This window comes from Lissotriton helveticus, chromosome 9 (genome assembly GCF_964261635.1).
Source record: "Lissotriton helveticus chromosome 9, aLisHel1.1, whole genome shotgun sequence".
In the NCBI taxonomy this organism is placed as follows: Eukaryota; Metazoa; Chordata; class Amphibia; order Caudata; family Salamandridae; genus Lissotriton; species Lissotriton helveticus.
This window is the reverse complement of record NC_136070.1, coordinates 1,201,574,922-1,201,647,010: the sequence shown is the minus strand read 5'-3', so window position 1 is coordinate 1,201,647,010 and position 72,089 is coordinate 1,201,574,922.

Below are 72,089 nucleotides of genomic sequence, written 5' to 3'. Positions count from 1 at the left end.
TGTCATGCATTGTAATGGTTGCGTTGTAATGACATGCGTTGTAATGGATCTTGCGTTGTAAAAGTTTCGTTGTAATGGTAGTGCGCTGTATAAGTTGCGTTGTAAAGGTTGTTTCCCTTTCTTCTGCAGTATCCAAAGGTGCAGACATGCCTTGGCCCCAGCTGACCTGGGGGCTAGTGTCAAACCCTTTGTGAGTGTGCTCTGGCAGAGCCTATGTAATGCACGTGTGGTAGGTGACAACCCCACCCCTCTATCAGGTCAGAGGTGGCCCATCGTGCCAAAACCTAGTCCCCCTTTGACTCGCTGTCTAGGAGCAATTCACAAAAACCAACTTCCAGCTACTGTGGAAAAGTAAATTTTGCCATGTTCTGTGTCCCTACGCCTCATCCATCATATGTTATGTGTGCATGACCAATATGCATATGTTATTCCCCATGTCCGATTAATGACGCAATTATAGTTGTATCCACCTCTGGTATGTCATTTTCCAGTCCTCGTGAATACTACGAATATCAGGCCTAGGTAAAGTAATGTTGCCACGTTTCTCAGTGTGCACGTTATTCCATTATAAAGTCCCCGTTTCCAGGCCTCAAAAGGGCCCGGACATCAGATTCAGCTCCTGTCTCCTGAAAGCCTCGCTGAGGAGCGATACAGCCCCCACCTGTATCCTCGACCCTTCACTTACTTCCTGCCTCGCAGTGCCCGGTGCAGCTTGGCTCTGCCTCTGAGTCTGCCAAAAGTATGTTATGATTCCAGCTATCAGTTCAGTCCTCCTCTTCTGCATTCCTAAGCTACTGAACTGCATCAATAGTTTCCGTCATTGTCTAGCCTTCTCGTCTCCATGTTAGAGAAATACTGTATTTAATGGTCATTTAGTATTCTTCATCACGCATTTCATGTAGAATAATGTATGGTCCAGTCTTAGAATCGAGTTAGCTTTTCCCCTCATGACTTCTAGTTTATATCAACATGTTCCCTAAACATCAGATACCAGATAGGGTTTAGGTACATGTCGCTCCGACCCTCCAGACTCAAGTCTCTGCTCCTAGCACAGAGTTCGTAGCCCCCAGCTTCTCCTAGTAATACGTCATTGCCAGTTTTCGCGCACCACCAGGTTAGAGGTCCCGGCTCCTTAGGTAGCCCCCTCCTATGTTTCCGCCCATTCATGACATATTCTGTTACGTTTGCATCACATGTCTATGTATACTCCCAGTTACACCTCTTTTTACTGTTATCTTTCGCGACTGCTACGCGTCACGCCTTCTGCTCCACCCACTGTTACGCCTACTGCAATGTAATGCTATGTGTTTGCGCTATGTATATAAGTCAATGTATTGTTATTAAAAGCTAGCGCGCTCATCTCAGACCTAGCCCCAGCAGCTGCTGGGCCTCTTTTCCCCTGCTGGGCCCCAGTTGTCCTGCTGGGCCCTGTCACCTCTGTTCCTATGCAGGTTGTCCTGATCCTGTCCTTATGTTGTAATAAACCTGCAGAAGCTCCTACTACCTCGAATCTTGACTCTTATTTATTGAGCTATCTGTTATGCTATATGCCTAGTCAAAAATAGGGTATTATTTATTTATTTACCACATAATGGCGCCCGAATAGGGACTTGCCCTTTCCCCACGCGTCGGTGAAGCCACGCCGACCCCCTGACCCTCTGCAGTCGTGACGGAACTCTTCTGCGCAGTGGCAGATATTTCTGCTCAAGTATCCCTCAGGCCCACGGAGGAGACGGAGGAGGCGGTCCAGCATCCAAACGAGACGGTGGAGGAACGCGGCGAGTCCCGACCAGAGCCCAAGCCGAGAGTCCAAGGTCCGAGGTATCCGGAGGCCCACCCGTAACTGAAGTCCGAAGTCCGAAGTTCGTCGTCGTAGCAGTCCAGTCCCGTCCGAGGCCTTCCGTTCCGTGCTGCCCGGTGAGTACCATTGCTGGGGTAGTATCTAGACAGGACCAATCTAAATTGACTCCTGGTCCGTGGGTTGGTGGTGCCCAGACTCACAAACGAAGTGTTCACCTAGGTGGATACGGGTCTTGATGCGTTCCTTTATGGGACCGGTATGTTCCGTACTGTTATAACAGTGCATCCAGTAATTCTAGTCTGTTCCGTTCTCGAGAAATTCTGTTCTGTTTCTGTTCTCAGTATTTCAGGTAATATTCTGTTCAAACTGTTATTTATAATGTTTTTCATGTATTTCAATGTCGTGGTATGAATGAGACAATAAGTATCGTGTTTACTGTGTATTGTATTGTGTCTAGATTACAGTTCAGTCATGCCTATATTTTCCAAGTTACGTCAGTTAAAAACTAGAAAGGGTTTATTAGAAGAAGCAGTTCCTGTTCCGCCTAGGGACAGTCCAGGTCATTTTATGTATCAGAAACATGGCATAAGCGCCATATTGTATCTAGATTTATGGGTAGAGTATACCAAACAGTTAGAAGAAAAGTATAGATGGCCCGTATCGGGTACATGGGATGCCGAATGTATCATGCGAGTAGAAGAAGCATTATGGAAAAAGAAAGCCAGACAGTCACAGAAAGATGCCATCGAGTTATGGCGTAAGGAAGCTCATAGAAGAACTGAAAAGGAAGTCAGAAAGTCAGAGTTAAGTAGAGAATCCCAGGAACGAGCCCAAGAGAGAGAATTAATCGAGATAGGTGAACAAGTCAAAGCCGAACAGTCAGACAGACAGAGGCATGCCCTTATTAAGGGTATGTATCCTCTCCTTGCCGAAGGTTTGCCAAAAGCGACCCCAGAGGCATCCAGTAATTTCCCGCCATCATTAGTTCCGACCAAGCTACGTCATAAACCGACCGCAGCTGATATTTTTATTTCGTCCTATCTGGACGACACAGTCCCCGAATATGCAAATCCTGTTCGCGCTCCGCCAGTCCCTGTAAATCAGGCACTTCCCGCTCCTCCAGACACCGGGGTGCCCTTAACAGCTCCCCCGGTCCAGTCCGCCATACAAGTCCAGCCCACGTTACAACTACCGACCCTGTCAGCACGAAGAATGTCAGTCGACGATTCTAGTCTAGGGGCCGCAGGAGGAGGTCCTCCTCAAACCCCGCCGCCACACAAGCGTTTAACATTACTCGAATTACATGCTCAAGCATTACAGCGTACGCCCAAACATCAGTCTGTTACAGAAATCAGGCAAACCCTTAACGAATGTGTCTATGATCCAGTTCCAGGCGAATATAATATGGTTTTATATTCCTTACGTGTAAGGAGAGTGACCGAGTATCTAGTCACCTTACCGAATATGAAAGAAGATCTAGACAGAATATATCGTTTCATCCGTACAGGGGATGATCCAGAAAGTATTGGCGAGATTATGTCTCAAAGGAAAGCCGAGATTCAGCTCATGATATTAAAGTTCCTGATCAATTGTCTAATAAGAGAACAAGATTATCCGTCTAAAGATCCCGCCGAAATGAGAATCCTGACAAGGTGGAGTGATAATATAGCCGAGGGTAAGCACAAGACCGTCGGTGCTATGGAGAGTATGTACAAGAAAATTCGTAAAGAAATAATAAGGTTACACGAACAGCGTAAAGCAGCACAAGTAAGCGAGAAAGAAAGTATCTCTGATCCTGAAGAGGAAGACGAGAATTCCGCCAGAATAGCGTATGTAGGAAAACCTAGATTTCCAGATCGTCATTTACGTCTAGAACACAAGTCTGTTTTTCATCATCCAGCACCAGAACTAGGTTCTCTAGAACAAGTATTTCAAGCTACCGATCACATTCTGAAATCACGAGTCGGTTACAGTGAATTAAGTACCATGCATGAACAAGAACTAGCCCGATCAGCAGTCCGATGGATTACTGATTCTACCACTTTTCCAGACGGAATAGTGGCACAAATGTTTCTGAAACTGCCCCCAGCCGAGCAACGACTGGTGGGTATGTATATGATCCAGCACCTCATCACTCTGTATGAGGGTCAACATTCTGATCCAGGTCCGTTGCATGATATCCTGAACGAGTTACTCCAGTATAGATGGAGAGGTCTAGGTACCGATTTAATTAGTGTCATTCTAGAACAGCGCCACAAGTATAGAACGTTTCTGAACCCGCATTTTGTTCATGTCTCACCCCCAGAAAGTAAATCATTCTACATAGACAGACAGAATCCGTTACGAGAAGTCCACCCAGTCCAAGGGGCGGGTGGCGTAATGCAACGAGTGTTTGTATACACTCCGATTTCAAAGATGGAACTCCTTGAAATGAAGAAATTAATTCCCTGTCATGATAAAGATCCAGCAGGGTTCCATAGAGAATTAAAAGACATGCTCCGTATGGGAGAATACACTTACCCAGATATCATTAAAATGTTAAAGGTCCTGTTACCCGCAGGGGTGTATGAAAAGCTAAAGGAAAAAGAATGGGAGGTGGGAGAGAAAAAGATCGATTGGGCAGCTCTAGAAGCTGAAGACAAGGCACGAGTACCAGGTACCGGTCTTGGAGATAAATGTAAAGAATTACCAGAATTACTGATTCAAGTTTTACCCAGATTATTGACAACTAGGAAGGAAGACTGGGATGCAATCTCAGCCTGTAAACAGAAACAAGATGAAGATATTAGTGATTTTTATTCTAGATTTGAAAAATGTTTCAGTATCAACAGTGGTCTCAAGACAAGTAGTGAGTCATACCCTCATCTTTTCGTTACCAAATTAGTCGAGAATTCAAGTCCACAAATTAAAAACCGAGTTTTGAAAGTCGAAAGCACCTGGCAAGCAAATACCCCGTCCCAGATGCTCCAGATGCTTCAGTATCACCAGAATAGAATCAGAGAAGAGCAAGAACACGAAAGAAAACGTATGAAAGACACGAAAATGAAAGTGCTAGTTGCACAATCTGTTCCTCAAGACAGTCAGAAGAGGGGTCCGAATCAAGCCAGTCATCCTGCAGCTCCCGTTAAAGGGAACTGCAATTATTGTAAACAACCAGGTCATTTTATAAACGAGTGTGCAGTTCTGAAACACAACATAGCTACTGGTAAGACTAAAGAAAGACCACGTCCGCCTAGACAAGAACAGGTTTCACCGATTCCTCAGTCACAGAATGCACAACAGACAGTTTCCGCACCGCAGCCTATTGCTGCAACACAGCACGTTACATCGCAGATGTACCAGTATGCACAGTCTGAGTATCCAGAGTACCAGCCATATTCATGAAACAGCCTAGAGAGGGAGGTAGGCTTGCCTCTCATCGAGATACCCGTAGATCAAGAAGGTCCCTATGTTCACAGTCAAGTATTAGGGAAAGACAGAAAGTTTTTGATCGATACAGGGGCAAGTAGGACCACAATTAGTCATGCCGAAGTTCCAGGGGCTCCGCTCTCAGGCTCAAGAAATGTTTCCCTTGGATTTTCAGGAAAGCCAATAGTTAATGAGATATCAAAGCCAGTCACTCTAGAAGTAGGTCCATTGTCCCGTACTACTGATCTGTTACTTACTAAGTCATGTCCAGAAAACCTATTAGGCATTAAGACACTGAAAGAGTTAGGTGCAGTTATTTGCTGTTCCCCAGAGGGAATACGATTGTTCCTACGTGACTTCAAGGGTCACTATGTATTACGAGATTTTGATTCGAGACTGTCTAATGTTCCGCAGCACTTATGGGCGCAAGGTCCAACTGATGTAGGTTATATGCAAATCACACCCTATCGTGTGACTCTCAAGCCAGGTGTAGTGTTACCACGAATCAGACAGTACAGATTGCCACCTGAGGCTGTAGCAGCCTTATCCAAAATTATTGACGAGCTCATGGCTCAAGGAGTAGTTGTAGAAACTGACTCCAATGTATGCAATTCTCCGATCATTCCAGTCATGAAACGTACTGATCCGAATGCACCCCCAGTATATCGATTAGTGATTGATTTACGAGAGCTTAATAAATGTATTATTCCTCAGTACCCAGTTGTTCCAGACATCTCTTCCCTGTTAACAGCCATTGATTCCGAAGCCATGTTCTTCACTGTCATTGACCTCAAGAATGCATTTTTCAGTGTTCCAATTCATCCAGACAGCCAGTTTCTTTTCGGATTTTGTTTAAATGGAAGGAGCTATATGTTCACACGCGCTCCTCAAGGTTTCACAGAAAGCCCTAGTATTTACAGTCAAGCACTCAAGAGACAACTAGACAACATTCATATGCCAACTGACACTGCCCTGCTCCAGTATGTCGATGATCTACTGATCACAGCCCGTTCTGAACGTGACTGCGAACGAGCATCCCTTACAGTTTTGTATTTCCTTGCCGAGATGGGGCACAAGGTGTCACCTTCGAAGCTTCAATTCTGTGTCCAGCAAGTGGTATATTTAGGACACTTGCTGTCCAAGAGGGGTAGGCAGTTGACACCAGACCGTATCCAGTTAATAGCGAGTCTTCCCCAGCCCAGAACCCAGAAGGAGGTACGTGCTTTTATCGGCCTTACTTCTTATTGTAGACAATGGATTCCCCAGTATGCATTTCTAGCCAAGCCACTGATACAGTTAACGACACAGGAGGCAGCCGTATCGACTGTCCTCCCTTGGACATCTGACCATACACTTAGTTTCAACGAGTTAAAGAAAGCCCTATGTCAAGCTCCAGTTCTAGCTACACCGAACTACAGTAAGCCTTTTACACTTTTCGTCACTGAACGCGAAGGTACAGCATTATCTGTTCTCACACAAGATCAAGCAGGACAATACAAGCCCTGTGCTTATTTTTCGAGCACATTAGATCCAGTCGCCCAGGCGTTGCCTGCGTGCCTCAAGTCAGTTGCAGCCACAGCACTAGCTATCAGACAAAGTGATTCCATAGTTTTAGGGCATTCCCTGACAGTACAAGTTCCACACTCCGTAGAAGTTCTTTTAAACCGAACACAAACACAGCACTTGACAATTGCACGTTTAACAGGTTATGAATTGACACTGTTCCAGCCACACATAGAAATCAGACGCTGCAACGTCCTGAATCCTGCTACACTGTTACCATCAGTTAATTCAAATCCAGACACACATGACTGTGTGGAAGTAGTTAACATTACGACAAAGCCAAGACAAGACCTGACAGATATTCCGTTACCAGATCCCGACCTGACACTTTATGTGGATGGTTCATGTATGAGAACTAGTACAGGAGAACTAGTCGCCGCGTATGCAGTGACTACTGACACTGAAGTTATTGAAACACACCGTATTGACACCCTGTCCGCTCAAGCAGCAGAGCTAGTCGCCCTGACACAAGCCTGTATACACGCCAAGAACCTGAAAGTTAATGTTTACACAGATTCACGTTACGCATTCGGAGTTGTACACGACTTCGGAGTGCTCTGGCAGGAGAGAGGTTTCATGACTTCTCATGGAACCAAGATTCAGCATGGTCTCCTTATTCAAGTCCTGTTAGATGCCATACATTTACCGACATCCATTGCTATCATGAAGTGCAAAGCACATACGAAAGTTACAGACATTATTTCCCAAGGTAATGATCTAGCAGACCGCACAGCCAAACTTACAGCACAGACTCCAGACATTCCAGTTAATCAGACACATACTCCAGATCCGATTACATGCATGACAGTTAAGGACCCTACACAAGACGTCATAGATATACAGTTACACGCTACTCCCGATGAAATCAAGAAATGGTCTGAACAAGGAGGGGTCCAGACAGATCAAGGATGGTTAACGAAGGGTAGAGCCACATGGTTTCTCCCCGATTCTATGGTTCAAGTCATTATCAATACCGCACATAGTCCAGCACATTTAGGAGAAAAAGCTATGTTAGACAGTATCCAGAACATTTGGTTCAACAAGCATTTACGAGCTGCAGCCAAGCAGAAAGTCCGTACCTGTATGATATGTTGTCAGTTTAATCCAGGTAAAAGTGTCCCGGTGGAACAAGGTGGTTTCCAGCCCCCTGACCACCCTTTTGAGGTCCTCCAGATGGATTATATTCAAATGGAGCGATGTCGAGGTTTCAAGTATGTCCTTGTAGTTGTATGCGCTTTGTCCAGGTGGACAGAAGCATATCCAGTCCCAGATTACACAGCCGCGACCACTGCCAAGCAGTTGGTTCGTGAATTTTTCCCTAGATACGGACTCCCTAGAGTCGTATATTCTGATAATGGCCAGCCATTCTCCTCAGAGTTAATGAAGCACGTTTCCCTTTTGTTAGGGTACCAGTGGAAGTTCCATTGTGTACGCCATCCTGAAGCAGCCGGTCTCGTAGAGAGACATAATCAGACCCTGAAAATCCGTATTGCCAAAGTCTGTAAAGAAAAAGGTGTGGACTGGCTAGTAGCTCTGCCAGTCGCTTTGTTTTATATGCGCATGGTTGTACATTCCAGATCAGGTCTGTCCCCGTATGAGGTCGTATTCGGCCGCCCCCCTAACATGTGGGGTACTCCTAGACCCCGAAGTATTACCGATGTTTCATGTAATATGCTGACAGATTACCTAGCTTCCTTGATGTCTGCCCTCAACTCATGTCGTTCACAGGTTGCCGCCGCATTTCCAGACAATACCGAGGTGGCACCACATGAAATCGTTCCAGGCTCCCTAGTGATGGTCCGGAATTTCGACAGATCAAGTCCGCTGGAACCACGTTGGAAGGAGCCACGTCAGGTCCTCTTGACCACCCGTACTGCCGTCAAGTTGGAAGGCAGAAAAGGATGGATCCACCTTTCTCATGTTAAACTTTTTAAAGGATTGAAATCCGTTTCTAAAAACATTTCCCAGGATTCGAAAGACTGCCAAAACATTGTTTTAAAGGACTGTCCCGCACAAGACATTATTACAACCCCTCCCTTGTTAGAGAAAACTCCGCAACAGGAGTATAAGTTAAAGCTCAGGTCTAGTAAAATAAGTCAGTCAGTTTGATTGTATAAGTCCTCCCCTAGGTGAAACGGTTAGACTGTTTCTGACATGTATAAAATAGACCCCCATAGTGAGAGAGTCAGTAATAACTCAATTCAATGTATCGTTTTTCTGAGTTTCGTATTATTCATCAGCATTTTGATTTCCTGCACCAGCTATGCGTTCTATCTGTATTTTCCAGTTCCTCATGTAAATATGTCTGCTAATGCTACAGTAGAGCACACGTTTAGTGATCTGCCTCCTCACGAATATTCTTACCGCCTCGCTATGCGCAACAACACATTTATCCGTATGTTACATTACTCACACCAGACCAGCAATGCCACTAATTGTTGGGTGTGTGGTCGACTCCCCCCTTTCCAGACACCGAAGGGAGTTCTGCCACTCTTTCCTTATCCATTCTCACACAATGGTTCGTGTGGAGCATGGTCCACGTTAACGTCATCCTCAACAGATATGTCTTTTCTTAACAGTACATGTTTTCCAGACAAGCAAGGTCTCCCCCACAGAACAGGTTTAGATCTAGAAAATGAAGTATATAATTTAGGTAATTATTCGTCGAATTTCATGGTCCTGAATGTTCAGTCTGATACTACTCCAGACTTACCTGCTATTTCAGTACTACCAGTCAAAGGCGAATTATGTGTCCGTAGTTATGGTTCCATACATGTAGGTCATAGTGAATGTACTACTGTTATCCAGTATAGTGACAGTGGGAAATCTGTTTTCAAAGCTTCACGTCATTCTTATTTTATTTGTGGTCAGACCGCATATGTTCGTCTGCCCCTCGATTGGGAGGGAACCTGTTACATTGCCTTCCTACTGCCACCTGTTTTCCTAGCCCCATCTGATTATCACAGAAACACACATCTAGTACACATTAGACATAGAAGGGAGTCCCCAATTGTCGATTATACTGAAACTACTCTAGAACAGTATACAGATTTCAATAAAGGTTTCTTCTTCTTTTTAGGACCTGTCCAGAATAGTAAACTGATCCGTAGGTTAACCAGAACCCTTGAAGCTGTAGTAAATGAGACTGCCTCTGCTCTAGGTAACTTAACCGAAGAACAATCTGCTATGAGATTTGTCGTTTTGCAGAATCGTCTCGTCCTTGACGTCATACTGGCCGATAGGGGCGGGGCCTGTAGAGTCATCGGATCTAGTTGCTGCATTTTCATTCCAAATAACGCGCCGTCTGTTTATTCAGCTATAACCAGACTCCATAAAATTGCCCATCTGTTACACCAAGATCCAGGCACCTGGACATGGTCCGGTTGGTTCTGGAATATAATTTCCGCATGGGGATGGAAAGTCCTGTCCTTTCTAGGTATTGCAGTAGCGATCATATTCAGCTGCTGCCTCTGTATACAATGTGGCCCTGCGATTTGCAGCATGTGTGCTACCTCTTGTATTCCTAGTCCCAAGCCCCGTTCTAAATCCCGTTCCAAGACAATTCGAGACGAACAAATGGTACTGTATGAAATGATAGATGGTATCATGAAAATTGATGTTTCCTGATGGAAACGTAGTGACAAGGAGGGAATGTGGAAAAGTAAATTTTGCCATGTTCTGTGTCCCTACGCCTCATCCATCATATGTTATGTGTGCATGACCAATATGCATATGTTATTCCCCATGTCCGATTAATGACGCAATTATAGTTGTATCCACCTCTGGTATGTCATTTTCCAGTCCTCGTGAATACTACGAATATCAGGCCTAGGTAAAGTAATGTTGCCACGTTTCTCAGTGTGCACGTTATTCCATTATAAAGTCCCCGTTTCCAGGCCTCAAAAGGGCCCGGACATCAGATTCAGCTCCTGTCTCCTGAAAGCCTCGCTGAGGAGCGATACAGCCCCCACCTGTATCCTCGACCCTTCACTTACTTCCTGCCTCGCAGTGCCCGGTGCAGCTTGGCTCTGCCTCTGAGTCTGCCAAAAGTATGTTATGATTCCAGCTATCAGTTCAGTCCTCCTCTTCTGCATTCCTAAGCTACTGAACTGCATCAATAGTTTCCGTCATTGTCTAGCCTTCTCGTCTCCATGTTAGAGAAATACTGTATTTAATGGTCATTTAGTATTCTTCATCACGCATTTCATGTAGAATAATGTATGGTCCAGTCTTAGAATCGAGTTAGCTTTTCCCCTCATGACTTCTAGTTTATATCAACATGTTCCCTAAACATCAGATACCAGATAGGGTTTAGGTACATGTCGCTCCGACCCTCCAGACTCAAGTCTCTGCTCCTAGCACAGAGTTCGTAGCCCCCAGCTTCTCCTAGTAATACGTCATTGCCAGTTTTCGCGCACCACCAGGTTAGAGGTCCCGGCTCCTTAGGTAGCCCCCTCCTATGTTTCCGCCCATTCATGACATATTCTGTTACGTTTGCATCACATGTCTATGTATACTCCCAGTTACACCTCTTTTTACTGTTATCTTTCGCGACTGCTACGCGTCACGCCTTCTGCTCCACCCACTGTTACGCCTACTGCAATGTAATGCTATGTGTTTGCGCTATGTATATAAGTCAATGTATTGTTATTAAAAGCTAGCGCGCTCATCTCAGACCTAGCCCCAGCAGCTGCTGGGCCTCTTTTCCCCTGCTGGGCCCCAGTTGTCCTGCTGGGCCCTGTCACCTCTGTTCCTATGCAGGTTGTCCTGATCCTGTCCTTATGTTGTAATAAACCTGCAGAAGCTCCTACTACCTCGAATCTTGACTCTTATTTATTGAGCTATCTGTTATGCTATATGCCTAGTCAAAAATAGGGTATTATTTATTTATTTACCACACTACACCTAGTCATGTGACCCAGCATATGGGCAGCTGACTCTAACAGGCCTATTACGATGTGAGTCGGAAAGCCTTCCAACCAAAGGTCAGAGTCTTTCCAACTCATATCATAGGTTTCAAATCCGATTGCCTTATTATGATAAAGGCTGTTTTAATTGAAACTAGTTGGTCAGACTGACTGGCTTCCGTCGGTCAGACTGACTGGCTTCAGTCGGAGGCACTCATAATCCCCTATGTGCTGTCAGTTTCCAACAGGCTTTTCATGCGGGCTTTCTAACATGAAAAGCCTGTCACGAAGCTACTTTGGGGGCCCTTAGCAGGTCCTCCGTGTCTCTGCAGGCTCCCATTTCTCCATGGGAGCTTGTGTTATGGCTGGTTTACGGGCGCAGCACAAGCTCCCCTTGGGAAATGGGAGTATACGACTGCACCATGTGCAGTCGCATCATAACGCCGGTATGGGGACCGCTGACAGCAGGTCGGTCGATTCAGAGACCGCAGCAGTGTTGGGCGGACATGAGCAAACCGACATCGTAATCAGCCCCTAATGGTAAAGATAAAAAAATAGCAGTTCTTCTGGAAGAGACATTTTCTGAATTGTGACTTAAAATCTAACTTTGCCATCGGAGAGGGTTTTTAATTACAATTAGTTAGACACCGAATTAGACATCCTTACCTGCTCCCAGTTGGCAGCTATCACTAAATGTAATAAGGTAATCCATTGCAATCCTATTGAAGAGGCAGGCTTTTCAGTGGTGAAAAATGAATTCATGAGTTTTTCACTACTAGGACATGTAAAAGTTAAGAGTAAATGTCCAACTTTTTAAATACACTGCACCCTGCCCTATGTGTTGTTTAGGGCCCACCCTAGTGGTGACGTATATGTATTAAAAAGGAATGTGGCAAAATATATATTTTCCCTGGTAGAAATGGCAATTTAAAATCGCACACAGGCTACGGTGGCAGGCCTGAGACATGTATAAAAGGGCTACTTAAGAGAGTGTCACAATCAGTGATTCAGGCCCACTAGTAGCATTTGATTTACAGGCAGTGGGTACATAGAGTACCACTTTACTAAAAACTTACAAGTAAATTAAATGTGATAATGGGGCGTGAGGCAATTCTACATCATTTAAGGGAGAGAGTACAAGCACTGGTTAGCAATGATACATTGCACAGAGTACTAAAAGCCAACAAAAATGTTTTCAGACAACAGGAGAGTGAAGATACAAACTTTGGGAATGACCCTTCAGAAAGGGCCATGGTCAACAATATATATTATCGGCCTCATTTATGAGACTCCCTGAGCCTCCGGAACATCACTTTTTGTGACGTTCCGTGGCGCAGAAGCCTGCGTGATATATTTATCAGGCAGCACTAAGCCACTTTTTTTGTCTTAATGCTGCCTGATAAATATCAGTCCCTTTAACTCAGTGTTCTGCATTAAAGCCGCATGCAATGGGTGTTTGCTGGCCGCTTCAACGAAGAACAAGGTCCATGGCCTTTTGACACTGCCCCAGATTTACGAGAAATCGTAAATCTGAGGCAGCGCCAAAAGCTTACGCCTCCCCAAGGGAGGCGGAAGGGAGGCACAAAGAGGAGAAATATCTTTATTTCTCCTTGTTTTTCCTTTTTTTCTATGTGTGCTGCATTATGCAGCACACATAGAAAGAGGAAAAAGCCTCTTGTGATTAATTTTGTACAGAAAGGTTTCCCTTCCTGTACAAAATAATCATCCCAGCAACGCAGGCACCCTTGCACCATGGTGAAAAGGTGCCTGTGTTGGCCACGGCAGCTCATTATGCACTGGTGCAGGGGAAAACGACAGGAATGCGCCGTATCTTATAGATACAGCGCATTCCTGTCCTTTTCTTTTGCCATAGAGCAGCGCAGCAGGAAGGCCTGCTGCGCTGCCCTACAGCAAAACCTCATAAACGAGGCCCTCTGTATGTAATATAAATGTTCACTATTCAACAAAGATAGAACTCTTGCTCAGTAGCCTTCTCACAAAAAATGTTTTTTTCTGCAAAATTATCAAAACTATGAATAGCTTTATTTCAGCTAAATTTGTCTTCTCATTAAAAAAAAAATATTTTGCAAAAACACAAAAAGGTTTTATGTGGGCCTTGCATGGCCTACTAAACAGAAAGTTAAGCATTGTGTAGGTGTTGCACGGGTGGCCATGGATGTTTGTGTGCATCTGCTCATTTATTTGTTCCATAAAAAAGTAAATCAAGTACCTTTATAGCATACATTTTGAAATAGATGATTGTGCTTACCCTTGGATGCTTTAATACATACAAATTTTCAACATGGTACTGGTTATTTACTATTTTCATGCGATGACCAGTGCGTAGGAGCTTCATATGCTCTTAGTTCCCCTGATGTTACTCTGACTCCTGTGGAAAACAGTGTTTTTGGTGGGCTTATGAATGTCTGCTCCCTTCTCAGGCATGCTCAAGAAATCTTTGACCTTCTTATTGAACAACACGTTGCCTTCTTGTTTATTACTGAGACGTGGCTTAACAGGTGGCCTTATCCCGATGTCACAACTGCTGTCTCTCATGGTTAGTCAGTTCGCAACTGTGATAAAATGGATGGTAGAAGGGAGGACTGGCCATTATCTTTCTGTTTAAAATTAGGCCAGACTTGCTCTTTTGCTAAGACTTTGGTTTATCTTCCTCCGGGACCATATCATAATATTCCAGTTTTACTGTATTGGAGGACATTAACTGTTATAAAGTTGATATTTAGAGCTAAGATGCCAAGAGTCTCTTTGATAACTTAGTCATTCTTGATCTTCCTCAGCAAGTTTTGGGTCCTACCCATACAGTGGGTTACTCTTTGGACTCCATTTTCACTATTCTTGGTTGCTGTCAGTCATGCCTAAGCACAGGTATAGTCAGATCACAACCTTATTCCAATATGTAGGCAAATGTTTCCAGAACCACTGGTAGACCTGCGGGTTGAATGATTGCCTATGTGCGTAACTGGGGTAAAATGTCTGGCTCCTATCTGGGTAGCCTTTTGGCTTGCTCCCCTCTACTTCTCACAGGAGAGCTAATGAAGGATTTAGCAGTATTTAATGGTTGGATTACAGAAGTTATTGATGATCTAGAGCCACTTGTTGACCACAGCCGTAAATGTTTCGCCCTTTCTTGATAGAGGTTTTTGACATCACTGGTCAAGGGGAGGCTAATATGCAAACAGTGCAAAAGAAAAGAGAGATCTCATTATGGACCTGAAGATAAGGCGAAATACAAATGATCCTTAAAAAAGTACCATAAAATGAAAGCTGATTCATAAAAGTCCTACTTTACTTCACAAATTGAAGTGGCAAACAAAGACCCTAAAAAGATTTTCAAGATTGCAAAGGCTTTTCTTCAATCTTGAGCCTCCTGAACAGACATTACACCATCTCAATTGGTGTGTGACAGTCTCTCCATTGTTTTGAGGAGAAAATGGTTACGATCCGAAAGGACTTTGCCAATAACATAGCAGAGCCAGACAACTTTCAAGGTTAATCACATAGGGGTCGATTCAAAGAACTAACTTACGACAAAATCCTAAACTTATTACTTTTGGTTTTCAAAGAAGGCATTTAGTAGTCTTAAATTAGCATTTTGTCCTAAATTAGGATTTATCTTCAATTAGGATTTTGTCCAAAATTAAGATTTTGTCTTAAATTAGGATTTTGTCCTAAATTAGAATTGTGTCTTAAATTAGGATTTTGGCCTAAATTAGGATTTTGTCTTAAATTAGGATTTTGTCCTAAATTAGGATTTTGTCCTAAATTAGTTCTTTGAATCGGGCCCATAGAACCTCTATTCTTGATCCCATAATGGCAAAATGTTCTGCCTGTCTCCCTTTAGCAATCAGAATGTGCTATTCTGTTATGCTATTCTGGCTCCCTGTTGGACCCGTCTGCCAGCGGTTCTCAGAGAGGCCTTGGAGACTATCAATACTGTTATTAATCATATTTTAAATTCCTCCCTCACTGTGGGGTTAGTGCCAGAGTTTTCGAAATTGGACATTGTTAAACCATTTGTAAAAAAAACATCTGCGGATCCAAACATTCTCTCTAACTTTAGGGCTATTTCCTTGCTCTCATCTATTACTAAAATGCTTGAAAAGCTAGTAAGTGAGAAATTAATAGCTTTTCTTTAAAATTTTAAGATTCTTCTCCCCGCTCAATCTGGGTTTAGGCTCAGGTACTCCCCTGAATCTGCCCTCCTTGAAGTGGTGGACACACTAAGGGCCTAATTACAAGTCTGGCTGTCCTCGGACTGTCAGACTTGTGGTGGGCAGTGGTGGCGGTCTTCTGACTACCACATTATGACCTTGATGGTCGGTTCACCCTGTGACCGCCGACTCAACCCGGGAAACGCTTTTCCCTGGCAGTGGTACGGCTGTCTCGAAGCAGTAATTTGCTTGGCATATTGACGGCGCGGTCGTGCCAATCATATAACAACTTTCCTCACCGCCCCTGATTTCATGGAGGTCTTTCCTCCAAGAAAACAGAGGAAGTGAGGAAAAAAAGGGGGCCTACAGGGCCCCCTCATGATTCACTCCATGTGGATGCACACAGGGGGGATCAACATGTGCCCTCCCGTGTGCATACACCCCCACTTCCAGCACGGCATGGATTTCATAGTCAATGTCATGCTGGAACTTCCTTTGACGTTATCTATTTCGGTGCCTATTTTATAGGCATAGCCGTGGAAGCGCCAAAGGAACTGCCCGCCAGTGACTAAAAAAGTCATAATACTGCGGGCTGTTCTAATGCGGGTTTGGCAGTCTGGTAGCAAAGCTGTCCCGCCGCACAGCCAAACTCGTAATTGGGCCCTAAACGTTACACTTAACAAAGGTCAGAATGCTCTGCTGATTCTTGTAGACTTGTAGGCTTTTTTCATCATGGTGTTGTACAATGTAGTTCTTCAGCGTCTTAGTAATATTGGCATTAGTGGTCTGAAATGGTCCTGGTTTCAGTCTTTCCTTCCAAACAGAAAACAGGTTGTTTCCATTGGTCAGCTCACATCAGGAGAAAATCTTGAAGTATGGTGTCCTGCAGGACTCATCATAGCCCTATTTAATATTTACATTTCGACATTGATTTCCTTGATTGAATCTTGTGGTATTTTGACCACTTCTTATGCGGATGACACTCAGTTGATCTTGTCACTTGACAGAAATTCCTTCAGTTCAGAACAAACGTTTGAGAAATGCTTCACCCTTGTTATGCTTTGGATGGAATATACTCATCTTAAGTGTAACACAGATAAAATCGAGGTTTATTTTCAGGAAATAACTTGTTTTCCCCACAAAACTGTTAGCCAAAGGATCTCATAACACCTCACCCCAATGGAGGAGGCCAAAAACCTAGAGGCTAGGTTTGATAGGGCCTTGTCTTTCTGCAGTGCCAGGAACTTGTTTCTCACTGATCAAATCTCTAAAGCGTTTTTTAGGTCGAGCTGGCGTTGGAGCGCGAAGCGCTCCCGCCAGCGAGACTATAGTCACCTTCCTCCCTGTCAAGGGAGTAACAGCTGTGAACGAGCCCGATACAGACCTGGGCACGAGCCGACCCAGGTCTGTGAACGAGCTTCAAGGTTGAGCAGCTTGTGCACGTTTGTTGGACGTCAGGCGCTGCAAGCCCGCCAGACCAATTATCCCAGCATGAAACTCTACTTTCTGAGGCGCCACAAGACCAATTATCCCAGCAGGAGTCTCCACGTCCTCAGGCGCTGCAACAATTATCACAGCATGAGACCCACTTATCACAGCATGTCAACAGGCGCTCCAGGCTGCTGGAGCACTCAACTATAATTAATGTGCAGTTGAGTGCTCCAGCAGCGTGGGGCGGCTCTCTGCATGCTGTGATAATTATCACTTTGGGGCCTCATGCTGTGATAATTACGGCGGCATGCTCTATTTGCAGCACTGAACATTTTCAAAGAAGGTGAAGCAGTGACATTCATTGGAGACACTCACCCTCACGCCCTCACCCCCTCACCCCTCACACACCTCCTCACCCTCACACACCTCCTCACCCTCACACCCTCACCTTCACACCCCCTCACACACACCCTCACATACCCTTACCAGCACAGCAAAACACAACACAGCACAGCACAACACAGCACAGCACAGCAAAACACAACACAACACAACACAGCACAGCACAGCAAAACACAACACAACACAGCACAGCACAGCAAAACACAACACAGCACAGCAAAACACAGCACAGCACAACAAAACACAACACAGCACAACAGAGCAAAACACAGCACAGCACAGCAAAACACAGCACAGCAAAACACAACACAGCACAGCACAGCAAAACACAACACAGCACAGCACAACACAGCACAGCACAGCAAAACACAGCATAACACAGCACAGCAAAACACAACACAACACAGCACAGCACAGCACAGCAAAGCACAGCACAGCAAAGCACAGCACAACACAACACAACACAGCAAAACACAACACAACACAGCACAGCACAGCAAAACACAGCACAGGACAGCACAGCAAAGCACAGCACAGCAAAACACAGCACAGCAAAACACAGCACAGCAAACACAGCACAGCACAGCACAACACAACACAGCACAGCACAACACAACACAGCACAACACAACACAGCACAGCAAAACACAGCACAGCACAGCACAACACAGCAAAACACAGCACAACACAGCACAGCAAAGCACAGCACAGCACAGCAAAACACAGCACAGCAAAGCACAGCACAGCAAAACACAGCACAGCACAGCAAAACACAGCACAGCACAGCAAAACACAACACAACCCTCACGCCCTCACCCCCTCACCCCTCACACACCTCATCACCCTCACACACCTCCTCACCCTCACACCCTCACCTTCACACCCCCTCACACACACCCTCACATACCCTTACCAGCACAGCAAAACACAACACAACACAGCAAAACACAACACAGCACAGTACAGCAAAACACAACACAGCACAGCAAAACACAACACAACACAACACAGCACAGCACAGCAAAACACAGCACAGGACAGCAAAGCACAGCACAGCAAAACACAGCACAGCACAACACAGCACAGCAAAACACAACACAACACAGCACAGCACATCAAAACACAGCACAGGACAGCACAGCAAAGCACAGCACAGCAAAACACAGCACAGCAAAACCCAGCACAGCAAAACCCAGCACAGCAAAACACAGCACAGCACAACACAGCACAACACAGCACAGCACAACACAGCACAGCAAAACACAGCAAAACACAGCAAAACACAGCACAGCAAAGCACAGCACAGCAAAACACAACACAGCACAGCACAGCAAAACACAACACAGCACAGCAAAGCACAGCACAGCAAAACACAGCACAGCACAGCAAAACACAGCACAGCACAACACAGCACAGCAAAACACAACACAACACAACCCTCACCCCCTCACCCCTCACACACCTCATCACCCTCACACACCTCCTCACCCTCACACCCTCACCTTCACACCCCCTCACACACACCCTCACATACCCTTACCAGCACAGCAAAACACAACACAGCACAGCAAAACACAACACAGTACAGCAAAACACAACACAGCACAGCAAAACACAGCACAGCAAAACACAACACAGCAGAGCAAAGCACAGCACAGCAAAACACAGCACAGCAAAACACAACACAGCACAACACAGCACAACACAGCACAGCAAAACACAACACAACACAACACAGCACAGCACAGCAAAGCACAGCACAGGACAGCACAGCAAAGCACAGCACAGCAAAACACAGCACAACACAGCACAGCAAAACACAGCACAGCACAACACAACACAGCACAGCACAACACAGCACAGCACAGCACAACACAACACAACACAGCACAACACAACACAGCACAGCAAAACACAGCACAGCACAACACAGCAAAACACAGCACAGCACAGCACAGCAAAACACAGCACAGCATAGCAAAACACAGCACAGCAAAACACAGCACAGCAAAACACAGCACAGCAAAACACAGCACAGCAAAACACCGCACAGCACAGCAAAACACAGCACAGCAAAACACAGCAAAACACAACACAGCACAGCAAAGCACAGCACAGCAAAACACAGCAAAACACAGCACAGCAAAGCACAGCACAGCAAAACACAGCACAGCAAAACACAGCACAGCACAGCAAAACACAGCACAGCACAGCAAAACACAGCACAGCAAAACACAGCACAGCACAGCACAACCAAGCACAGCACAACCAAGCACAGCACAACCAAGCACAGCACAACCAAGCACAGCACAACCAAGCACAGCACAACCAAGCACAGCACAACCAAGCACAGCATAACCAAGCACAGCATAACCAAGCATAGCATAACCAAGCATAGCGTAATAAAGCACAACAAAAAATAGCATAACAAAAAATAGCATAACACAACACAACAAAACATAGCATAGCAAAACAAAGCATAGCATAGCAAAACACAACACAACATAGCATAGCATAACAAAGCATAGCATAACAAACACAACAAAACATAGCATAGCATAACAAAACATAGCATAACAAAACACAACATAGCATAGCATAACAAAACACAACATAGCATAGCATAACAAAACACAACATAGCATAGCATAACAAAACACAACATAGCATAGGATAACAAAACAAAGCATAGGATAGCAAAACAAAACATAGCCTAACAAAACATGGCATAACAAAACATGGCATAACAAAACATGGCATAACAAAACATAGCATAGCAAAACATATAATAGCATAGCAAAACATAGCATATCAAACACAACAAAACATAGCATAGCAAAACAAAGCATAGCATAGCAAAAGATAGCATAGCATAACAAAGCATAACAAAGCATAGCATAGCATAACAAAACATAGCATAGCATAACATAACAAAACATAGCATAACATAGCATAGCATAACAAAACACAACATAGCATAGCATAACAAAACACAACATAGCATAGCATAGCATAACAAAACACAACATAGCATAGGATAGCAAAACTAAACAGAGCATAGCATAACAAAACAAAGCATAGGATAGCAAAACAAAACATAGCCTAACAAAACATGGCATAACACAACATGGCATAACAAAACATAGCATAGCAAAACATATAATAGCATAGCAAAACATAGCATAGCAAAACAAAGCATAGCATAGCAAAACAGAGCATAGCATAACAAAGCATAACAAAGCATTGCATAACAAAACATAGCATAACAAAACATAGCATAACAAAACATAGCATAGCAAAACAAAGCATAGCATAGCAAAACACAACACAACACAACATAGCATAGCATAACAAAGAATAGCATAACAAACACAACAAAGCATTGCATAGCATAACAAAACAAAGCATAGGATAGCAAAAAAACATAGCATAGCATAACAAAGCATAGAATAGCAAAACAAAACATTGCATAGCATAACAAAACATAACATAACAAAACATAGCATAGCATAACAAAACAAAACATATCATAGCCTAGCAAAACATAGCATACCAAACACAACAAAACATAGCATAACAAAACATAGAAAAACAAAGCATAACACACACAAGCACACACACACAACCACACACACACAACCACGCACACATAACCACAACCACACACACAACCACAACCACACACAACCACACACACAACTATATATCTATCTATCGCCCTCACTCTATCTGTCTATCGATCTATCGCCCTCACTCTATCTGTCTATCTATCGGCCTCACTCTATCTAATCGCCCTCACTCTATCTATCTATCGCCTTCACTCTATCTTATCGCCCTCACTCTATCACCCTCACGCTATCTATCGCCCTCACTCTATCTATCGCCCTCACTCTATCGCCCTCACTCTCTCTATCGCCCTCACTCTATCTATCGCCCTCACTCTATCTATCTATCGCCCTAACTCTATCTATCTATCTATCGCCCTCACTCTATCTATCTAATCGCCCTCACTCTATCTATCTATCAATCTATCTATCGCCCTCACTCTATCTATCTATCGCCCTCACGCTATCTATCTATCGCCCTCACTCTATCTATCGCCCTCACTCTATCTATCTTTCTATCGATCTATCGCCCTCATTCTATCTACTTATTTAGATACTGATCGCCATCACTCTATCTATCTGTCTAGCTATCTATCGCCCTCACTCCTATCTATCTATCTACCTATCTATCTCGCTCACTCAATCTCTCTATCGCCCTCCCTCTATCTATCTATCTATCCCACTCACTCTATCTATCTATCCCACTCACTCTATCTATCTATCCCACTCACTCTATCTATCGCATCACCACAGCATCACTAAGGGGCACAACAACATCACTATGCGCTACCACAGGATCATTGAATGCCACAGCATCACTAGTCGCCACCACAACATCTCTCAGCCCCACCACAGCATCAATCTGTGCAACCATTTACCAACAACTGGGTCAAATATGATCTCTCAATGTTTCAAGCTTTATTACAAATGTCACAAAAAGAGGTTAGTATTTCACTTCTGTTCTTGGATTTTCGTCACAATAAAATACACTGAACATATTCTTCAGAAAAGTTATTTACAAAAGTTTAAGCTGTTGCCATTATAAATTACAATAACTTTTATTTAAGTATTAATTATTAAAAAAATTCAAAGCCATTGTTATTTGTAATATCAATACATCTAAGTCACGTGAATACAACACATATTGCATTACAAATGCTATAGGTGTCACAAGTTATAACTATTGGCATTGTAAATGACAAAGCTATTATTTTTGCTATTTTCAAAACCAACACATATATAACAAATGTGTCATTTACAATACCAATAGCTCAAACTTTCCTAATGCGAGACCTTATGCATTGCAAATGCTTGTTTAAATTTCTACCACTTACAGCAAGGAAAACTGCAGCCTACAAACTCATTACCTCTGGGTTGGACTACCGCAAAAGTCTCTATCTAGGCATTGCTAAGTAGTTTCTTCATACGTTTCAAGTAGTTAAAAATGCTGCTGTAATATTGATGCTTAAATTTCCCCACAAGAGCTCTGTTTCCCACGATCAAAAGGGCACATCAGCAAACAATTGCATGCCAGCAACATCCCGTCAATAAATGGTTTTAACATCTTGGCCCTTCTATATGCCGATGATTCCACTCTAGTAGCAAAAACTCAAAAAGGCCTGCAAGCTCAGCTTTTAGCTATGGAAACTTACTGTAAAGTAAATAATTTGGCATTTGCTACAAGGAAAATCAAGATAATGACCTTCAGGAGCAAGCGTGAAAAGACATTTACTTTTTTGTAAATCATGTAAGTTTGGAACAAGTGGCATCATTCAATTATCTAGGAGTAACAATTGAGAGAATGCTAAAATGGAAAACCTATACACAAACATTTATATATGTAAATGTAATGTAATTTGTACTTGTAAAGCGCACTAATACCCCAACTGGTGTGTCCTGGCGCTGTAACGCATACCGCTGTGGAACCCTTTCTGGTTCTCCCCTGTGAAATGTCCACTCCTGGGCACCCCCAAGGTGAAGCCAGGCATCCCAGCACTGTTGGGGCCGTTGTGGAGATTAAGCAAGCTATTGCCCCGAGTTGCAGAGTGGGACCCATGATTAGAATAGGCACTGAGGCGAGAATGATCAGGTCCGAGGAAATTGAGCCCAAGACCTGCTGAGGCAGGAATTGAACCCTGGTCCTGGGCCAGACCTCTGCATCAGGGTCTGTCGCTCTAACCATTGAGCCACACTTCTCCACTTCTCCAATATATCAGAAGATGCAGACAATCCATCTTTAGGTTGGCGCATAAACACAGTAATCAGTTTTCCAGATTTATCAATATAGTCTTCCAAGCAAAATTTGGAAGTCAAATCTTGTATGGAGCAGAGTTGCAGGGGTAGGACAAGTCCAAACATTGTGTAGGATGCATTGAGAGAAAATTTTAGAAATCACTGCTTAAATTGCCATCAAGCTTTCATACAATGGCCCTAGAATTGGACATAGGCTATTCCTCCATTGAGAACACACGTCAGATGGCCCCTACTAAGATTTGACTAAAAGTACTGAGAACACAAGGTACCAATTTAGTGGACCAAGGCTGGAGAGAAAATCTTTTGAAGCATGGAAAATCAACATTAGCAATCCAATGACATAAGACTGTGCTTGTCTATGTCTTCGAACAAGAATCTGCTGTAACATAAGTGGACAAATGCAATAGTTAATAAGCCATTTCTCAGTCTAAAGTTAAACCTAATAATAGACGTCCTAGGAAATCTACAACCTAGGTGCAACGCTGGCTTGTCTCATGCTGAATTTAGCAAGAACTGAGATCCTTCTCTTTGGGAAGAATGTGCCATCATTGGACCAATCTTGGTGGCCTCAAACTTTAGGCCCTCCTACACCAGTACCAACGATGAAAAATTTGGAAATAATCTTTGATTCTAACCTGTACTATAATGCACAAGTAAATAAACTGTCATGATCCTAGGGAGCGGTGGGACGCCGTTGTCCGCGAACGCCGAAACGGACGATCTACGGGGCAGAGACAGAAAGACTACAAAGACCGGCATGCCTAGCGCGCTTCGCGCGCACCCGGAAATGCGTATTCAATGCGCATAGACAATGAGCCGCTGTCGATAATTTTGAATGCTGACCGGCTGTCCGTTGAGTCCCTATGCACCTTGGATCCTGGGACGACGGAGCCGTGAGAAGCAAAGGAATCCATTATCAGCCCCGCATTGCAGACCTTCGGGATTCAGCGGCAGGTAGCGAGCGGCTGCTCGTTGCAGCATCCAGACAAGGAGTCAGGGTAGAGCGTTAGGCTCAACGCTCCCGTGACGAACTGGCACAGAGACGCCCACCTAGGGAGGTGGAAGACGCGCCTCTGTGGTGAGGAACTTGAGAGTCTCTTCCGACTCCTCGGTGGAGCACCCGGCCGGGTGTTCCCGAGTAGAGTGTCAGACCCTGCCGCCACTTGGCGTGTGCGCCCCATCAGTCGTCTTCGAACTGCATTTTCGGCCGTTACGCTGCACAGTGTCCTCTGTTGGCTGGACACCAGGACCGGTGCCCATGCAGAGGACGGTTGGAACCGAGCCCTCAAACACTCTTGGGCTGACGACTGATGGGTAACGTATGACTTGATTTCTTTATGCGAGACTATACATCGCCTGTATTGTTGTTTTCCCTAAACCCATCTCTTCTTGTGGCTATTAAACAAGTATCTAACATTGTATGGTCTGTCGTGGGGGTTTTCTTGCCGTTAGAGTCGATCCCGAGAAAACTGGGATATTACATAATTATCGACCTAACTCTAAACAATCTTCTCCCGGTCGAGGCAAGAAAACCATGGCCACACTGGATGACGTGGTGGCAGCATTGGCAGCAGTCCAAGTAGAGCTGACGGCTTCTAGACAGGAAACGGCGGACCTTAAAGCTAGGTTCGAAGCTACGCAGCGGAATCCTTTTGATGCCGGCAGCCAAGTCACACCTCCAACCCCTGCAGTGGTGGTGGAAATGCTTGTGTCCGTTCCTCTGGCCACTCCGGAACGCTACAGCGGAGACCCCGAATCAGTACAAGTGTTCATGACACAGGTGGCATTGCACCTATCCTGCAAACCCAAGGCGTTTCCCACGAGCCAGGCCAGAGTGGCCTTTCTCATCTCATACCTCGCTGGAAACGCGGCTCAATGGGCGGTGCCCCTGGTGAGCAGGGACGACCCCATCTTATGTGATTGGGGGGCGTTTCGTGAGGAGTTCTTGAAGGTGTTCGACCGACGGGCGAACACATATACCGCGGACCGTGAACTTCTGGAACTACGTCAAGGCAACCAAGACGTGGTGCAGTATTTGAACTACTTTCGCCGGTTGGTAGCGGAAACCAAATGGCCAGTATCAAAACAGATAGCTGTGTTCCACCAGGGACTGAGTGAAGATCTCAAAGATGTGGTGGCGCAGATCGACCCCCAGCCAAAAACATGTGAGGGTCTTATCACCTTGGTCCTACGCTTGGATCATAGGTTAGGGGAAAGACGAGGAGACCACAAAAGGAAAGGGAAGACCATGCCGATCCCAGGAACGCCAGGAGCCACGGAGGGCGTCGTTTCTGCTAAGGCCGAACCCATGGATTTCGGAGCCGTTCGGGCGAGCCTTACGTCTACGGAAAAAGAAACACGCCGTAAGCAAGGTCTATGCCTGTATTGCGGCAAAAAGGGTCACTACGTCCGTGAGTGTCCTGCCAAACCGAAACCCAGTCGCTACAGGACCGGTAAACCCGTCCCCGCTGTAGTCGACATCCAGGCGGAAAACTAATGGACTCCTTGAGAAGCGAAGGGTCCTCTCGGAGTCGCTCTGCAATCCCTTCTTTGTCGAGTCATTCTCGGTTGCAACCTCAACACCTCTACGTCACAGTCCATGTATCCATCGACAGCCAGTGGAAGGCAGTAGAAGCCATGGTTGACTCAGGGGCCACGGGCCTGTTTATGGACCAAGAGGAGGCCGGTAGGTTGGGGATCACACTGGTGCCCAAGGAGCGCCCAGAGGACGTGTACGCCGTGGACGGAAGACGTCTGATCACCGGCCCCATAGGGCATCACACCGGGGTGTTGCCGGTGAGATACGGAGAAGCCCATGAAGAGGGCATCGATTTTAACGTCATCCGCGCCCCGAGGTATAGGATCATCCTGGGTCTACCCTGGCTCGTGAAGCATAACCCGACAGTGGATTGGGTTAACCATCGGATCAGGATGACTTCGGAGCATTGCCGTCAACACTGTGGGGTGAAGAAAGAGGAAGAGCTCGGGTCGGGAATGAGGTACACTGTAGCCACAGCAGCCGAGAAGGCAATTGCGTTACCCGATGTTTACCATACCTTCCAGGACGTTTTCGACGAGGCCCGGGCTGAGGTTCTCCCCCCGCATCGAATCTACGATTGTCAGATCGATCTGATTCCGGGTGCTAGTATCCCCAGCGGTAGGTTGTATGCGTTAACAGAACCGGAAAACGTCCATCTGCGCTCCTATCTCGATAAACTCCTGGGATTGGGGTTCATCCGACCCTCCAAGTCACCAGCCGCGTCTCCTCTTTTCTTTATCCCGAAGGCCAATGGTGAGTTGCGGGCCTGTGTGGACTTCCGGGAGTTGAACGTAATCACAGTAAAGAATCAATATCCGTTGCCGCTCATTAACGTCTTGCTGGAACAGGTGAAACAGGCCCAGGTATACACAAAATTGGACCTCAAAGGGGCATACCATCTGGTGCGAATGCGCGACGAAGGGAAGACGGCATTTAAGACCAGATTCGGCCTCTTCGAGTACCTCGTCATGCCATTCGGGCTATGCAACGCCCCTGCGGCCTTTCAGTACTTCTTAAATGAAGTATTCTGGGACATCATGGATGAGTATGTGGTGGTGTACATTGATGATATCCTCATCTATTCCAACACTGAAGAAGAACATGTACACCACGTGGCCACAGTACTCCAGAGACTCCGAGATCACTGGCTGTTCTGCAAACTCAGCAAGTGTGACTTCCACGTCACATCCGTGGAATTCCTGGGAGTGATGCTGAGTCCGGAGGGACAGGAAATGGCAGAGCGCAAAGTCAAAGCCGTGGAAGAGTGGCCAATGCCCCAGGGGGTGAAGGACGTACAGTGCTTCATAGGATTTGCCAACTTCTATCGCCGCTTCATCGACGGATTCTCAGGGTTGGTGGCCCCGATTACACAACTACTGCGTAAAGCTCAGCCCTTCCGATGGATCGCGAATGCTCAGGAAGGCTTTGTGGCGCTCAAGAAGGCCTTCATTTCTGCCCCTATTCTGGCACATCCAAACCCTGACTTGCCCTTCGTAGTGGAGGCGGATGCCTCCGAGGTCGCCATAGGGGCCGTCCTGTCTCAACGGCACCAGCCCTCCGGAATTCTACATCCCGTGGCGTTCATGTCCAGAAAACTGAACCCCGCGGAAAGAAACTACCACATATCGGAGAAGGAACTCCTGGCCATAAGGGACGCTTTTGCGGAGTGGAGGCACTGGCTGATGGGGGCCAGGCATGATGTAACCGTGTACACAGATCACCGCAATCTGCAATTCATGACGGCGGCAAAACACCTGTCACCTCGGCAGATGCGGTGGATGCTGTTCTTTTCTGGTTTTCGCTTCCATATCACCTACAGACCAGGATCGGAAAACAGGAAGGCGGACGCGCTGTCCCGTCAGACGTCTGCTTTGGACCCTCCTCCTGCGCCGGTGCACTCCATCATACCACCGGGCGCGGTGATTGGGGCGGTGCAGCCGGACCAGTTCCTCAAGGGCATCCAAATGGGGATTCAAACTTTCGCCTGGAAACAGTGGCTCTCGTGTCATAAGGAATGGAGAGTGATTGGCGGTATGCCGGTGCACGGTAGCCGTTTGTTGGTGCCCACTCCCGCTTACGGAAACAGGCCTTTGAATGGTGCCACACACCGCCCTGCGCGGGCCATCTGGGGTTTGAAAAGACTGTATCCAGTCTTGGAAGACACTTCTGGTGGCCGTCGCTGCGTTCGGACGTCCGCAGATGGGGGAGTGAGTGCTTGGTCTGCGCCACCGCGAAATCGGACCATCGCAAACCACAGGGCTTGCTGCAACCTCTTCCGTCGCCCAGTAAACCTTGGGAGTGCATATCCATGGATTTCATCGTGGGGTTGCCGAAGGATCAGGGCTGTACAGCTGTTATGGTGGTGGTGGACTATCTCACGAAGATGGGGCACTTCGTGGCCTGCAGGCAGGTACCCACGGCGGGCCAGCTGGCCTTGCTCCTCCTGAAGAACGTGGTGAGACTGCACGGGTTGCCCTCCACTATCGTGTCTGACAGGGGCGCACAGTTCACGGCCCAATTCTGGAGGAAGTGGTGTTCGGCGCTACACGTCACATCGGCTCTGTCGACGAGCTACCACCCGCAAACGGATGGGCAGACGGAACGCCTTAATCAGTCCCTCAAACAGTACCTGCGTTGTTTCGTAGACCAGGGGAAGAAGGAGTGGGTGGATCTCCTGTGGCTAGCGGAGGTTGCTTACAACAACGCCACCCACAGCTCAACCAAGTCGTAACCGTTTTACATCAACTACGGCCATCACCCCAGGTTTCTGCCTTTCGTTCACCCTGTGAAGAACCTTCGGGTGCCGGAAGCCGCTAAGAGGGTAGCTCACATCAAGGAGAATCTGGTTCGATCTCGTGCCTGCCTAGAGGTGGCCAAGTCTGCGTACAAAGCCACGGCCGACAAGAAGCGACGGTCCAGTCCTCTGTATAAGGCAGGGGATTACGTTTGGGTTTCCTCCCGAAATCTGAGGTTCCGGAAGCGCAGCGTCTTTCATCCTAAGTTCATCGGCCCGTACCGCATCTCTAAGCGCCTAGGCCCTGTGACCATGCGCCTGGGGTTGCCGGGCCACCTGAGGATCCACCCGGTGTTCCACGTATCCCTCCTGAAGCCGGCTGCTCGGAGCAGTCGGGTGCCTTTGAGACCGATTTCGATGGAACCGACGCAGAGTACGAAGTGGCGGGGATCCTGGACTCCAAATGGAGGGGCAACAAGCTCTGGTATCTGGTGGACTGGAAGGGATACGGCCCGGAGGAGCAGTCTTGGGAGCCCGAGGCGGGCATCCACGCCCCAAGGTTGGTTGCTGCTTTTCACAGGACTCACCCGGCCTCCGCGGCTCCTGTTCGGGGGGGGAGCTGATGAGGGGAGGATGTACTGTCGGGATCCTAGGGAGCGGTGGGACGCCGTTGTCCGCGAACGCCGAAACGGACAATCTACGGGGCAGAGACAGAAAGACTACAAAGACCGGCATGCCTAGCGCGCTTCGCGCGCACCCGGAAATGCGTATTTAATGCGCATAGACAATGAGCCGCTGTCGATAATTTTGAATGCTGACCGGCTGTCCGTTGAGTCCCTATGCACCTTGGATCCCGGGACGACGGATCCGTGAGAAGCAAAGGAATCCATTATCAGCCCCGCATTGCGGACCTTCGGGATTCAGCGGCAGGTAGCGAACGGCTGCTCGTTGCAGCATCCAGACAAGGAGTCAGGGTAGAGCGTTAGGCTTAACGCTCCCGTGACGAACTGGCACAGAGACGCCCACCTAGGGAGGTGGAAGACGCGCCTCTGTGGTGAGGAACTTGAGAGTCTCTTCCGACTCCTCGGTGGAGCACCCGGCCGGGTGTTCCCGAGTAGAGTGTCAGACCCTGCCGCCACTTGGCGTGTGCGCCCCATCAGTCGTCTTCGAACTGCATTTTCGGCCGTTACGCTGCACAGTGTCCTCTGTTGGCTGGACACCAGGACCGGTGCCCATGCAGAGGACGGTTGGAACCGAGCCCTCAAACACTCTTGGGCTGACGACTGATGGGTAACGTATGACTTGATTTCTTTATGCGAGACTATACATCGCCTGTATTGTTGTTTTCCCTAAACCCATCTCTACTTGTGGCTATTAAACAAGTATCTAACATTGTATGGTCTGTCGTGGGGGTTTTCTTGCCGTTAGAGTCGATCCCGAGAAAACTGGGATATTACATAAACGTACCTCCTGGTATTTCTTCCTATTATAAAAGATTTGGAAGATCTTCCGATACATACCTTTTGAACTACAAAAGGAAGTGGTAACTAGACTTGATTATTGCAATGCATTATACGTTGACATTCATCAGAGGTCTCTGCAAAAACTGCAATATTTTCAGAACGGGGCAGCAGGACTTCAAAATAAAATACCCAAGTTCCAGTCAGTGTCTGGAACGTTACGAGAACTTAACTGGTTACTGTTGCTGGCTCACCAATATCAGATACAATGGTCAACTACCTCCAGCCCCTATCTGGGAGTCCAAACAGCCCCAACAGTAAAGGCGACAGCATCCCTCAACTGTCAGACTCTACTCCGGCAGCCCTGGAGGGATTTGGCCCAATGGAAACACTATTGTCTGTCCTGGCTCAGCTGAGTGGTGTCATTGAACATGACAGCCCTCCCAAAGATCCTGTTCTTATTTCAGGTCCTTCTGATAGAGCCTCCCATAGCCATGCTTCAGTCTCTGCAGGGAGAGATGTGTTGCTTCATTTTGGCAAAGGGGAGGCCTCGCATGAGCCAGGACAGAGAGGGGGATCTTGGGATTCCCAACCTCCTTCATTACTACCAGGCAATGCAACACCACTGTATGATGGAATGAACAAGGAAGGAGTCCCAGAAACATTGGCTGTTTAAAGACAGGGTAGTAACTGGGTCACATTTGTAGAAAGGGCGTAAAGAATGGGATGAGGTTTACCTTAGGGTGCGACCCACATGTAATATTGCCAGCCTTGAGATCGTAGTTACTGTTGGAACTGGCCCCTCTTGCAGGGGCATCCCCAAATTTTTTCTTCTTCCTCCCTTATTTTTCCTGACCTGTGGCTGTTGGCAATAGGACTCAGAGCACTTTACCACTGCTGATCAGTGCTAAAGTGCATATTCTCTCTGTGTAAATTGTTACTGTGATTGGATATACATGATTGGCATATTTGTATCACCAAGAAGTCCCTAGTAAAGTGCACTGGGTGTGCCATGGCTGGTGATGACAAATGCTACTAGTGGGCCTGCAGCACTGATTGTGCCACCCACACACATAGCCCTAAAATGGTGTCTCAGGCCTGCCACCGTAGTGCCTGTGTGCAGTCTGTGAACTGCCATGTCCTCCTGGTCAGTGTCCCCACTGACCAGGCCTAACCCTTCCCTCCCTTTCCGTGCATATTGGTCACCCCTATGGAAGGCCCAAGGTACCCCCTTGGGCAGGGTGCAGTGTATGTGAAAGGTAGAGCATGTACAGGTGCAGGTGACTTGTTCTGGTAGTGAATTACAGCCATTTTCATTTTTTACTGCTGCAAGGATATCTTGCTCCATAGGCTATCATGGTGGATGCTGGCTACAGTGGCTACCAGTATATCTTCCCAAAGGAACAAGATAGGACATAAAAGTCTGGTATCCCTGAACTCCGAATTTAATAACACATCTTTTAGGAAAGGTTGTTTTTAAATCCTGTGTTTGAGAACAGCACTTTTAGAAAGCTGCTGTTCTCTTGTCTGACCTTCCTGTGTGCCTTGGCTTGTTTGTGAATTGACTGTCTGGTTTGAGAGTGACAGGGGTTGGGGATTCCCCAGGAGGCTGGCTGGGTCAGCCCTAGGCTGAATGACTGCATTTGCAACTTGAGTGGTGGGGAGCGATAGCACCTGGGCCTGAATAGGGCTGTGCCTGCCTTCCACAATGCTGGCTCCACCTCCTGCTGGGCGGCTGATGACCCTGCCCCTCACTCAGAAAGGAAAGGAGAAGCCAGGAAAACAAAGTGCTCAAGGTTACCCAGAACTGGTTCAGACCGGGCTCAGAGCCCTCCTGCACAAAGGGAACAAAGGCTTTTAGGGGTATAAGTACAGGACCCCTGACTACAGAAAATTAGATCATCCTGGAACCAAGAAGAAACCTCTGCCAAGGAGAAAGCTGAAACTGAAGAAGAAAGACTGTCCTGCTGTTGCTCTGCTGGACTGAACTGCTGTTGCTTTGCTGCCAAGGAGAGGGGAAGGGCTTTTGCTTTGTGCTGTGTCCCCTTGCTTGAAGAAATCTCCAAGGGCCTGAGAAGAGCTGGCTCCCTGTTTTGAAGTCCCAGGAACCAAAGGACTTCATCCCCAGCTTCCCTGAGCTCTGCTGAGAGCGCTCTGTCCTTCCTGGAGTGCTTGGCCCATGTGTGGTGCCTCTGGAAGTTGTACCTGTGTTGGGGAGCTCGAAATCAAGTTTTTAAAGACTTTGCTACAGAAAATTTATCGCAATTCCAGCTGAGCGAGAAAATTCCTGCCGCTACGAAGACCGAGATCATCGCAGCACCTGTCGTCGCTGCCTGAAGACGTCGCACCCTTCGTTAGCTGGAAGATTTACGCCGCTGCGAACATCGTCGCAGAGCCTGTCATTGCTGGGTGAGATCATCGCATCACGTCGTTTTGAGAATCGTCGCAGAGCCATCGCATCAAGGAGCTGCAAGAGAAAGATCACCGCTGGACCGCGCATTGTCGCCCCGGAGATCGTCGCAACACCCGAGAATCATCGCATCGTGCCTCTGCTGGAGAAAACTTCCTACAGCACCTACGCACCAGAATCCATACAAATGGCCTTCCTCCCCATACAGACCGGATTCGTCGCAACACTCCCGCTGCTGCAGCGGGGCTGTCGCTAACGCCTCCCCAGGGTCTCAGGAGCAACGCATTGCTTGTTTTTCATCGCGACAGCTTCTGTGCTTGGAACTTTTTATCGCTAACATAGGTACTGTGGCTAAAACGTGATGCTACTGTGGATAATTTTATCGCTAACCTTAAGAACCTTAAGAAATCTTTTGCAACCATATTCTTGAACTGTGTATGCTGGAATTTTTTTGTCGTTTTGGTCTTGTGTGGTTTAGATTAAATACCTTTATTTTTCTAAACTGTTGTGGAGTCAGTTTGTGGTGTTGTTACTGTGTTACTGTGAGTTTTGGTACAAATACTTTACAAATTGCCTTTGATAAGCCTTGACTGCTCGTGCCAAGCTACCAAGGGGGTGAGCAGGGGTTATCTCAGAGGGTTTCCTCCTTACCCTGACTAGAAGCAAGGGTCCCTATTTGGACAGTGGTACCTACCTCTGCCAACTAGAGACCCCCAGTTCTAACAGTTACATACTGGTATCTTACCCCAGTGTGCCTACATCGGGGAAACCCTGTGCGTAGTGTGGATTGCTGGAAGGGTTGTGGGTCTCACAGGATGCTGCTTCATTTGCTGTGGGTCTTCCCTAAGCTTACACAGTATTGGGACACGATATTGACTGATATAGACACCTACTTTGACACATGATGGCCTTGCGTTGCTTCCCCTTGTACACCATCCTGGGGTTTCTGAACGCGCATAGCATCCCGCATAAATTCAGCAGGGGGCAACACATTGGTATTACCTTAGGGGCAGCCTTACAAAACATCCTCTCACATTGGTACACCATAAAGCTCTTGATACATCCTGGATGGTTGCATTAATCATGACACATATTAGGGATGGAGAAACTACCCCTCACACTAACCAATTAGAGTGACTCATACAGAGAGCTTTAACGTCCTTACATTGCTCTCCTACCCACGGACTTTCAGGAGCTGACCTGTGCTAAATACCTGTGCTTCCTGCGACTGGCAGACACAGATAACACTGATACCTTGATAGAGACTGCAGAGGAAGCCCAGGGGGGATCCGCAGATGGCGAATAGTGCGTTACTAACATAATGACAGTGGATGAGTGTACTTCGAGGGATGGGTAGAGGTGGTGGGTGTAGGTTTTGTGTTTTTTTGTATTTCGATTTGTTTTTGTTTGGAAGCGATGTCTCACTTACTGTTTGATGGCTTGTGTTTTGTGAAATGCAATAAAAATATTTGAACCATAAAAGGGGAGGTCACAAGGATTTTATTCAGCAGATTCCTCTTTTGATGTGCAAACCAAGGGTTGGCACTAGATCACCCAAGCTCATCTGGAACCCTCTTCTCACACTGTAGCTAGCGTCGGCTTTGCAGACAAGTTGCCAGTAAAGCTCATGGACAAATACCTTCAGCTAATACAGCTTGTGTCCTACTGGTGTCTATGTTGGACATTTATGTATATACCTTATTAATGTTGCGAATAACATCATTTTATCTGTACAACCTCAATGATGTTTTGATTTCTATTTTGCATATGCTCCAACAGCCTTTCCTCTCTACAGTGCTCTGATATCTTTGGGTCATGTTTTTGCCCTATAAAATCTTCTAAATGAAAAAAAATATTTGTATGATTGTGGGGGGACTGTTTCTGGGTTGATCCTCTGTACGGACAACTTTTAAAGGCAGCCCTGCACCAAGAAACAAGTAAGGCATAGAAAATAGGTTGTGAATTTTGTATTCTGTGCCATGTCCCTTCATAAAACATTTAATAAAAGACAAGCACATGTTCCTATTGGAAGGAACAGGCTGTGAAGCTAGCACTGATTAGAGTGGTAAATTGCAAGAGTAGGAAGAAGCTCCTGAGGCAGACATGTTGCAGACATAGGAAGCAATAATCCGACAGATGCTGAGTTCAGGACCTCCAAATGAACTTCATGTCATTTGCATACACATGCATAGTTGCACCCTTTAAAGCTTGCACATATGCAATCACAGCAGACAATACATACATACATTAAAACACTTTCTGGAGGTTCATATTTCCAATTGAAATAATGCATATGGAACTCTGATGAGAGCATGGAGGGATTGAGTAACCAACTGTCCTTAGTATGAAATCAGCATGCACAATCTTTTTGCACAATTATGAGTCCTTCTGATTCATTTTTATTAGAACAGGGAAAACCATTTAAAATCTTTGCATTAGATATTGTGCCTAAAGTGATATTTTCTTTGTCAAGTCTAGTTGTAGGGTACAGGAACAAAGCTATCTGTGTTTGCAGTCAGTTTTACTATTGAGACAACCTAGTATGCAGCTTCATTAGGAAGAATAAGTTATGTACTGTACTTTCCTTGCATTCATTTGCACATTGAGTGGGAGTTACAAAGGGGTTAAGGCTTATTTTACGGTTTCTGAATATACAGAGATCCAAAATTACTGACAAACAAACTGCATAATAGTTACATTTGGAGCACATTTCGGGTTGCTTTATGTTACAATAATCATATTGACAGCAACAGCTGCAGAGAGCACGTGGAGCAGAAATGTGAACCTTGAACATGAAATGACAACTCATTGTAAATAATTTATAGCAAAACGTATGATAAGACCCATGACTGGACGAACATTTCCATTCCACCAGCAAATTTAGTGTAATTTACCAGTTTTGTGTAGTGAAACTTTACATACCTTTTTGCATGCGGAATCCTAGTTTGCACAGACAATGTCTCATAAAGTGGCATGTTTTTGCTCAAAATAATCCCCTTCTGTTATCTCGTGAGAGTTATTCAAGTGAAGATCATGCTCATGTGAAAAAGTCAAGTGGGAAACTCACAAAACACATTTGTCTCTCAAAGAGTAAATGTACAAATTGTTTCAGTACTTTCAACACCAGCAACACACTAAATTTGCTCACCTCAAAAGTCTGCTTTTCTTTCAAAGCCTTTAAGTTTAGGATTAGCCCAGTGCCATCCACGCCGAGATAGAAAGGGACAAAGTATTTTGCTATTTCTACAGCAAAGTCTTTAAGCATAGGATTAGCACAGTGCTATCCATGCCGAGCTGTAAAATGACCAAAGCCTTTTACCACTCTAGGCACATCTATCTATCTATCTATCTATCTATCTATCTATCTATCTATCTATCTATCTATCTATCTATCTATCTATCTATCTATCTATCTATCTATCTATCTATCTATCTATCTATCTATCTATCTATCTATATATAATATATATATATATATATATATATATATTCACCAGATTTCTTCTTAATTTTCACGAAGCACGTGCCACACCAATCAGGTACGTTAAAGTATTTTATTCTTTAGGGCACAATCGACGCGTTTCGAGCACACAGGCTCTTGGTCACATGACCAATGTTCCGAGTCAGGTGTTCAAATACTTTTTTTTCCCATTAAAAAAACAAATAAAGAAAAGACTCTGGGGCATATTATCAATGGATTTATCTCTGCTTTTTTGGCTTTAAAAGCCAAGAAAGCGGACATAAAATTATCTCCCTATCAGCAACAGGGTGCTAACACGCAAATTTGCATGTTAGCACTCTTTTTCTCTACGCTTCCCCTTGCATCTCTAATGAGATGCAAAGGGGGCGTTCCAGAGAAAAATAATAGGAGAAATGTTGTAAAGCCACATTTCTCCTATTATCAAGGATTTTGCTAACCCTGTTAGTGATAAAAAAGCAGCGCTAACCGCGGTTAGTGCTGCTTTTTTTACACCTGGTATTTTCCTGACTTAGCCATGATATCCTATGGAAGGTGGATATCATGGCTAAGTTTGTGAGCCCCTATCATCAAGCTAACGCCAAACTTCGAGAGATTATCGTTGGTTTTCCAGCGATAATCTCTCATTTGGCAGTTAGCGTGAGGATTTTTATCACTCCTGAGATAAACCTTGCTAATAGCAAGTTATCTCTGCGATAATTTCCGGCGATGCTTAGCGTTAAAAAATTCGTTGCTAAGCCTCGTTAGCGATAAATATCGCTAATCGTTGGCTCTGTGTTTTATCAACATCACACAGGTCTAGTGTTATTAATTTAAACAAAACATGATTGCACATTATTGATAGCACACTTCAAGTCAAGTCAAGTCAGAATTTATATAGCGCACTACATACCCAGAGGGTCTCAAGGCGCTTGAGGAAGGGGGGGAGGTTTACTTATTGAATATCCAGGTTTTAAGCTGTTTTCTGAAGGCTAGGTGGTTTTGAGTAAGGCGGAGGTGGATGGGAAGGGAATTCCAGGTCTTGGCCGCTAAGTAGGAGAAGGATCTTCCCCCCATGGTGGCTCTGTGGTTGCGCGGAACAGCGGCGAGGGCTTGGTTGGACGAACGCAGCTGGCGGGTGGGGGTGTAAAAGGAAAGGCGCGTGTTGAGACAATCAGGTCCAAGTTCGTATAGGGCTTTGTGTGCGTGGGTGAGGAGACGGAACGTTATTCTCTTGTTGATGGGGAGCCAGTGAAGGTCTTTCAGGTGAACGGAAATGTGGTCTGTGCGGGGGATGTCTAGTATGAGTCTGGCTGAAGCATTTTGGATGCGTTGGAGTTTTATCTGCAGTTTTGCGGTGGTACCGGCGTAAAGGGTGTTTCCGTAGTCCAGACGGCTAGTAACCAGTGCGTGGGTGACCGTTTTTCTTGTTTCGGTGGGGATCCAGCGAAATGTTTTTTTGAGCATGCGTAGGATGTTGAAGCATGATGATGAGACGGCGTTGATTTGTCTAGTCATCGAGAGTGAGGAGTCCAGGATGATGCCCAGGTTCCGTGCGTGGTCCGTCGGTATGGGGGCTTTTCCTAGGGCCGTTGGCCACTAAGAGTCGTCCCAGGCGGAGGGGATGAACCTAAGATGAGGACTTCCGTTTTGTCCGAGTTCGGTTTCAGATGGCTGTGCTTCATCCACTCGGCTACTTCTTTCATCCCTTCATGTAGGTTGGTTTTGGCGGTGGTTGGGTCTTTGGTGAGTGAGAGGATCAGCTGAGTGTCATCAGCGTAGGAGATGATGTTGAGGTTGTGTTGACGTGCGATGGTTGCGAGGGGGCTCATGTAGACGTTGAAGAGGGTGGGGCTGAGTGATGATCCTTGCGGGACGCCGCAGATGACTTCGGTGGCCTCTGACTTAAAAGGGGGGAGGCGGACTCTCTGAGTTCTTCCAGCGAGGAACGAGATGATCCAGTCCAATGCTTTTCCTTGAACTCCGATGTTTCTGAGGCGTTGTATCAGTGTGCTATGGCAGACTGTGTCGAAGGCTGCGGAGAGGTCAAGGAGGATGAGGGCGACTGTGTCTCCGTTGTCCAGTAATGTTCGAATGTCGTCTGTTGCTGCGATGAGGGCGGTCTCGGTGCTCTGTTTGGCTCCGAAGCCAGACTGTGAGGAGTCGAGTGATTTGTTGGTTTCGAGGAAGGCGGCGAGCTGATTGTTGATGGCTTTCTCAATGACTTTGGCAGGGAATGGGAGGAGCGAGATGGGGCGGTAGTTTTTGAGTTCGGTGGGGTCAGCTGTGGGTTTTTTCAGAAGGGCGCTGAGTTTGGCGTGTTTCCAGCTTTCTGGGAATGTGGCGGAGTTGAGGGAGCAGTTGATGACGTCTCGGAGATGGGGTGCGATAATGGAGTCTGCTTTGTTGAAGATGTGATGGGGGCATGGGTCTGTAGGGGATCCTGAGTGGATGGAGTTCATCAGGCGAATGGTGTCTTCTGTGGTGATTGGGTTCCAGTCGAAAAGGTTATTCGGAGGAGGTACAGGTTCGGAGGTGAGTGGGGTGGACTGGTTTACGGGTTGGATGTCAAAGCTGTTATGAATGTCGGCGATTTTGTCATGGAAGAATGAGGCGAGGGATTCGCAGAGGACTTGAGAGGGGGTGATGTCGTTAGAGCTGGCGGTGGGGTTGGTGAATTCTTTGATGATGTTGAAAAGTTCCTTGCTGTTGTGGGCGTTGTTGTCTAGTCGGTCTTTGAGTGCTGATTTCTTGGCTGACCGGATTCGTTGGTGGTGTTTGCGGGTGGCGTTTTTGAAGGCGGCTTGGGTGATAGTGTTTGGGTCTTTTTTCCAAGTTTTCTCAAGGGAACGACAGAGCTTCTTGGATTTCTTAAGGTCATCGTTGAACCAGGGGGCGTACTTGCTTCCTTGCTTGATTTGATGTTTTTTCAGGGGTGCTAGTTTGTCGGCGGTTTGGGTTAACCATTGTGTGAGGTTGATGGCGGCTTGGTTAGGGTTCGTTGAATAGGCAGGGTTTTTTTGAAGAAGCGATGTGGAGATCTGGTCGATGGTGATTTTGTTCCAATTTCTTCGCAGAGTTGGTTGAGGGTGGTTGTGGATCGTGGTCTTATTGTAAATGAAGTGGATGCAACTGTGGTCCGTCCAGTGGAGGGGTGTGGTGTGAGTGAAGGAGATATGCTTGCTGGAAGTGAAGATAGGGTCGAGTGGGTGTCCTGCATAGTGTGTGGGGGTGTTAACAAGTTGTTTGAGTCCGAGATTGGCGAGATTGTCCAGAAGGGTGGTAGTGTTACTGTCGTTGCTCTTTTCCAGATGGAAATTGAGGTCTCCCAGTAGAATGTATTCTTCCGAGGGGAGGGCGTGTGGGGTGATGAAGTCAGTGATGTCTTCGCTGAATTTTGTACGGGGTCCTGGTGGCCTGTAGAGGAGGGTGCCTCTGAGTGTGGTCTTGGGGTCGGTGTGGATCTGGAAGTGAAGGTGTTCGGCGATAGTGAGATTATCTTCTGAGCTGGTTGAGACGCGGATGGTGTTCTTGTGTACGATGGCGATGCCTCCTCCTGTTTGAATGGTGCGGTCCTTACGGATGATCTTGTAGCCGTCCGGGATGGCTATGGTGATGTCTGGAGCTGAAGAGGCATTCATCCAGGTTTCTGTTAGGAAGGCGATGTCCGGAGAAATGGTGTCGAGTAGATTCCAAAGGTCGATGGCGTGTTTGTGAACCGAGCGGGTGTTGAGAAGGATGCATTTAAGGTGGTTGGTGTTGGATCTCTGTCTGGTGTTTGTTGGTTTGATGTGGGTCTTGATGCAGGTGAATTTGCAGGAGTGGCAGCTGAAGGGTCCATGGGTGTGTCCTGGTGCTGCTTGGGCGCAGTTAGGGAGTCGGCCGGGGTTAAGTGCTAAGAGGGTGGAGGCGTCGTATGTAATGCGGGAGGGATGGGTGATGCGGGGACCAGGGGGTCTGGCGCTGGGCGCGGTCCAGGCGCAGACGGGCGTAGACGGGCTTACCTTTGGCGCGCCTGCTGCGCGTGAACGCTGCGCGCAAATGCATCTGTCATAAGAGGATGGTGGAGGGGGGCGGAGCGTGGGAGGGGCAGCATGGAGGCTGTAGCGTGGGGGGAGGGACGGGCCGGAGGCACAACAAAATGGCAGCAACAGAAACAACAACAAACATGACGATATTGGGGTAAATAATGTCAAATACTGCCGTGGGCACAGTCAGGCAGCCTCAGGGGACAATGCAGGCAATGCGAGCAGTGGAGCGCCAGGAGCACACACAGGCACGGACAATTAATACAGTAATGCGAGGTGCAGGTAAGCACAAATTAAATCCAGGCACAGATTAAAGGCACAGGCAGCGCTACGATACCACGAGATGCGAGGACAGGCACAGGCACAGATTCGTTATGGCAGCAGTGAGGGGAGAGCAGCGCTACGATGCCAGAGGAAGCCAGGAGCCAGGGGGGAGCGACCGCTTCTGCCGAGGACAGGCTGGTCACAGTGATGCGCCGGACGGGACGTTCCTGAAAGCCAGTGGGTGGGAGGGGCAGCAGGGAGGCGGTAGCGTGGGGGGAGGGACGGGCTGGAGGCACAACAAAATGGCAGCAACAGAAACAACAACAAACACGACGATATTGGGGTAAATAATGTCAAATACTGCCGTGGGCACAGTCAGGCAGCCTCAGGGGACAATGCAGTAATGCGAGGCGCAGGTAAGCACAAACTAAATCCAGGCACAGATTAAAGGCACAGGCAGCGCTACGATACCATGAGATGCGAGGACAGGCACATGCACAGATTCGTTATGGCAGCAGTGAGGGGAGGAAGCCAGGAGCCAGGGGGGAGCGACCGCTTCTGCCGAGGACAGGCTGGTCTTCTAAAATTTCAAGGTGATATGCATAATTCTCGACATTACACATTTACAGCAACAATGTCCTGGTATCAAAAGTAGGTTTGTGGGTATAGTACCCTGTATTACATGGTTATTCTGTCTGTTCCTCTTAACTATTTACACATAATACTGGGTATAGTACCCCAAAGTTTGAGTTCTTCATCACTCTTGCGTAGTCAAGGGAGCTGCAAAACATAGTGTAATTATGTGACTAATGTAGAAAATGCTATGGTCCTCCCTCAAAGATAACTCAATTCAATTTATCGATTTGAAAAACAGCCTATGCTCAATTTGTTCTTTCAGTTTCTACTGATTAGGTTATCAGTTCTATCCCAAACATCATGAAAGATAGATTAGTAGAGAAGAAATAATATGAAAAAAAGAAGAAGAAGAAGGGGGGCAGTACGTTACTTTAGTAGTATTGCCCCCTCACTACGTGCTCATTAATCTATAGAGATGGTGTCTTCCATTTCGTACTCAATCAATAATTGTAACTCAATTGCTCCACCATACCGGAGTAATCTATAGTGAAAGAGAGAGAAATGAAAAATTAATAAACATCACTCAAGTTACATTTCATAGTTAACAAACGTCAGTGTGTTGCCAGCTAGTCAATAATTCAGCTAGAGGGTCTCCTAATCAAAACATTTTGTATTTATAGCATTTTCAATGCAGTCTTCAAATATTGATACAAACCACATCGTGATTACATATTAGCTGTTATATTCGGTCAGATTTCAGAATTATTCGAAAGTGCGCATTCATAATTAGTGATGGTTAAAAACAATCGGAACCTAGTTCCAGGAGGGTGCGGGAAGCTCATGATTATATTTACAAGTGTGTGTACATCTCTTCATCGATGTTCAATCCCATTGGTGCCAGAGTACTGGCCTGAAGAATAAATCTAGATTCTGCCCTTCTCAGTGCCATCTTCCTGTCACCTCCTCTCGGGTTTTTGGGGATTGAGTCCAAAGCAAAATACTTCGCTTGTGTCCAATCTCTATATATATATATATATATATATAGTTGTGCCACCTGCCATTACTTACACAGGAAGTGTTGGCAGCCATCTTGAGACTTGACTTCAGCCAAGTCCCTGAAAAAAGGCTTAAAAAAAGGGGCAGGGTAGGAATACCCTGACCTCTTAGCTCTGGTGTTGGGGCCCCAGAGAGACCATGCCAGGGTAAAAAAGCGTTTTTTTTATTTATTATTTTCACCGAAAATCGAAGAAGATCCACAAACATTAAGCAACAACTCCCGTGTTTGTTTTAAAATGAGCCCCTGGGTGGGTCAGATCCCGGAGGCATTTTTAAAAAAAAGGAGGTGGTCACACAAGGATCCCTTCCTAAGGATCTTGGAGCCCCGTGGATCACCACCTCCTCGGGCATTATTTTCATAAAGGAGGGGGGGCACAGAGACCCCACTCCTGGGCTTGCTCAAAGCCTTGAGGACCACCCCCTCCCGGGACAAAAAAATGTGGAAACCCACTCAGAGACTCATGCACGCAATCACAGACCCACTCAGACACTCATGCACCAATTCACAGACCAATTTAGCACTCAAGCACCCACTCACAGACTCACTCAGAGGCTCAAGCACCCACTCACCTACCCATTCAGAGACTCACGTATCCACTCAGTGACTCATGCATTCACTCACACACCCACTCAGAAACTCATGCCCTCACTCTGAGACCTACTCAGAGACTTGTGTACTTATGCACAGACCCACTCACAGACTTACACACCAACTCATGTACTCATTTAGAGACTCATGCACCCATTTACAGACCCACTCAGACACTCCCGTACTCACTCATAGGCTGGCTCAGACACTTATGAAGGCAGTCGCAAACCCACTCAGAAACTTTCACACCCTCTCACATGCCCACTCAGACATTCACTCAGACACTTATGCACCCACTCAAACACTCACGCACACACTTATAAACCTACTGAGACTATCATGCAGTCACTCACCCACCCACTGAGACACACATGCACTCGCTCACATACTCACTTCCAAAGGTCACAATTAGGAAATAAAATGTAAAAACCTTAGAAGTTCACTTAAAAAAACAAAGGTTACAGGAACGTTATAGTTAGGCTTAGATTTCACTTAATCAAAACCAGTGAAATTCACCAGTTATAGTTACCTGAGCTAACTATAAGCTATGCCCCCGTAATGCACTACTTATGATTTTACATATTACATCACTCATGATATGGTCAGTGACATCACTAATGACATCACTGATGGCAACTCAAATGACATCATTGATGACATCAATGATGGCATCATCCAGTGAGTGAAAGTGGTTTGCAAATGTTTCTGAGACTTGGTGATTTGGTGTTAATGCAATCAGTAGTTTTTGAGAAATTAGGGTGTTTTTCAGATGGGTATTGGTGGTAACTGACTCTGACTAACCAGTCCTAGTGCCAGTGCTATGCTAAAACACACTTAGAATACAGTTAAAACACCTACATACACTAGGTAACACTATGCGTTGGGGTACCCCTGTTATTAGCATGACCTCTTCTGTAAGCCCCTAGTATATAATAGGGCAGGGGGATTAAAACTACCTCTTAAAACGCGCCACAGGGCGCGTTTGCACAGTCGTGAAGGGAGGGGGGTGGCTGAACTGATGTGTGCAAACACGCCCAGTGGCCATTTTAATTTGGTGGATAAAGTCCCCTTGAATCCTGAGTGTCCCTTGGGTCTAACTAGCCCATCAGGTATCTCTAGTTAGCACCACAGAGCTGCTTTGTAGAGAAAATGGGCATGGCCTGGACCACCTCTCTTCAACGCAGCACAGTGGCGCTTACTGGAAGCACCTGGTGGACTAGTTGGCCCTCTGGGCCCTCAGGATTGAAGGGGAATAACTTCCCGATCTTAAAACGCGCCATAGGGCGTATTTCCACACATCACCTCAGGCCCTGTCCCCTCCCTTCCCCACTGTATAAACACACCCTGTCACCGTTTTAAGTTGGGAGATTAACTCCCCTTGAAACCTGAGGGTCCCTAGGTGCAAATTAGCCCACTAGGTACGTCCAGTAAGCACCATTGCAGAGAGGTGTAAACAGGGGCACGGCCTGCACCACCTCTCTGCAACACAGCGCAGTGGCGCTTCCTGGAAGCACCTGGTGGGCTAGTTGGCCCCAAGTGTCCCTCAGGATTGAAGGGGAATTTTTTCCCTAATTTAAAATGCACCACAGGACGTGTTTGCACGCGTCACCTCAGGCCCCATCCCCTCTATACACCACTTTGTAAACGCGCCCTATGGACATTCTAAGTTGAGAGATTAAGTCCCCTTGAATCCTAAGGGTCCCTAGGGTCAAACTAGCCCACTAGGTACCTCCAGTAAGCACCACAGAGCTGCGTTCCAGAGAGGTGTAAAAAGGGGCTTTGCCTCTGAACACCTGTCTGCAACGGGAAACATCACTTACAACGAAAATTTTACAACGCACTACCATTACAACGCGGTCATTACAACTCAAACCATTACAACGCATTGCACTGGGGGGCGCTCTAGGATAGGGAATAGGTTAATTTACTATCCAATAACCTTCCCTAGTGTCCACGGGGACTGGAGTTGGAATAGTAAATTAAACTATTCACTATCCAATACCCAAAAGCGCTATGCGTTGTAATGGTATGCGATGTAAAAACCGCATTGTAAAGGTATGCGTGGTAAAAGTATGCATTGTAATGTCATACATCCGTCTGCAACGCAGCTTCCTGATGCATACTGGAGATACTTGTTGGGCTAGTTGGCGCTCAGGGACCCTTAGTATTGAAAGAGAATAAATTCCCCTACTTAAAACACACCACTGGGCGTATTTGCGCAGTGGTGAAGGAAGGGGGGCATGGCCTGAGGTGATATGTCTGCAAACCGTCTGTGGCGTGTTTTAAGTTAGAGAATTAATTCCTCCATCAAACCTGTGGGTCCCTGGGGGCCAACTAGCCCACCAGGTACCTCCAGTATTCACCAGGGGGATGTGTTGCAGAGAGGTGTTCAGAGGCCACGTCCCTTTTTACAACACTCTGCAACGCAGCTCCATGGCGCTTACTGGAGGTACCTGGTGGGCTAGTTGGCACCCAGGGACCCTCAGGATTGACGAGCAATTAATTCCCCAACTTTAACCGCGCCACAGGGTGTGTTTGCACACATGTGAACTCTGGCCCCGCCCCCTCCCTTCACAACAGTGCAAACGCGCCCTGTGGTGATTTTTATAGTTGAGAGATTAACTCCCCTTGAACCCTGAGGGTCCCTGGGGTGCAACTAGCCCACCAGCTACCTCCACTAAGCACCACAGAGCTGGGTTGCAGAGAGGTGTAAAAAGGGGCATGGCCTCAGAACACCTCTCTGCAACGCAGCCTCCTGGCACATACTGGAGGTTCCTGGTGGGCTTGTTAGCCCCCAGGGACCCCCAGTATTGATCTGCACACGTGCCAGGGGGCGCGTTTGCAGAGTGATGAAAGGGTGGGACGCGGACTCCGGCGCGATGCCGGTCTTTTTTTTTTTTTGAGAAGGGGGCTGTGTAGTTCCCCTACTTTTTCTATTTTTTGGGCCTGGGCAGACCCTGGGGGCCCCATCCCCCAGGGCCTGCCCCCTAATTTTTTCTGAAACAAATTAAAAAATGTTGAAGGGGGCCGTGTGGCCCCCCTCCCAAGGCCTTAATCGGCCCCGTGGACCCCATCCATCGGGGCTGGCCCTCTCTGTTGGGGACCGTGGGGGTGTCCCCAATCCCCCCACGGTCCAAGCTGGCTCCCTGCGTCCTGCGGGATCCGGCATTGCTTTTCCACATGGGGAGCAGCTAACATGCTGCTCCCCATGTGGAAAAGCAATCTGCTTTGCTTCATTGAAGCGAGAGCAGGTTTCCCTGCTCTCGCTTCAATGAAGCAAAGCAGTTTGCAATGACAGGGTGGGAGCCGCAAGGCTCCCGCCCTGTCATTGCAAACTACAGTGTCCCGGGGGTGGGCACCCCGGGACACTGCAGGAGCCGGCTCTGGGGGGTGGCGGTCCCCAGGGCCACCACAAGGCTCCAGGAGGGGGGCCGCTTGGCCCCCCTCCCATATTTTACAAAGCCCCGGGGGTGCGGTCCCCGGGGCATGTGGGGGGACTTGAGCCCCCCACACAGGGTATTTTTTAAATAAAAAAATGGCCCGGGGGTTGCGGTCCCCGGGGCTGCGGTGGGCCGTGAGCTCCCCGCATATATTCTGATAAAGCCCCAGGTGGTGGCAGTCCCCAGGGCTTGGGGGGGCCTTTGAGCCCCCTCACCCTCTGAATTCACAATGCCCCGGGGGTGGCGGTCTTTGGGGCTGGGGGGCTATGAGCCCACCACACATTTTAATATAAAGTCCCGGGGGTGGTGGTCCTCGGGGCTGGGGGCCCCCGTTGGGACCCCCACCCATTTTTTACGGGGGCTGAATATTAACAAAGTGCGGCAGTCCGCGCTCCGGGTTTTTTTTATCGGCAAGATCCGCTCACCCAGTGCGGATTTTTCCGATTTCTCAAAGAAAAAAAATATTTTTTGGGCCCTGAGGGTCCTTGTCGGACCCCCTGAGCAGGCCTTGGGGGTCCAGGTGTTTTGACACTGCCCCCTTTTTGTATTTTTTTGTGTTTTCTTCTTAGGTTTCTTGTGTGTTGGCTGCCAACACTTCCTGATTTGGAGTGTTGACAGCCAATTAGAATACAGCTCGTGCTCGGGAGGGTGCGCTTAGGGTGCGCGGATCCTCCGCGGCCATAGATAGATATGTGATTTTACTTTTGATTTTCTCAGGAACTACTGAACGGATTACACGCAAAAGGCACGACTCTGAACCAAGGGCTACCTCTTTGCCAAATTTGGTGTAATTCCATTCAGCAGTTCGGGCTATAGCTGCGATTAAAGGTTCCCATGGGAAACTGCATTGGGAAAACACGTTTTAGGACCCCCTTTTTTTCTCAGCCCCCACTTGACGAATCACCCCGAAACTATCAGGACAGGAGTGGAACGGAGCGGGCCACCAGTTTTGAAAATTTCGCAAAGATTCGTCAACCGGCGCCAAAGTCATCCAAACAGAATGTTGGGGATTTCCTATGGATCATAGGTCCTAACTATAGCTACCTACTGGCGACCGCCAGTAGGTAATATATACATATATATATAAGATGTATTTATGTATATTTCATGCCACAGAAGATCTGCAGAGCCGACAGATCAAAAGATAAGATCTAATTGACTACCACCACATGAACAAAGATGTGGAGATAGCCAATTTAGGACTCAGCATCTGCCCTGTAAAAAAGGAGAAAAAAATATAGGGAGCAAGGGTAAGGATACACTGCCCCTCTAGCCTCCCCCTCCTCCTGGGCCAAAAACTGTATTATGTTTTTTTACAGCACCATGGATCCACCCCATCATTTCACAATGATCACCTGCCTACCCCTTTCCTCCCTTAGTATATCACTTAAAAAACACAATCATCCACCCACAAACATACTCAGCCACTCAAATTCATTCCTATAAAAATCAACCTCATATTTTCTGGGTCTAAACAATAAAGTGGATACAAACAATATTTTTCTATTCCCCGCAGTTTTCAATTTCCTTAACATATATTTTATTAGCCTTTCATCAATACACGTTAGTCACTAAATATTGTTTCACCATTATAATTCCAGTTTACACATTTTGTGCCTTGAGTTTGTTTTTTCCAATTTGTTAGATCCTGTTCTGGTGCCAGAATGGAGGGTAAGGTTTGGCAGGTGATTATTGTGAAAAGATGGTTGTACGTGTCTTAGTTGTAGCATAGAATATTGATGATTAATGTAATGTTTAAATAAGAAGAAGATCCGATAACGTGTGTGAAAAAAATCTTTGATATATATTTTTTCTCTTGTGATCTAATAAAATGTATTTGCAAAATTATTTTCAATTTTTGCCTTTGTATTGGCCTCAGTATGAGTTATTATGTGTGGTTTTCTAGCATATAAAAGAAATAAGGGTTCAGATGGTTTTGTTCTATAATTCTTGCGTTTCCACAGTCCCAGACTTCCATATCGTTGATTTGTGGTCCTTTGATGCTTTTATCTTTACTTAAAATGACATGCTCCATGCTGTTACTTGACATAGTGAGCCGTGAGGAGCGGTGAGCTTGCACCACAGGAGTGGGCACCCAACTCAGGGGCATATTATCAAGGGGGTTTATCTCCGCTTTTTTATCTTAATTATCTCCCTATTACCTAGCTGTCGCTAACACCAGTTAGCGACAGCTAGTAGGAGATAGCGACCATCTTGGGCCCCGCTTTGCATGTCAGTGATATTTCTCACTAATGACATGCAAAGTGGGCGTGCCAAGATGTTAGCGACTGGAAACAGTCGCTAACTTCGCTATCTCCTATTACCAACTTTTGGAGATATTCGCGCTAAGCGCGAATATCTCCAAAAGCTAACACCTGCCCCTGAGCAGTTCTTAGCCATGTTATCCAATGGTAGGTGGATAACATGGCTAAGAGCATTAGTTTGGTAATGCATGAATATCGCTGACTTTTCAGCAATATTCATGCATTTTGGCCGATTTTTATCGCTTAGGAGATAAACCTTAGTAATAGCAGGGTTCCTAAGCGATAAAAATCGCCCCAGCTCGGCGATAAAAATATTGCCGTTAAGCCAACATAGCGATAATTATCGCTAGTTGTTGGTAATATGCCCCTCAGTGCCGTGCAGAGCAATGAACATCTTACTTTAAGCAAAAAAAAATTAGAAATTCACTAAAGAACAAAGGTTAAAGTGATGTTATAGCTAGGAATTGTAAAAATATTGGGGCATATTACCAAGTATTTGCGATAATTATCGCTATTGCTTGGTTAGAGACAAAAATGTTCCGCTGAGCTGCGACAATTCTTATCGCAATACCAAGGTTTATCGCAAATGCGATAAAAATCGCCGCAATGCATGAATATCGCTGAAAAGTCAGCGATATTCATTCATTACCGAGCTAATGCACTTAGCCATGTTATCCACCTCCCATTGGATAACATGGCTAAGAACTGCTCAGGGCAGGTGTTAGCTTTTGGAGATATTCGCGCTTAGCGCGAATATCTCCATAAGTTGGTAATAGGAGATAGCGATGTTAGCGACTGTTTCCTGTCGCTAACATCTTGGCACGCCCACTTTGCATGTCATTAGTGATAAATATCACTGACATGCAAAGTGGGGCCCAAGATGGTCGCTATCTCTTACTAGCTGTCGCTAATTGGTGTTAGCGACAGCTAGGTAATAGGGAGATAATTTTATCTCCGCTTTCTTGGCTTTTAAAGCCAAAAAAGCGGGGATAAACATCCTTGATAATATGCCCCATTGTCCTTTACATTGAATAAACCTTAGAAAATGTCATTTAAATTTGCCATTTTAAATGAACAAAACCACTGAAACTCATCTATTACAGTTACCTTACGCATCTATAACTCGGGCCCTAAATTAGCTACCTGTCAGTACCTTGCCATGCACTGTTAATTACCTCACAGATTCCATCACTCATGATGTTGATTCTAACATTGTTGCAACATCGCAAATTTAATTTAGGTAAATAGATCTGTTGTAACAAAAGGCCAAGCATTTTTGATCAGGGGCACGAGAGCTGAAGCAGGGTCTGGCTACAAGACTAGCACTGTGCTAAGACCCAGCTGGGTAAGGCGAAATACCTTTTGAAAGTCCTTTCACTGGTATTGGAGGTGTCTGGGATAGGGACCAGCAGCCAGATCCTTTGTTCAGAGTATGGTGTGCACAGCAAAAGACAGAGGTTAAATTGTTGAGAGGCATGGGATTGGAACTAATCTTGGCTCCACGCTCTGAACGGCTTGCCATGTTGAACATTTTTGATGTGACTGATAGCAATTTACCAGGACCACAAATCCCAGCCTTATCTTGATCAAGCACTGGGGAGAAATGCCCTAAAAACATTCAATGGGCTAGACTTGTATCTCTCCCAATAAAATAACTAAATCTGGGCTGGAAAACCTTGGAAAATAAAATCTGCTGCAGAATATGCAACTTCAAAACAGAATCATTGCTACATCTGATGTGCTGCTGCACGGGGCTCTTACAATCTCGTCGGAAGCTACTAAAGCCAATATGGCTACGCAAAGGTGTTCGAACAACATATGTTAAATGTTGTATACTTGTAAAGCATACAGCTGCCCCAGCAAAGGGGCATCCCGGCGCTGTATACCGCTGGGGAACCCGTCCTGGCTTTCCCTGTGGGATGGTCCCTACTGGGAATCCCCAAGGTGGAGCCAGGCATCCCCGGCATTGATGGGGCCGTTGTGGAGATTAGGCAAGCTAATGCCCAGAGTTACCGAGTGGGACCCCAGGTTAGAGTAGGCACCGAGGCGAGAATTGTCCAGTTCGCTGACCCTGGTCCACAACCCTGCCGCGTCGGGAATTGAACCCTTGTCCCGGGCCGACTTCTGCTCCCGGGTCTGCCGCCTCTAACCAGTGAGCCACACCACTGTATGAAGCAGTTACAGCCATATTCTCTTGCACATTAACAACTGATCTGGCCAGAATCGGGAGATATATGCAGGACGTTCGCTCCAGACTTGACAAAGACAATGAATCAGATAATTGCATAAAAATAGTCTTGACGTGCACAAACGAAGTGACACTGCGGTGATAATGTCGTTTTAAACTTAATTAACTTTTTAACTTATATACTATGTCCATATTGTTTTATGTTCTTCTATGGAAAGAAAAGAGTCATAATTGTTATTGAATCATTTTCTTTCTTATCTTGCTATATTGCAAATGGTTTTAAGTAACTGTGCAATAAATACATTTTTGACTTTGATTTGAAAAAATGTTCTATTGGACGCTATGGATTGGCAAACCCTGGTCATCAAAAAAATTTAACACACATATAAGGAGGCTGTGATAGCATCTCTCTAATATGGGAGTGATTTCGGCCGGTCCACAAAGAGTCCCCTCTGAGCCTTCAATTGTTTTTTTTTGGGAATGCCAATTTTCACTGGACCCCATGTCATAATTTGTGGACAGCACTACCAATCACCCTGCTGAGTTTGTAAACTTGTGATTTGTGGATCTAAAACGGCACCCTCCGGTGATTAATAAAAGTACTTTAAGGAATAGTTTAGGTTCACTAAACAGTGGCCATGCATTATCAATATGAAGGGAACCTTCATATTTTGTGATGACTTCAAATTAACAGACCTTAGTTGCAGGTCGCAGATGCAATATTGTAGTCACCTGAAGTGTCTGGTGACTTGGTCATGGGGTCTGTAGATTTAAAATCACAATTTAAAATTAGATTTGGGTGGAATGCCCTGTGCCAATGCCCTTTGCCTTCGATAAAAGGCTGTGCGCCCCACTCAATGGCCTAAAGTTGAGTGCCTGGCTGTAAGACAGGCACCGTAGCCAATTCCAACTTTGCATGACTGTTGGCCATGTGGAAAATTGGTGGCAGGGTCTGGCTACAAGCTATGTCCTCCGTCCAATCCTTTGGGTTCATGACCACAGCGCTGCATGTTGAGAGTCTGCTACCCAGAGAACTCTGTGGAGGATCTCCTTTGCGGGTATATCATATACATATAAGACAAACTGATTCAAAGACAGATCATTTATTGCAGACATCTCATAAGTACACCTTTGTCTTTTAACCTTATAATCCACTTTTACTCATTTTTAGTCATGTATGTCTATATGCGAATGGAAGCACAAACATAATATGTGTAAGTGCAGGTTCTCCCGTAGGCATCTTGGAGCTGTAAAACAGGTGTTATTGTTACCCAACTCAATTGCACTCTTTTTATCGATCTCAGAAGGATAAAATGCTGAGGAGACCCACCAAGATTTGGACCTATGACCATGAGGTCAAACACAGTCCCCTATAGTGGGTGCATAAATCCACTAGACCCAGCTTAACACAGATAAAATACACACCTATCCAATCCATAGAACCACAAAGGTGTGTTTGCATATATACACTTGCAGACAAAAGCACATGTACCCATAGGTATAAATCATAAAAGCACTGGATAGATTCAGTCACTTCACTGGCAGAGACCTTCAACAGGCACGCAGTTATATTAGCATACCATTTATACATGAATAAACATACACTCGCATATTCATTGTACAAATTCACTTTTGGGAGGGTTGAGCGTCATAGTGCTGTAAGGAATTTCCACATTTTTTCAGGCGCCACAGATGCATCAAATGGTTAAATGCAAATGCAGATTCCTCAAACACATATTTACGTCCTTGTTTTAAATTCTAAGTGCTATCATTTTCAATATGTATGGAAATTATCTGTTCTCCTGGTGTCCAGTGACATTTAGAATGATAGAAGTCCCTGATTTACTTGCAGAGACATGAGTTTCAAGCAAGTCTACAAGGGGAAGAGTGTGAGTCAGACCTGTGGGCCATTGATTGGCACCCGGTGTGCTGTCACTATGATCTGAATCTTACTGAGTAGACTGGACTGCGTCCGTGCTTTGATTATATATAGTTATTACGATATTTTACCCACATCTTGCTTCTTATAAAATGCTGGCTGTGCTTCGGGTACATTGGGAAGTGAAGATCTGGAGTAATAATTCATTCAAAGTCAGTTATGAGGATGTAGCAAGCACCCTTTTCCACCATCAGTTAGTAAGCACACTTGTACTCTCTCTCCCCCATGCCTGCTCTTTCATATTACACCTTATTGCTTTAGAACAGCTTATTTCCTGAAAAACCATCCTTACCACATTCAGAGCCAGTAGATGTACACAAATGAAGGACCATCAATAACTGATATCTCTAACAGAGGATAGTATTCTTTGTTAGTTCTTGGCACACCACATCCCCTCGCTTTCAAGATATCCCATAATCATTCCCCCTGTGTCTACTAGGATTACTGTGTGCAAATTATTTTTCTGTGGGATTTGTTATCCAGTGTGAGATTTGTGTTTCACACTTAGAGTGTATTAACAACAGTATAAGCAATGCACACCTGCCATTCTAAACCAACAATCACCTTGTGATCTTTCAATGTTAACTACTTGGCCAGATATCAGGATATAGTACTTACACTCACCATCCTCCATCCACAGGAACACATCTTTCATGAAGTATTTTTTGGGCAAATGAAAAGTTTTTGTTCAAAGAACCCGTTTGCTGTAGGCACTCGCATGAGTCAGATGGTATTACCAAAATAGTGTCTGCTCTAATCATGGAAAAGGGGCTGATCTTTTCCTCGTTCAGGGCTTTGGTACTCCAGCCACAAACATTGGTTTTATTTCATTGCTGATGTTTAGAGTTTTCCCAACAGTGGCTCATGGGAGATACCATCTGCTTTGAGTTCGAAAGATGGGACGAGTTGAGGATTAGATGTTGATTTAAGGCCTATCAACATACCCCTGGCCATTTCTGCCTTATTGCAACTAGTCTGGCCCCCACTCCTCACTTTTATTGTTGTTCACAAATAGCTTCATGATGGGTTCCCATCTGAAAATCAAAGTACAATGCTTGCAAGCAGGATAAAGGAGTGAGAGGGGGTAACATAGGGCCATATTTAATAAGAGTTCACACAACAACTTGCTGTGTGAGGTTGTATGAAAGGGAGACTTCAGAAATGGTCTATATTTACAAAGATTTGGCGCCTTTCTGATGCCTCTTTGGGTTGATGCACAGTGTTCTGCCTAGCGCCAACTAAGGCACCCTTACACCTCAGTGCAAAGGGGTATATGTTACAGGCAGGATTGTTTTTGTGCAGGAAGGGTTGAGTACAGAAACCAGAATCATCCTGGTCGGAAGGTTTACCTTCTGGCCTAGTCTCAGAAATGGAAATCATCAGTGGGGCAAGGCAGAAGGTTATGACCCTGAAGGACTCCACGAGGCTAGACAGCAGTGAGAGGCCACATTCAAGCTGTCGATTTCTGGTGTGAAAGCTTAAGTGGGAGAAATATAAAATTAGCACCTGAAGAAGGTCCCTCCTCAGCCAGCTACTTTTGGAACCTTTGTCCAGTAAAGATTTGTATCTTTGGACTTAGTCACTTTTTTGGAGCTCGAATTCTTCAAGCAGGGCAAGAAGGAATGTTTTAGCTAAATGATGCTCCACAAGGCCAGTTAGTCTTTCATGAAATGTCACTCTAAAATGAATTTACTGCTGCAGAGAAGCTCAGAGTGGCAGCAAACTGAATCTTTTGCACATCGGCAACACATTTTTATCGGATTGACTGGCAGGTTTAGTCTTTGTTACCAAAAAGTCTCAGGTTTCACCGGATGTTAGTAAGATTATGCTTTGCCTGGTTAGCAGAGTGCCAGTGCACAGAGCAGAAAAAGCCAGCAGCATTAGACTAAAACATAAATGGGGGTGATCATGCAAAAAAAGGTATTTTGGGACACATTTATATATGCCTATGGCTAACTCTTGACAAACCGAAATTCTTCACCACAATTATCGCCAGCTGTGCTGAACCCAAGCCACAAACTATATTTTGGGGAGAAGATTAGAACTTCGCCCTGCCTATGGAGCTGGACAGCACAGACACTAGGTTCAGACTGAACAGAAAGGTCCTAGAAAGACTACTAAATATTCTAGATAAATATGAATCATTAGATATCTAGTGCACCACAAATTCTTTGGCTAGAGAATATACATACTACTCTACAGTCCGTAACTCAGCATCGAGTATTGACATCTGTCTGGCACAAGGGATGTTGTGGGTTGAATGACCTCCACCATGAATCTAAGAAAATACTCAGGTCACTCCTTGGTGATACTAAGTTTGGAAGTGCCTACACACCGAATGTGGAGGCTTTGCCTACCATATGGCAGCGTATTTAGGGATGATACACAGCAAGCTATCAAGTCTTACATGGACAGAAACAAAGGCTAGATGGACACATATGCTGTACTTTGGGAAGTATTTGCAGTGATTTGGGATGAGTGTACAACCAAAGGACAAGGTATACTTAATCAATCTGCAGTAGGATCAAAATAAATAATGCCACTGCTCACTGAAAACACTATACTCCCCTTCGGGACTATCCCATACAGTAGCAGGAAAACAGAATCAACATCAGGGGTTACCCTACCACTAGAATATTGATAGTCATGAGGGAAATCTATGTCAACTGTCTAAACAGCATGTTACACATATTGAAAAGTGTTTCCATCTTCCACTAACTGTGGTTAGGTGTAGCAGCCTAATGAAAAAGGCAATCTAATCTCGTACAAATAATTGTATCACTTCAATAATATACCAATACCACTAAATCATGGGTTTTTTTCTCAACTAAGATCCCTTATGCTCAAACTGCTGCAGTCGAATAGGCAGCCTAAGAGTAGGCGGTGAATGCTGCATATGCCATATAATTCCGGCAGGTTCGCAGCATTGAGTTATGAGGTCTGTTATTCAGTAGCGCATGTACAATATGCGCCTTACTGGTTTCGTAACATTCGGAGAAGTCCGCATTGTAAATTTATGAAGGGCTTGGATAATCCAATTCCGCTGAACACAGTGATCATAAAGACCCCACGTTTAAATAGAGAAATTCAAATGGAATACTGCACAATTTGGACACTTCGGGCCCAATTCACAGAACTAACTTAAGACAAAATCCTAAACTTATTACTTTTGGTATTCACAGAAGGCATTTAGTAGTAGTAAAAGTTAAGTTTGACTTAAGACAAACTTAAGACAGACTCAAGACAAACTTAAGACAAACTTAAGACAGACTTAAGTCTGTCTTAAGTTTGTCTTAAGTCAAACTTAAGACAAAATCCTATCTTTACTACTACTAAATGCCTTCTGTGAATACCAAAAGTAGTAAGTTCTGGATTTTGTCTTAAGTTAGTTCTGTGAATCGGCCCCAGAGTTGTCTGGTAGACATATGCAAAATTTAAATACTATATTCAACCCTAACATCACTGATCAACAACCCCCATATTGAAGAAACCACTGAACACATTGCATTAAATCCTTATGCCAAAACATACCCCTTCAAAGAGTCATATGTAAATAAATCAATCATAAAATTTCAAGAATACTCAGATAGAGGAACATGCATTCCAATAGATTGCTTTATATGTCACATACTATACCCCACACGTTTGACACTGTCCCATAGTCAGCAGTACAGCCTACAAAATGGAACATGTTAAATGATTCATAATCGATGCCTGGGGAAAAACAAAGAAAAAAAACGCATATACCACTATCACCAACTATCATTAAATATCATATGAATACATGGGTAGAAGACAGATGCTTGAGCATGGCGGAACACCCACTACAAAACACCTGTCATGGAATTCACCCCAAATCCTATGCTAAATGATCCTACTCAGCACCCTGTACATATATGTAACCTTAACAGATGTTGCATGGATGGTCTCTTTATATTGAGCAAAGCCCAATATTAATTCTCATTCCAAAAATATCAGAGGCGGTCCTTGATTGAGTTTTTCTCTAGCCCTTTATAAAATCACTCTTCATTTAAAATCAATTTGATCGTAGTAAAACATGACATCTATCACAAAAAGCCAACAACAACAGGTTCACTGCCAACCAAATGGGTTGGGTTCATATGACAAGATTTAAGTCAAGTGTACAGATGCAGGCAGCGTAGCACAGAAAGTGGTGGCACCAATAACAATTAGAAAATGGTCAAAGACTATCTGGATGGTCCAGTAGAGGTGTACCTGGATCAAGACCCATTGACCTAATGGCATGGAAAAGGGAACAGTGGCCAGATCTGTGGGGTACCCAGTGTGTTTTCAGAGAATGTGTTTAGTGCAGCTGGGGCAGTTGTCACCGTTATGAGGACCAGCCTTTCTTCTCAAAACATTGTCACTGAAACTTTCATCTAACTATAATTTTGATTTAACCTTTGTTTTTTCAGTGAATTTCTAGGGTATTTTACCGTAAAGTAATATTTTAGGACTATGCTTAAAGCCAACCCCTCTGTGTACTGCTTCTAACCCCACACATGCAGACAACTCCCTGCTCGGAGAAGGGGCTCATATGCCCCCCCATTCCCAATCCACTACTCACCACGGGAATCCCATTTCCCATGGCTAAAATATATCATTATGATAGGGGGACAAGCTCCCCTCCTGAACATATAGAGGCCCTGGTGACCTTATCACCCACAGTCAGAAACATTTACATTAGGGAAGGGGGAGCACAGCTCCATCCCCGAGCCCAAATGTACCCTAGGCACCCCATCCTCTGGGGCCATACACAACTTATAGGGGGAGGGCACGTGGCCCCACTCCCTAAACATTAAGAGGTACGGTCACCACATCCCTTGGGGCCAAAAGCATTTGATTTAGGGGAGGCGGTGTGTGGTTCCCCTCCCTGAGCACAAATGGACTTTCTGGTCCCCATCCTCGAGGCCAAAGTATAATTATACGGGGTTGACTCCCCAAGTTGCTAGTGGCCCCAGTGACCTCATCCTGAGACTTTTTTAAATTAAGGGGGAAGGGGCACACAGCCGCGCTCTCTGAGTCAATAGTGGTTTAGAGGACATCACCCCTGGGGCCAAACCATGCATGTTAAGGGGAGGTGTTGGGCAGACCCTGCCCTGGCCTGGATACCCCATCCCCTGTGGCTGAATTCCTATGAAAAGGGCAGGGAGGCTCCGCAGCCCATCACCCCAGGCCTTAATAGGCCACAGGGACCCCATCCCCTGGGACTGTAGTTGCCTTAAATGGAAGGGGCGGGCGGTCCCCTGCCTCAGCCTACCCATCCATTCATGAAATCCATACAAACTCCTCCCCCAATTTGTGTGATCTGTTATGCTGGGAATTTCCACCATCAACAGATCTCACACTTGGTTAGGCGGATGTCGTTAAATTTACGCCAATTGTTACTGAAAGAGGAGGTTATTAAAAACTGCACATTTGTCTATACCATCCCCTCCTATATCCAAGCAAGAAGTGAAATCATAGTGCAAATAATGAATTTACAACAGTGGTTGTGCAAAGCTGGGTAGTTAAGCGGACACAGATTCTACTGTAGTGACTTTCGCCTGAGTCTTGAGAATTTAGAGATTCTTAATGCTTACCTTAGTAAATCACTCTTCAACATGTTACTAATTCTTGTTTTATTATGATGGTCCCTGTTGTGGATTTTCTACTCACCCTGTTTTTTCTTATAGTCTAGCTGTCTGGTATGCAGAATGTGAATCCTTTGACTGGTTCAATAACATCATTCCAATTAAGAACCTTGTTTTTCTATGATGTCCTAAATGTTAGTGGCACACCACCCACCACCAGCCTTAGGAAGGCCATTTGAAAGACCCTGCTTTAAGGTATAAGACAATAGGGGGAGGTATCAGACATCACCTTTTCTACTCAGATAAGAAAACGAGGGGCAACAGGAGGAAGCAAGGAATGAAGAAAGGTAAATGAGAACGCAAATTGCAGTACTTAATGCAAACACTTGTTTATGCAGGAAGACAATAACATCTCTGGTCTCCTAGGGCCACTGGACATTTTATTGTGTGATTCTATGTCAGAGGGCGATTTTCCCATACATAATTCACATAATGCGGTATGTGGTATAAATTAATCCATGACCCATGCCATAATCAAAAGTAGATTATTTTCTACAAAGGATGAAAAGCTGAGACCTATTCATGGGGTGAAAGTCACTTTCTCCATGCTCTTTTTGTGTTATTAATTTTTTTAAGAATTTGCGAAATATGAATATACATTGACATTGAAAAATATTGTGCATTCAATTTATGCTGCCTAATGTACTTGACTATTGTTATAAATATCATGCATCATTGTTGACATATCATAAATTCCAATGGCCATGCTCTTATCCTACTCCCTACTGGGTCTCCAAGAATTGCTGAAATGCACAACATACATTTTATTCTTGTGCTATGGAGTAATTAAGTGTTTTGTACAATTAGTTCTAAATAAAACATCAAGTCTTAGGCCTGGTTTAGGTTTGGCTATGGAAAGGTTGTTGTAGGCCTAGTCACATGACTAAGGGAAGAAAGAGGAAGGACCAGTAATGGAAACCACAAAAAATAGACAGGCAGAAATTGCAGGAGAAATGTGGCCTGTACCGTGAAGCAATTTGTAATTTGTGAGCTGACTGGAATGGATTGGAGGAGGTTGTAGGTTTGAGTGGCATTGGGTAACACACCTTTTATTCTACTGATTAATTTCATTACTGGGGAGGCTGAAACATAAACATAGGAGCCTCTATAATTTATAAAGTATTGGTATATGTGTTTGGAAGCAAGAAAGAGATGCCGTAACAAAGGCGGCAGTTATCAATGAGGAAGGAAAATGACTTCCCATTCATCCCAGCAGCGTCCACCCAGTTCAGGACTCACTAAATGCAAGGGCCTTCTGGCTAAACCAGAAACCTAAATTCTGTTGCTTACAAACTCAAATGGGTTCTCCAGCCCTGGCTTTGGTTCCTAAGAGATTGTATCTGATTGTCTACAAAATCATTAAGGAGTCCTTGGTAACAACTATCAAAACCTAATGCTCAAACTGTGGCAATTGGAAAGACAAGACAAAAAGCAAGCATGGCTTTATTTTAAGTCTAGCTTTCAAATAAGGGTGGGCGGTAAGACTCCACTCTGCCAGGGCAGTTTGCAGACTATTACCCACTCCGCGCTCCACTTGGAGTGCGGGGTTTGGCAAAAAACTCTGCAAACCGCCGCGTGGTACAGTTTTTTTTGCACGCGGCTCGGCAACGTGAATTTGCCGAGCGTGAATGAGAAAAATTAGAGCTAGACCAACTCCTGGCAATATTTCTCAATGCAGTCTGTCGTGGCAGGTGGAAACCGCTCGCATTGAGATAGTTTCTGCTTTTATCACAAAAGTATCTGCTCGAGTAGCGTCAGAAAGAAGCAGCCCCCTCTGGTGCACCGTGTTGAGCCGTTTGTGCTGATTTTACAGAGCAGGACAAGCTCCCGGTGCTAATAATCAGTGCGAGGAGCATGGCGCGCTGGAATTCTGCCACTCGTGGAACTATGCAGAATCTCGCTGAGTTTGTAAAACTCTGTGTGTTCCACCCACCTCTACTTTAGAACTGCGATGTCCACAACCAACAACAAACTGTGCAACATGTCTTGCTATCATCCACACTTTAAACTTTGGACTGAAGGACCAACATGTCACAGAATCCTAGGCCCAACAACCATCTGGGGCAGGGGTCAATTGCAAAACGGTCCCACACAGAGATGTGTATAATGTGGTGGATTTCTTTAGGAGCAGTGCAGGGCCGGCTCTCGGCATGTGCAAGCTGTGCACCTGCACAGGGCCACCAAACCCCTGGGGCCACCACGCCAATATATATCCTTAATATATTAATCCTCTGAGGATGGATACATATTTGCGTGGTGGCCCCCGGCTCTGTTCCACTTCTAAACACCCTGACCCCCTCCCCTCTTTACTGGCCTGGGCGCTCCGCCTCGCCCGGACCCCCTCTTCCGGGCCCCCTACCTACGCTCCTTGCCCAGGGCCACCATGAGCCTAGAGCCGGCCCTGAGCAGTGGTATCCAGGGGCAGCTCTTATATCATGCTCTGGGGAGGGGAGAGAGAGAGAGAGAGAGAGACAGAGCGTGAGGGGGGTGCTGAAGAGCACTGCTGCGCTCTTCTCTGTTCTTTTAAGAGAAAACTGTGTAATTTGTTGATGGAGGTTTGAATTCAGAACAAAGGAATATTTTCAATCTTGTTTGTTTTTCGTCAAAGTTAATAGAGTTAATGAGACTTTTTTTTAAAGCTTTATCATAGGCGCTCTCTGGTTTTCACAGAGTGGGAGTTAATTTTTGCAAATTGGGAAAAGAACATTGATTATGATTATGAAATTAAAGGCAACTAAGTTGCATTAAAGAAAAAATGATTTCTTGAAATAAGTAATGTTGGAACCTTGAAACTGTTCTGTTCTGAACAAAGAAATGGAAGAAAGGATTCAAATAAGTTAATCAAAGTCACGCTGGAAAGAGAAAGAAAAAACAGTTTTGCGTTCCAGTATGTTCAGCTTTAATTGAATTTATGTTAAGTACTGTGTGTGCATTATTTCTATGTAAACAAACCCTCATGGCTCATAATATTCTCGATTAGGAACAAGACCCATATCTTTATCATCCAAGGCAGATGTGAAAAAAAAGAAAACATATTTTCACATGCGGAATAAAATCTTTGGGGCATATTATCAAGCCAGGCGATAAAATTATCGCCGCTTTATCGGCAGAAAACTGCCGATAAATTGGTGATATTGGGCGATATTGGGCTTGATAATATGCACTATGGAATTCCAATCGAAGCCCTTGTTAGGTGGCGGATAATTTTATCGCTTGGCTTGATAATATGCCCCTAGGTTCTCATTATTTTTAGTACTGATCAATCTCTCCTCTTTATTGCAGATCTCATTCCCTGCTGTTTCCTACTCTAAAACGCCTTCTCTTACCTGGTCACATCAAACTTTTGTGTCAATAAAAATAAGCGTAATTGGTGCTGCTGGAAGGTGGACCATTTTATCATCGCACTGATTCCAATGATTGGAGATTTTGAAAAGCCCTCCCTCGGCTAGATGCTCTGTGCCATCCCTTTCAGCAGCAATGGCCAAAGTATTTCTGGACCTAATACAAAATTTACACACATATTGAGAACACCACACTATTTTGCACATTAAAAAACACATCCTCAATACCTAACTAAACTAATGTGAAGTTGTAGTTATCTAAAGTATCACTTTGAAAAGTTTAAGAAATAATAAATGAGACGTGACCATCGCCTTGAGCCATGGAGGTTGTTTTTTAATTCCCTTTGGTTCCCTGTGGTTTCTCTTTAAAGGAGAAAAGATAAAGAGGACACCGATTAATGTAGTCTCTACAAAAGGGCATTTTTTTCAGACAAGCAAATCTACTGCCTGACTAACCAGTTCTTTTCCCTTCTTCAGTTCCACCCTAAAAATAAAAAGGTTCACTGTCATTCACAGTTCCTACAAATGATACTAGCCAAAAGGAGAGGGCTGACGATTGTGTTATATGCTGATGACACTCAGGTTGTAGTCGCCCTCTCCAATGGTTGTCAAATTGATGAGGCCAAGTTTCAAAGTGTCCTGGCGGATGTAGCAGAGTGGCTGACTGCCAATTGCCTGCAGCTCAACGCCAGCAAGACCGAGGTCCTGCTGGTCGGGAAGGATCATGAGCCGTGGAGTGGGCATTATTGGCCCTCTTCCTTGGGACCCCCCCTATCCCAAAAAAGGTGGTGAAAAATATGGGCGTTTGGGTTGACTCAGCACTGAGCTTTCAAACCCAAACTAAGAGGGTGGCGGCAACATGTCTTGCCATTCTGCGTTGTCTTAGACCCATGCTGGGTTTCTTTGATCCTTCCATCCGGCAGACCATTGTGCAAGCATCTGTTCTATCTAGACTGGATTATGCCAGTGTGCTTTACCTTGGCGTTAATAAGCTTGAGATCTCAAGACCTCAGCGGGTCCAGAATGTCACTGCAAAAACGCTTCTTGCCATGCCTAGTCGCTGCCCCACCTCTAGTACCATTCGACGGCTACACTGGCTGCCAGTGGAGAGATGGGTGGAGTTTAAATCTTTTTGCTTTGCGTTTAAAATCTTGAAATCTCCCCCCTCTGGTATAATATCTGGTATGCTTTCGTTCTATACTCCTTTGCGTCATCTGCGCTCTGCAGGCAAACCTTTGGTCTCTATACCATGTGTGAGCAGGGCCCGTGCTGTCGGTCGCTCATTCCGCGTTCTGGCTTCCAAACTCTGGAATGATCTTCCGTCTCTCATTCGGGGCATGGATAATTATTTGACATTCCGAAAAGCGATAAAGACCCATTTGTTCCCGCAGTAATTCCCCCTCTTCTACCCCTCCTGTCTTCCCTGGCCCACTGTCTTTCCTCATGTGGAATACTCGCGGTGTAGGTGCTATTGTTGCTCAGTGCCGGGACCCCCCGTTGCTGGGGCAGGTGTGCGCTCTCCAAGCTATCCTAATATAACATAACATATAACTCCTCTACTCGCTACATAAATGTTTTCTACTTGGTCACTCTGGAAGCTATGTGCAAACTTAGGGGCTTATTTACAAGAGGCCTGCGTGCCAGAGCATCACTTTTTTGACACTCTGGGGGGGCAGGGCGCTCAAGCATACCTATGAGGTAGAGCACAGCCACTCTGCATGACTTTGCATGGCCTCTTAGATATGAAGTAAGGCAACGCAGCACAAAGCTCTGTGTTGCCCTACTCTTATTCAATGAGGTGTTCCAAGGGCACTGTGGTGGGTGTTCCCACGCAACACCCATGGATTTTGATGCTGTCCTGGATTTACAAAATCACGTTAACCTGGGGCAGTTCCAAAACCTTACGCCTCCCCTGAGCAGGCTTCAGGAGGAGAAATGTTTTCATTTCTCTTCGTTTTTTACCACTTTCCATTCTGCATCACAAATAGAACAAGAAAAATGCCTCCATGGATTGTTTTTGTGCAGGAAGGTGCTCATTTTAGAACAAAAACAATCCTGCCAATAATGCAGGCACCCTTGCATCATGGTGCAAGGGTGCCTGCTTTGGCGCTAGGCACCATATTGTATGCTGGCCCTGGCTGCAAGTACAGGAATGTGCTGTATATCATAATTATGGCGCATTCCTGCCCTTTCTTTTTGAGACACCGCAGCGCAGCAAAGTGACTTGCCGCACTGCCTTACGTCAAAAACTCATAAATGAGGCCTCCAGCTTCCATTCCTTTACTGTATCTCACAGAGAAGGAGACTGTACTAGCTACTGAGTCAAAGAAGTATGGAAGAACGCCAATTCCCTTGATATCAGAATGTCCTCCTGACATTCCTTATAATACCTAGCTTATCGTGAAGCAGAATCCAGGCACTATGATTAGTTTGATGTCCACTCCTCTTCTCTTTCAATCCTCTAGTCCAAACTCTCTCTTATGAGGCTATCATGCTCCACTAATCTCAGGGCCACAAGCCCTCCTCAACCTCTAACATATTACATACCCATCTCTTTAAAACAAAGACCGTCGATACAGGCACTTTGGTGCAAAAAGCAAATGCATTTATGGGAGAGCCACCAACATCTCACAGCTTTGTAGCTTTGAACAAAAGTTTGTGATTTAGCCTGACTTGTGTGCATGAACATGCTAAAGAATAAGAATTAAATATATATTTTTGATTAACAAGGGTTTTAATGCACTGAAAATGATAAAATCTTAATCAATGACATCATGGAAATAAAATATAATTCTCTGTTGTAATGGATTGGTTCTCCTCTGTCTAGCATTTTCACCAGTATGCCCAATTAGTTGGAAAGGAACATAAGGAATGAAATAAAACATGCCCTGTGTAGGTGCATTCACTGAGATCACAGGGGATAATTTGGGTTAGGATACGCATAACATTTATTGACTCACAAAAAATGTAAAAGTCTATGGTTAAATAGTTAAAACTGGGCTAGTTTGAATTGAGTTTTCACGTGTACAAATTAGACACAGGTTCGGGGTGTATATTTTTAAAATGCTAATAGTTTTTTAGACAAAAAACTAAAAAATAAGAAATATGATGATGTCTATGGTTAAATATTTAAAACTGGGCTAGTTTGAATTGAGTTTTCACGTGTACAAATTAGACACAGGTTCGGGGTGTATATTTTTTAAAATGCTAATAGTTTTTTAGACAAAAAACAAAAAAATAAGAAATATGATGATGTTTTTAATATGTTTAAAGCACTGATTATGTATATATGTAATTGCTTTAGGCCCTTATGAACTCCCTATAAGGGATTAAATGCATTGTCTAGGTCTGCCAAAAAATAATTGAGAACTGATTTGCAATAACAAATATTTTGATAAAAACACCAACTCTCTGAGAATAAATTGCAATAAAAGGAAATACGTTACATATGAATATTTGAATCTAAAATGATTACAGTATATACAAAAGAATCATGGACATATAAGTAAAACAAACTGATAAATTGATGCCCTCCTCCTAAAAAGGTATTGTTGATTTATATTGAGTTTTGTGGGCGGTCGACACTCTAGAAGTAGGCACAATATACATAAGAGTATTGGGATATTGACCGGTGCACTAGTCTATATATGCTTGAATTAGGGGTGGGCAGAATGTTTCTTTCCATGTCCAAATTAGCAGAATTTCTTAACTCTGAGTTAATGTTGTAACAAAGAGTTCCGGCAAAATTCCACCAAACACTGCACGGTGGATTTTTTTCCTGGGAGGCTGCACAGATTTGGTGTCACCCAGTGCCATTTTTTAATGCTAGCGGTTGTGAGCTGTCATGGTCAGAGGGCTCCTTCTCAAGTAGATTTGCTGCAGTTCGAGTACATTTTCTAATTGAGCAGCAGGAAAAACCAACTTGTGCACCACATGGTGCTCTTCTAGCTCATTTTTAAGTGCTGCTTGCTACTGATGCTAAATTGCAGTGCGAGCAGTGCAATATGCTTATTTTCTACCCGTTGGTGGAACTCCATGAAATCACCATGAATTCTGCCCACCCCTAGCCTGAACTGACATCACAGGAAGAAAATCGTCTTCATCCTGGACCAATGATGTGCAATAGCTTAAACACTTTTTTGGACAGGTATTTTTAAGGCTTAGTTCCACCCTTGAAAATTCATGGCGTACAGAAGACCTCACAGAAAAAGTCACATTTTCATCCAGCGGACCATGCATCACTTTGAAACTCTGCTCCTGACATCCATGCACCGCGTTGCCTGCAACACTCAGGACCCCCACCATGTCACTTGGAGTGTGAAAGTGGTGGAGCTGCTCCACCAGCAAGAGAGCTCTGTGCCTGGCTGGACTTGGCATTCAGCAACACATTAAGGTGAAGGGAGTCATAGACTTCTTCCTCTTCTAAATCTACATGACCATAAGGAAGTTTTTGATATTCTGTTCTTTACAAATATGACAGGATTGATGCCAGAATTTTGACATGGGTGGGGATGGCCTGGGAGTGGACTGTAGGTGAAGTGAACTGCTTCTCCCAGTTGCAACCATGTCAAGGATCGCATCTGAAGCGGAGAAGCAATATCTATCAAGGACTGCTTACCTGGATATAATAAAGGTGTTTATCCACTGCCTGCGTATCCTGTCTCCTTCTAAAGTATTTGTTTCTCCAAAGTGAAAGGCAATGCAACGTTAATGCTCATTGACATGTGGCTTGTTTTCTTACGTAGGTTGTCTTTGTGTGATTGGTTGATTTTGTAGTGTATTTCCCCTATTGACTGGAGTGGTGGAGTCCTGAGTATTCACTCCCCCTCTTGTTGTAGCAGTTGTATTAAATATGAAGGAAGGATTATTACAATATGTGTTCCCTCCAAGTTGTAACTATACTTACTGTTGCCTGTGTTATAGTTTTCAAAAAAAAGTTTATGATTTTTTAAATATGAGAATTCTTTGTCACAAATGTTTTTTCTTTATTTTCTAATTTTGTACAATGGGATTGGTAGTGTTATTTATTGCCTCCAATTATTTTTATGAGCTTTTCATGCAGTACCAGTTAATGGCCATGTGTGACTTATTCCTAGACATTCCGGAGATTTATTGAGCCTTTTTTAAATGGCAGATCTAAGGGAGTTAATGTGGGTGAAATTTTGATGATTAAGTGACATCCTCTATTGTAGGTGCGTTTTGGTAGTCCTTTCCTTTGGCCCTCTAAAATTTCCCATTACCTACACCAATTTAAGAGTTAATAATCCTCATCCCCTACTACTCCAATTTGCCCCATATTTACAACAAAACCGCAAATGTCTGTGTGCTGAGTTTTCCGCAGTGGTGGCGGCTAAGGTGGTTATCCAGTCAGAGACTGTAGAATAGCAATTTTGAGTACATAAAGTAGTAGTGTGCAAATGACCAGGACCCATGAAAATGACATCAATGCACTCAGTGCTCTCACGAGGCTCATCACTATATATAGTAAAAACCCAGTGCTCACTGATGTGCATAACATATGACTGTTGTATGTGCATTGTTGTTTGGAAGTCCGTTGGTTTCTGGACATCGGTGCAAATATGTACACACTGATATTGTGTTACTGCCTTGGACTATTGTTAACTGGGCCTCAGTTTGGGCCTGGTAGCCATGTTTTTCAAAATGGATGTCTTCCCCTGCACATTTTACAGTTGTCATGATTCTTTACTTCCATTGACATTTTTCTTGCATTTCTTCATGAAATCCTCCTTCATGGTCGCAGTCTGTATCATGGACTTTCCACTAGCTCACTGTATCCTATTCATTCATAAAGGTTTACTGTTGTGCATATATCCAGTTTTTCCAACCATCTCTGGATGACATAAGCATAGACTGGAGACAATCAATATTCATGCTGTGGGATTGTGTTTAGGTGCTAAGTATATGACGTTTAATAAAGCTGCTCTGATTTGCAGAGAATGCAACATTTTCTATCATTCCACTAGGACTTAACAGTTGTGGGGCCATATTATCAAGAACGGCGATAACATTATCACCGTTTTAGCGTCAGGAAACTGCTGCTAAAGCGGTGATAAGGGGCTTGATAATATGCCCTTGTGAATTCCCAAAGAAGACCAGGTTCTGGTGTGAACCTGAGCTTCTATGGGAATTCACAAGGGCATATTATCAAGCCCCTTATCGCCCCTTGTTATCGCCGTTCTTGATAATATGGCCCTTGGTGTTTCAATATCCAAAAATAGTGTCCATAACCCTTGATTTTGGGAGTGAGTAAGAGAAGACTGTCTGAACCTTTTGATGCTACGAGAGATGCTGTCCGCTTCTCTATTGATTCTGCTGCCTCCTTGGGACTTCAAGTATTTTGTATTTTGCAGTACTCTTGTAATGATCCATTTTCTGAGAGCCTTCATGGCAATAATTCTATACTGCATCTATGGAATCTTTTGAATAAATCTTTAAAATGTATTCTGCTGATCTAAAAATCAATTATTGAGAGGCCCTTACTTAATCCAAGAGCCTGGATACACACTCCATTGATTACATACTACATTATACAAATCAATATACGTACAATAACTTAATTAACTGTATTTTTGATGTGTTGGGATGTGCCTTACCTCGGGGACACCTTGCCTCCCGAAATTGAGGTTTAACACCATCTCCTATTGGCCAAACTGTGGGCGCTCTGTTGAGTTAAAGTTTTGGTGTGTAAAAGGTTTGGGGTTCCCCACACTAAAATTTGCCTCTTCAACCTAGTGAAAATGAGAGCCTCTAGATGTCTTGGTCTGTGTGAATGTGTGCATTATCTATGTGTGACTGTGTGCCAATGAGTAGCGTTTGTCTATGTGCATGTATTATCCAAAAGTCTATTGGATTTGCCAATGCTTATTATTATGCCACATGTGTACCATTAAGAGACGGTTGTATATTGTTCTAGGTACTCTTGTTTTATAACGTCTGATAAATGTTTTACCCGTTTTACATTTTTACAAAACACTCCAAAATGTGATGTCACACAGAGTGCGAGAGTCTGCTTACTGCCTAGCTACGCCCATGTCTGCTTTGCTGCCAACAGCATTCTTCTAGTTTCTGTGAAAGTAGTATCGTTAAACCTCTTCCAGCAGGAATCAGTGTACCGCTCCTATTTTGAACACATTAAATTATTAACATATTTACATTAGTTTTAATTGCTTTTTAAACAGCATTCTAACTTTATTACTGTTTGTTTTGTTACTGTAAAACATTCAACATTACCTGATTAAATATGAAAATGCAATTATGTCTGCAGCAGTAGTGCAAACATTATCAGAACTCTATGCACGTGCACCAACCATATTTATGACCCATGAATCGGTTTAGTTTCGTCTTTCTGAAGAACAGCTCCGGTGAAACATATTCCAAGTTAACCTCACTTGTTTACTTTTTTTATTATTCATAAATGGCAGGCTGACATGTTGGTAGTCTTGGAAGACATCCTCCCTAGTACAGGTGAAATGCAGGAATTAAGCCTCAATGCTTCATTTCAGATTGTCGTGCAGGAATCAGAAGCCAGGCACAAATAAAGTATACTCCAGATTTTAGGTTTGAGTAGTGAAATAATTTCACATGCGATTTTACCCTGCTTATATTTCCTTCAATATTTACATGAAGGAGGATTCCTGCGAGGGGAAACATGTCCTGAGTTCTGCAGCTCAATTGAAGACCTGTTTTTTCCATGGTGTATCCCTAGTATGCCCTCTCTCAGACATAGCTGTGCAGTCTTCCTTAGCTCTAGGTCTTGCTGTTGTGGGGTAACCACGTCTCTCTTAACCTCTTAATATATTACCCATGTTACATTTTACAAAGAAGATAGTCCTGAGTTCTTTCCTGATGCCTTCTTCTCATAAAGAGGAGGTTCTTCACACCCGACATATTTAGGTTCATTTCTACAACTGACACTCATTGCAAGTCTGATTGTCTGTTGGTAACATTTTGGACGGTGAAGCAGGACTCTTCACCATCTTCACCTAACTTGAATAGGTGTATTCATGCTTTTATTTGTTTTATATAGTTGCTTATTTTCCTTGCTCATTCCGATCTTGCCTACAAGGTGCATGAAAGGTCTAAAACTGGAGAAGGGCCTTCAAGGACTGATGCCCTGAGCCACCCTTCACTGATGTCAGCGGAGCAACACGTTGTTCGTTCTAAAACATCGTTAACCTAACTACAAGTTGCATATGATGAGTGATGTTCCAGTGTTCCAGGTATATTGTGTTGTGTTTTGAACCAATGTGCTTTAAATTCTCTATGAAACCAATTGTACAGTTTTTTGCCCTTTGACTATTCATTGTGTTCAAATCAGCAGGTCAATATCATTGTCCTGCTTTGGTATTCAACCAGCTTTCTAAGGAATGGTAGTAGGGAGGGTGATAAAGTGTTAATTTCTGAGTTTCTTTCCACTATTCTTCATTACTCCTGGTCTTAGTATTAATCATAACACACTTGACACTGGTCCATCTCATCCTATGTGGTTGCCCTCAGTTTGTGGTTCAGGTACTGCCTAGTATTGGACTCAGGAGGTGTCAGGCTCTCGCCCCTTTCATAGTACTCCCTTTAGGAGTGGCTCATGTAAAAAATACAAGGATGCCTTTTGGCATAAGAAAACAGTGGGTGACTTTTTGAGGGTGCAGGCACACTTCCTCATTGCAAGACTTTAACAGTCAAATAGACAAACAATTATTCCAGTAACAAACCTAGGCCAATAGCAATTGTAGTGAACTTTGACACATAGCTGCATGAACAGTCCAAGGAAGCTGTTTTTATTATTAAATTATCCGTTTCCCAAAATGTTTAACATGTTCAGCGTTTGACAGAGTGGGTTGGGCCGGGATAATTGCGTGCCTTACTGAGAGAATGATTTTCTTTGGACTCTTTAAATCTCTTTCTTAGGGCCTGTTTAGATTTTGGCGGATGGGTTACTGTGCCACAACGGTGAAGGATATCCTATTTGCCAAAATATAAATCCTATTATAATCTATGGGATTTATATTTTGGCAGACAGGATATTCTTCACCATTGTGTCGGAGTAACCTATGCGTCGAAATCTAAATCAGGCCCTTAGGCCTAATCTACATTTATCTCCAAACCAAATGGTCACCTTGTTTCACACAGTAGGTCTCATTACAGGTTGGGTGAAGTGGTATTATTGTGGGGATATTGCAGCACTTACGGTAAAACCAGATGTGTTTCTGTGCACAGTTCAAGCACAGCAGGCAGAAAACGTTGGTGGAAACAGATCCAGGCTCATGTGAATAATTCAGAATTGGACACAGAAGTAATTTAGTGTCCCACATGTTTTAATTGATTATGGGTTCATGAAGTCTGTGGAGAAGTGTGGCTCAGGGGTTAGAGGCGGCAGACCCGGAAGATGAGATCGGTCCTGGACCAGGGTTCAATTCCCCGCCTCGCCGGGTCTTGGGCTCAAAAATTCCACGGACTTGATAATTCTCGTTCCGGTGCCTACTCGACTCACGGGTTCACACTCTGCGACTCTGGGCAATAGCTTGCTTAATCTTCACTACGGCCCCTCGCGGCGGGATGCCTGGCTTTCACCTTGTGGATACCCTGCTGGGGTTATCTCACAGGGGAATACCAGGACGGGTTCCCAAGGCAAGCGCCTTGATGCCTTCGGGTGATACGTGCGCTATATAAATCGCAATACATACATATTATGAGGCTCAATAGCTGCCAGAATTTTAATTTCATGTCCTAGTATCTCTCTCTCTCTAATTACAAGGCATGTCTTAATGAGTCATAGTTGAACAGATCAGCTGGGACTTTCATTTATAACCTTCATGCCCTAAACTCAATCCACTATACTCCAAACTTCCTACAACATCTAGAGATACCACCAAGCCCCACTTAGGTCATATCTGCTTCTGCCTTGAGCACACAATCAGATACTGCCGAAATTGTAAAAGAAATGCATGCATGTGGCCAAGGATTTATCTAAATACCAAGGCTGCCTAGTTTTGATTCCACCTCATGCCTCTATCTTCCACCACCGTTGTCTCTTTACCTCCCGCATATCTTCTTCTCTGCTTCCACCGTTTGTTAATGTTTTACTATAATTTCTATGCTTTTCCTGTCTCCCTGTTCTGCCTTTCTCTGTCTTGGTCAAAGTCTGATCATGAAACCTACGTCTGTTTCCCAAAAATAAGTGCTGGTGTCCTCCACCCGCAACCACAGACATAAATCAACCCAGCCTTCCACCTATTGTACATCTCCGTTCTTTAACCGTGAAGTTTGATAATATAGTCACTTCTTTTTAAAAAGGCGTTTTAATCAAGTCCTTCCTAAAGCTGTTTCACTTAGTTGACATTAAAATAAATTAGTCAGAAATTATACATCATAATGCCCTGACAATGATTATGTCTCCTTTTATGTCTCGTTCTTGCCTTTGATATATATCTATACATTTTATAGAGATACATCTAGTCTCTAATAAAACATTTAACTTCCCATAAATCATTCATCTCAAGGAAGCCATGTCTTCTGCTTTATCAGACAGCAGATAACCCTCAGTTTTACCTTTGCCATGATACAAGATTATGTATTCAGATTGCACATTTA